Genomic DNA, 69784 nt, shown 5'->3' on the forward strand with positions numbered 1-69784 from the left:
GGAGATACTCTAGGGCCCTTGGAGACACCCCTATCTAGAGCCTTCAGATACACAGAGAGAGAGAGAGAGAGAGAGAGAGAGAGAGAGAGAGAGAGCCCTCTCTCCTTCCCTCACCCCCAACTCCAAATTTCATCTCTGAAAGCTAATTCAAATCTCACCATATTTCAAGGCCCAACAGTCCCCCTACCAAGCCCTTCTAGGGCTTCTAAACCAGAAGATCCATCCATCCTGCCAGCCTCAGGAAGCACTCTGCAGCTGTCTTCAAGGTCTCCCCATCTTTTTTGTTGGGTTATCTGGTAAATTGCCTATTTATCTTATTTCCCTTGTTAAGCAATAAACTTCCCAAGAGCCAGTGCTAATCCTCATTCTTCCCTCTGGTCTGACTCCCGCCTCCTCCTCATCCACAGCAGGGATTTCGCACCTCCTCATCCGTGATCCCATCCATACTCCACATGCAACAGGACGAGCCACAGCAGTGCCCACTTGGAGCTGCTCTCAGATGCCCTTTTTACTACCCAGACTTGCTATCTATCCCCAACACACACACACACACACATTGTGGAGGATGTAATGATTGTAGGACAGATTCTTGTTCCTGATTGTTCTCCTGTACCCATAGTAGGCCCCATAACTGCTTTTCCCCAAGAGTCCTTTAGAAGCTAATTCATGAATAGGCACGGGGTGGAAGGCCTGGAGGGTGTGGTGGACAAGATTGAGTAGCTGAGCTCTGCTCAGACATCCAAGCATTTCCTCACAGCTGAGCACATGACCCAGGAATTCCCCTAGCTCCCAAGATAGCCCTCAGCCATTCTCCCGCCACCCAGGGCTCCCGATAAGGAATGGAGTGCTGAGTCCCGTTCTCTTCCGGCCCCAGGTCTGGTCCTTTGTCTTCCTTGCTATCTGCTGAGCCCAGACAGCAGCCCAGACCTGTCAATCACTAAAGTCCTCTCTCAAGTCCCTGTGGACTGTCAGGCTGTACCTGGCCTGGAAGGAGGGAGATCTCTTTTCTATCTCTTTTGGTCCTGGTTTGCCCTTTAAATGGGGGTTCCCATCGTAGGCAAGGAGGCTAACGTAGGGGTGAAGAAGGTCCAAGAAACTACGTGTCCCTTCTGCAGTCACCAACTGAGCTGGTAATTAAGGGAGACCTGTGATCTGCAGGTTCTTTCACCTTGGTCTATGCATTTCATTGCACATCCATTTCCTCAGATCATAAGCATCTATTGAGCACCTTTTGTATGCTCAGTAGTGCTTGAGATGTTGGGAATGCCTCATAACACTCATAGAAGTTTAGATAAAGCCTGAAAAGGGATCTTGGGCTTGTATAATTCTTATGTGTGTATGTATGAGTGTGCAAATACTGGGGCTCAAACTCAGAGCCTCAAACTCTCACTTAGCCTCAAAGTGGGCACTCTCCCACTTGAGCCACACCTCCACTTTCAGCTTTTTTGCTGTTAGTTGAAAGTAAGAGTCTCTAGGACTTGTCTGCTCTGGCTGGCTTTGAACCCAGGTCCTCAGATCTCAGTCTCCAGAGTAGCTAGAATTACAGGCCTGAGCTGCCCAGCTCTAATTTGTATACTTCTTTATCTAACTTAGGAAGAAATATTGATCCAGCGGAGTCATCGCCTATCCTTTAGGTCTCAGATTTGAAAAGCCTGTCTTCAGGATGCATCCTGATAGCCCTCTCCCAAGGTCTGGGCTGGGGGATCGCTTCTGTTTTACATCCCAAGGGCCTTCCACCCTTCTGCCATCGTGGGCACCTCAACATCTCTAGAGCACTGGCTTTCTTTACTTCTCACTGGACTGAGAATTATTATTACTATTATTATTATTTTGCCAGTCCTGAGCCTTGGACTCAGGGCCTGAGCACTGTCCCTGGCTTCTTCTTGCTCAAGGCTAGCACTCTGCCACTTGAGCCACAGCGCCACTTCTGGCCATTTTCTGTATATGTGGTGCCCTTGAACGGAGGGCTTCATGTATACCAGGCAAGCGCTCTTGCCACTAGGCCATATCCCCAGCCCCATGGACTGAGAATTCTTTGAAAGCAAAACCCATACCTACCTTGTATCGCCCCAGGCCAGCACATGTCAGTTAGGACTAGAATTCAGATCCCCTAGCACTCAGCACTCAGCCTGCTCCTATCACACCAGTGCCTGGCAGAGTCCCCGCCTGTCCGGATGGACTCTGAGGAATAGACGCGGATTTGGGGGGCTGGGGTAAGAAGCAAATCTGAGGAACTGTCTCCTGGGCTCCCTTCAATTTCCACACATTCTCCGAGCAAAAGTGGCGGCTGGTAGAGAGAAGAAAGCCAAACTAGCTGCCCCCTCCTGCGGGTTGGTCAGAGTTGCAGAACAGAAGTTGGTTTCCCACACACATAAGGTGAATGAATGAATCTTCTCTGGCCACAAAGCAGGGGCTGCAATATCCATAATTGCCACTAGAAAGAGTCATGGTCAGTGGAAGGAGGCAAAGGGCAAACACCAAATGCAAAACTGATCACTTGGGAATCTAGGCCTTGCTGCTCTCCATGCTTGAGTCTTAGGTGGAGTGGGAGGAGGAAAGGCCATCTGCTCTGCCTAGGTGGAATCCAGTCAGGACCCTGTGGCGTGCAAAGAGAGAGTTCCTTCAGGGACGAAGTCACGGCCTGGTGTCCCCCATGCTCCTCCCCACAGACCAGGGTCTGAAACCCAGTTCTACTGCTTTCTTTCCACTTATGTGGCCGGCACAACAACACTCCCCGTACAGAATTAAGCTATCAAGACTGCTACAGGAAATGTTCCTTTCTCTTCATTTAGAGGGAGGAGGAAAGCCTATGGATATCTCATGTCAGTAGAAACGGGGAGGCTGGACCTAGACATCCAAGTCTCAAAAGCCAAGCCAAACCTACCATCATTCTTCCTGCTCTAAAACCACAGAGAAGAAAACCTTGGATAGGGCAGTGACTTACAGATTTAACGACATAAGCTAAATAAGAGTGATATGTGTGTATACATGCATATAATATATTCATATATACTTTTCTTGTGCTGATACTGGGGCTTGAATTTAGGGCCTGTGCACTGTCTCTTGGATTTTTCACTTACGGATGGAGCTCTACCACTTAATCTACAGCTCTACTTCTGCCTTCTTGCTGGTTAATTGGAGATAAGAACTTTGTGGACTTTGCTGCCTAGGCTGGCTTCAAATTGGGATCCTCAGATCCCAGCCTCCTGAGTAGCTGGGATTACAGCCACGAACCATTGCAGCCAGCTTTTTTTTTTTTAATGAATGAATAAAACACCATAAGTTCTGTCACATCTTGAGGGAAATTCCTTCAACCTTACAAGTTGTCTTTAGAGAAATGGTAAAGATTTTAATGTCTTCTTGCTGTTGTTATTTAGCATTATTGGGGACTGAAACTCTACCACTTGAGCCACATCTCTAGCCCAGCTTTTTGCTGGCTCCTTGGAGATGGTGTCTCACAGACATTTCTTCCTGAGCTTCCTTGAGTAGCTAGGAGTGCATTCAGGAGCCACCACACTTTTTGAGGCAAGGATTTTCTAGGCCTCAGCCCCAGAGCAGCTCTTCACCAGCTCTCATCCTCATTTGGCATCTGCCTCCATCGCATCCTATCCCCCTTTCTTCGTTATGGATGTAAAGAATGTAGTGAAATAGCTGAACATGCTGGTGCATTGTATGCCCATGATCCCAGCTACTCAGGAGGTGGTGATGGGAGGACTGTAGTTTGTGGCCCGCCTGGGCAAAAAACACACACACACACACACACACACACACACACACACACACACACACACTGGACTCCTATCTGAAAAATAAAGTTCAGAATGGTAGAGCCTCTGCAAGAGTAAGGAAGGCCCTGAGTTCAAGTCTCAGTAACGACACTAGAGAGGGAAGAGGAATCAGACGACTTTTACAGCTTTAGTCTTGAGTGAAAGAAGCATATTTACTCGGTGTGGAGAAATAAGTTTGGTGTAGGGCACTCAGATCGCCAGCGGAGGACTGGGCACAATGAAGACAGGTGGTTAAGCGCCAGCCACTCGGAAGCTAGAGCGGTTGGGAGGGCCCTCCAAGCTGGCGTGGAGCCAACCCCACGGCCCAGCCCTCACCCCTTCCACTCCCCCCGCCCCCCCACCCCTCACATCCCATCCCTCGCTCCCCTCCCCGCACCCCTCCCCCTGGTCCCCTACCTCACCCCCCCCACCTCCTCTCGGGCCCAGGTGGGCGGGGCTCCACGCACACCTTTCCCGGCTACGCCGAGGGGAGGAGGCGGGGCCTAGATGCGGATGAGCCAATGCGGGCGACTCTAGTCGGGCGCCGCCGGGCGAGCAAACCAATAGGCATCTGGGGGCGTGGCCGGGGAAGTCCGCCTCGGAGCGTTTATAACCACGGGGCTGCTGCACTTGGCGGCGCGCGCCGGTGCGGCGGTGACTCTCCAGTCCGGGCGCGGGGCGTGTGTCGCGGGCTCGGCGCGGGCTCCAGCTCTCCCGGTACAGCCCACAGACCCCACGCCGCCCTCCCTCACGTCCTCCTGGCCATGGAGTCGTTGGTGTTCTCCCGGCGCTCGGGCCCGGCTGCCTGGGCGGCCGCGGAGCCCGGCCGGCCGCCGGCGGAGGGGCTGCTCAAGTCGCCCAAGCCCTTGATGAAGAAGCAGGCGGTGAAGCGGCACCACCACAAGCACAACCTGCGGCACCGCTACGAGTTCCTGGAGACCCTGGGCAAGGGCGCCTACGGCAAGGTGAAGAAGGCGCGCGAGGGCTCGGGGCGCCTGGTGAGTGAGTGCTCGGCCGTCGGCGGGCTCGGGGCGGGCCGGGCCCCGGCGGGGTCGCGCCGGGGTCCCTGGATGAGGGGAGGTGAGGGGGGAGATCCATGGTTGAAGGGAGGGAGGCGGGGGTCCGGGGTTGAGGGGACCGTGTTCCTAGGCCTGAGAACCCAGCCACCCCGGGAGGCGTGCCCTCGGAGGAAGATGGGGCTTAGGTTCGAAGTCGGCTTTGGAACAGACTTAGGTAGACGGGACCTGATCTTAGAAGAGGTTTGGTCAAAACGTTGAGCGGATGGATGGAGGGATGGATGGATGGATGGATGGATGGATGGATGGATGGATGGATGGATGGATGGATGGATGGATGGATGATGGATGGATGGAACAAACAGGGAAGGCGCCTGATCTTCGAAGCGGGGTTGAACAGATGGATGAACCCACGGAGGGATGGATGGGGAGAGGGTGAAGGCGCCCTGTCTTAGCAGGGATCTGATAAAGTGTATGTGGCTGAACAGATGGGTGAGGCGTGGAGATTTTCAACTCCTTACCTATCTGGCAGATCTACACAAGGGTGGGTTTGACACTTAGGTCCTTGGCCGGCACTGAGCTTGAGTTACAATTTCACTATGATGGGCCTGATTTGGGGGGAAATGTAAAACCAGTCTGCGGTGCTAGGTCCATGGACCTCCAAGAAAACTTTAGGTTCAGGGGCCTGTTCAGGAACTTACCCTGTTGGCTTAGTTTGTTATGTAGTAGTCATAGCAGTCTGCGACATTGAGAAATTTCCTTTCTGTTTTCTCAGTTTCCCCTTCTGCAAAATATGAAGAAAACACAGCCTGCTTCACAAGCTGCTAGGAAGACTGTATCAGATACAAATGTAAACTTAAATTGATCTTGACATGGAACTTGCTGTGAGAACTTTTTGTCCCCAAAGGGCCAGCCCGAAAAGATGGCGAGTTCTCCAAAAGTTAGCTAGCAATGGTTAACAGTGGTTCTCAAACTTGAGTCTAGTATGTATAGGAATTATTTAGCTGAGGAGCTGGCTTCTGTGGTAACACACTAGGGGGACTTTATTCTGAAGGTCTATAATTCATTTTATTTTTTTATTTTTGGCCAGTCCTGGGGCATGAACTCAGGGCCTGAGCACTGTTCCTGGCTTCCTCTTGCTCAAGGCTAGCACTCTACCACTTGAACCACAGCACCACTTCTGGTTTTTCCTGTATATGTGGTGCTGAGGAATCGAACCCAGGGCTTCATGCATGCTAGGCAAGCACGCTATCACTAGGCCACATTCCCAGCCCTATAATTTATATTTTAACAAGCCTTTTAGAGCAGGTGGTTTGGTGATTATGTATTGGCAAATCCAGTTGAGTTGCTGGTTGTAAGGTAGGGGTATTGTGTGTGTGCTGTTTGTGAGGTAGGTGTGTGTGTGCACACATACGCACGTTATGGCTATGGCTTGCCCTGCTGGCAATAGCAAAGGTTCCCTCTCCAAACTGTTTGCTTTTGCAGCCAGTAGCTGGTTTGAAATTCAATAAGTCATTTCATTGGTAAAGGCGAGTAGATGTTGGAGAAAGGGGTGGATTATGGCCCCATCAATAGGACCGAATATGTTTTTCCTGCTAATGCCTGGCACCGTCCCCAGTTGCCTGCTGCCAGGTTACAGCTATTGGGCAATTATGTACTTCCTGGCTTTCCTTCTTTCTCCTTCTATAAAGTGTGAGGGCCTGGTGAGACTCCAGACTTGAGACTATTGGGCCTAGCCTTTAATCAGGGACTTAACTGGAACATAGTTGCTCATGGCTTGTGCCCCGTGCATGCCTCTTGCTGAGGAGGAGGACTGGACTGTGGAGACCAGAGTGGCTTAAACTGAGAAACTGAGATCAAAGTTCAGAGATTCCATCAGGCTGTTTGTTGGCTGAGGTCACTGTGGTCTGTGTGTGTGTGTGTGTGTGTGTGTGTGTGTGTGTGTGTGTGTGTGTGTGTGTATGAGAGAGAAAGGGGTAGGGGGCTATTTGATTTCAGAGCACGATAAATCCACTTTCAGTTTTCAAACCTCAGTGACTCTAGGCAGGGATTGTAGCTCTTATTACACTAGGCAGAGAATTCAGAGGAAACTCCATGGCCTCCTTCCTGCCTCTTCTTGTGTGTAGGGAGCCAAGATCAGTTAGGTGTGGGACCTGCTCTGAACCTTCCAGACCCATAGATCACCCAGTACTTCTGCTGGGAACTTGCGCGGGCTCTTGGAGAGCGGAATGGCGCTGTGCTAATGATTTCTCAATACTGGAGCATTACTCCCATCTCCACCCATCCACCCCTGCATCTGGACTGTCCGCCCTGAAGAGAAAGAGATCTGATGCCTCAAGATACTTCAGTGAGGGAGAGGGGCCAGGGTCTACCGCAGACCTTCCCTCCAGCGGATGCTGATTGATGACAGAGGCTAGATACCCAGGAAAGCCTTCTGGGTGACTTCCAGTCCCAATTTCTCTCTACCTTTCCAGTACCTTTTCTACTCCCAGTCTGCTTAGATGGGTTTAGCAGGGGCCAGATGGTCTTGTCTGGAAGGAGGGGCAGGTAGGTGGTTTAATGGCTGCTCCAGGAGGGCATCAGAGGAAAAATAAACATTTGCTCTGGCTCTTGGACACATTCCTGGTATCCAAATGACATTTCCTCCTGTGATTCTCCCTGCCCCCTTGAGCACCCCTCCTCCTAAAGAGAAAAACACACGCTGGGATCTCTGGAATGGCAGAGCCCACTAAAACCTTTGGCCTGATCTGTGTGGAAGTCTTACCTCCAAAGGGTGCCATGAGGGGCAGGGACAGTGTCCGGATATATTGAACTGCCAAGTGAGTTTGAAAATGGCTGAGCTAGTCTACTTCCTGCATTGCCAGCTAGGGCAACTGAGGCCCAGCAAGGAGAAGTGGCTTGCCCTCTGCTTGGTTAGTAGCACGCCTAAAGCGGAAGCCCCAGACTGTCCACCCAGGCCCTGGATGACCAAGTGCTGAGTCTTGGTCTGGCTTTGAAATGAGCCTGGGCTTGCATCCGTGTGCTCTGTCATTTCAGCATCAGAGCTGCCAGCCTTTCCCAGTGCCCCAGGCGGTGCTTAGGGTGGGAAAAGTCACAGGGAGCCACTCCACCCCCACCCCCACCCACTTGACTGCACTGGGGATCCCTGGATGAAAGGACTCTATTACAGCCCCAGCTTTCAAACCTGGGCCCAAGAGGCTGCCTTGCTCAGAGCCATGACTGCAGAAGCTGGAGTCATGGTTCCCACGACCTCTGTGTGCCTCAGTTTCCTTGCCTGTTAAGTGAGATTAAATAAGAGAATGTATGTCATGTGCTTAGCATATCTGTCTGAGCCAGTCTGGGTTGAACCAAATCTTACCATCCCTTTGCTGGGGACCCCTCCCCCCCGTCCTGGGTTCCAAGAAGAACTATGGATTGCCCTTAACTTTCCTTGAGACAACCTCAGTGGTGTCTGCTTTGTTCAAAGCCCTTGCTTCTCCTCTGGCTGGCTTGGGAGAAGGGCTCCTGCTGGCCCGCTGCCAAAGGCGTGTTGGGCAGACACTGCCCTCCCGGCTCCGCCTGCACCTGCCTGCTCAGCAGCAGCGGGGAGGGAGGCTGCAGGCGACTCTTGTCCTTGGGCTCCAGCCAAACCACACAGGAGGGCTGGGCAGGGAAGCTCCTGGCCCAGCACCGGGCCAAGTCGGCTGGACAGTGACTGGGAGGGGGTTGCATAGTGAAGACCTTAGGGGAGATAGCTCAGGTTCCCCTCCCAGCCCGTTCCTGTCTGTTTCTCTGGCTCTTTCTTGCCTGGTTTCTTGTTGGGATGGTAAGCAACTCACAGGCCCATCTCTACTCTATTCAGCCCTGTCCAGCTGAGCTCAGCCTCCCCTCTACTATCTAAGTGGGTCATCCTCCAGCTCCTTGCTTGCCTCCCAGACAGCGGCTGCTACGTGAAAGGCCAGAGAAGAGTCGAGGATCTTGGCTCCAACTCAGGGTGATAGCTATGACTGAAGATGCCCAGTTTGTACCCTCTCCTAGCACCTATAAGCAGAATCTCCAGGTCTTCCTCCTCCTCCTCCTCCTCCTCCTCCTCCTCCTCCTCCTCCTCCTCCTTTCTTAAGACCTTTCTACCACCCTCTTCTGAATGCAGATCTTTCCTAGTCGGAGTTGTAGGATGGAGGTGGTGTTTACCAACGGAGCCCCAGCACCACCTCCCCAGGGTGTTGGCATAGGAGCCTCGCATGTTTGTATATCTGTAAGTGGGCTGGGGTGGCTGCATACTATGGCCCAGGGCAAGATGCGGGGCAGTCCATCCTCCAGAGATGGGAGTCATGGCTGGACACCTCCAAGGAACTTTTGTCTTGGGAGAGGGTAGCTTCTCCAGGCTGGCCACACCCTTCTGTCTCAGATCCTGATTCTGTCTTGATGCACTGAGGAGCCTTGGAGTCACTGTTCCTGTCTGGACTTCATTGTGCACTGTTTGGAAAGTGGGATAGGGAACGAGCCCAGCTGCCCTTCCATCTTGTAGGGATTCAGGGACAAGAAAATCAGTGTGATAGTAGTAGCCAAAATACTCTCTGGCAGAAATTAGTGTGTGCCCCCCCAACCCCCACCCCACAGTGGGGGAGCCTTGCAACAACTCTTGGCTAGCAGAGTAGCAGGTGGCCATTTCCTAAGAAGCTCGGCTTTAAAATGCTGCAGAGTGGAAGGGAGCTTAGAGATCACCGCCGTGGGTGAATTCTTTCTGCCTGGAATGCTCTGGCCTCCCTAGCCACCTCTGAGGGCTTGGCAAAGCTCCCTCATCCTCTTCTCCCAAAGTAAGTCCCCCATTCCTCCAGTGCTCCTGGAGGCCTTTGGCAAGCAGGGGCCTCAGCCGCCACTCCATCACACCAGACTGCAGATGTGACTGACGGCCAGTGTGCCCACTGGACTAAGCACCAGGATGCAGCCACTGCCCGGGATTTGTCTGAATCCTTCATCTCTAGCGCAGTGCCAAGCACATGGTAAGCTTGCGCGCATAGTAGGCATTTGGCAGGTTGCTTGGGAGAATCAATGTATGTTGATTCTTCAGAGGCGTCCCATTAAAACTAGCTAGATCCTTTGAGCAGATCATTCTTCAAGCAACTGCCTTGAGTTGCACAACCTGATCAGGGCAAATAAGAATTAAATCATACCTAAGGTCTGGTGGCCCACTCCACTGACCAGGTGCTCACATTCATGTTGTTGCTAACGACTGTTCTTCTCCCCCCACCCCCACCTGAGTGGAGGCTATATAAACTACTGCATAAGCTTGGGTGACTTGGAGGGTAGTATTAGTCATTGCATCAGTACAAACCAGGTCTATAGTTTGGGTCTGTGGCCTTCTAAGTGACCTGGATAGCAGTTGGTTCCTTCCTTGGCTTCAGTCAGCTTTCTCTTTCTCTCTCCTTCCTTCCTTCCTTCCTTTCTTTCTTTCCTTCTTTCTTTGTCCTGGGGCTTGAACTCAGGGCCTGGACGCTGTCCCTGAGCGCTTTTGCTCAAGCTAGAACTCTACCACTTGAGCCACAACTCCATTTCCAGTTTTCTGGTAGTTATTTGGAGATGAGTCTCACTGACTTTGCTGCCCTGGCTGGCTTTGAACCATGATCCCTTGATCTCAGACTCCTGAGTAGCTAGGATTATAGACATGAGCCACCAGTGCCCGGCTGAGTCAGCTTAATTTTATTCTATAGCATAATTGCTAACAACTTTGCAGATGAGGACAAAGGTCTGTAAAAAAAAAAATCAGTTCTTATAACAAAGATGGACTCCACCCAGGCCTGGGAAGAAGAGGAGAAAATTTTATCTGGGCAGAGGTTCCATTAGTCAAAGTCTACCCCAGAACAAAGCAATCAATATTTATTTGTGGTATGTGTTTGCTAGTAAACAGTTGCTTGCTGTCTGTTGAGCTGTCTGGGCCTGTGGTGGTGCTGACTCTACTTAGTCAAAGCTGGCAAGAAGCCTCTGCTTCAGCCCAGAAAGGGTTGGCACTAGTGAGTAGCCCAGCCCTACTGGGGAGGTGATCTACCTTACTTTTTGTGAGTTACTTGCTTGACTGATGGAGGCCTAGTGATAGAACTTGTTTCCTTATTGGGAAGGGAAGGGAAGTAAGTGAACCAGCCAAGCAGTGATCTCCTAGGTACTAATGTTAACAACTGGAGCGCCTTTACCCCCACTTTTGAGTACGGAGGTTCAATTTGTAGGTGGATGAACTCCTCATGGGAGATGAACAATTCTGACATATGGGGCAGTGGATATGTCTATAGCATACTTGGCCTAGCATGCTTGAGGCCCTGGGTTTGATCCTCAACACCACACACACACACACACACACACACACACACACACACACACACACCACAAATTATAGGCTTCTAAGATCGAAAGATATGGCTCTCAGGATTCACTTGTGTACCTTCTAGCAACACGACATTCTTCCTAGCATCCCAAAGACCTCTTTTTGGAACTTACTGTCATGTAGGCCTTCATGACTTTAGAGCTATCCCTAAGCCTGTGGTAATCTCACTGTCCTCTTTGCTTGTGTGGACCCAACTATACATCTAAGATGGCCTAGTCTCTGCATATGTGTGCATCTTAAACTCCCAAGTATTTTTCCTTATCTAGGGAATGATGCATGTTTACGTATGATTGCTTTTGACTGTCCCGCTCATACACTTTTTTTTAGCCCTTTGTATCTGAACAATTCACAGCATGTTACCCATTGATTTTTAGAAACAAAGAAAGAAAAGAACTAGCTCATTTAGTTTCCCCTTCCAGGAGAGAAAAAGGGGTGTGGAGAGAGAAGTGTGGGAATGATACTCTGGGTTGCATCCAGAAGGGAGAGGTGCTTCCTGATTGGAGGAGAATTCAAGGCCTTTAACGCGTACCGCCCCCCCCCCCCCCAGCTTCGGACCTAGGGATTTTTTTTTTCTGCTCAACAAGTGTGGGGGGAAGATGGGTGGGTGGGAGCCGGCCGACTAGCTGCCCCAGCCCTGCAGCTGCAGCGTGGGCCTCTCTAGCATCTCTGGGAGGAGACTCCATGGTGACCCCTGCCTCCCGCCTGCCATTGTCCTCCCTGTTCTGCTCTGGGATGGCTGGAGTGGGGGCCTCCACTCTTTCAGCTGCTGCAGCTTCAGGGGAGGAACAGGGTAGAGGGCACCCCATCCCTGGCCCGTTGCCTGGGTGACCGTGCCCAAGGCATTGTGAGCAGCTCCTCTTACAGGATTAGGGCCATTCCGCATTCTTGCCCTACCAGGGAGACACAGGCCGCTGTCCCTGCGAGCCAAGCCGGAAGCCATTGTCTGCTTTCAGAGCCTGTGAAAGGGTAGATTAGAGGCCCCTCCCCTGGAGCAGGGGCTTCCTCCTCAGTCTCCTTTTGAATCTTGAGGGAGGCTAGCCCTCCTGGGAAATCGAGCGCGGAGCTGTTTACCTCAGCCTGCACCCTCCCGATTTCTCATCGCTTGCCTGTGTTCTGTGAAGAGGAAGTCTTGTGTTTACCATGCCCGTCCTTGGACAGGACTTGCCAGGAACTGACCAGAATGGGAAGCCCCGCCCACTCTGCCTTGTCCCCATCTAGCAAGCCCCCCTCCCCCAGCAGGCCCTCGGTCTCTGTTAGCCCCTGGCATTTGTACAGCTGGAGGCATAGAATCCGATCAGGAAAACCCCTCAGACAGCTCAGTTCAACTTGTTTACTTACGAGAAAAGAAAACTGAAACGCAGGGGTGGGGCCCGTCCTCGGGCAGCCGCTCTCACGCCCCACCCCTACCCTCTACACCCCTACCCAAGTGACTGACCAACCCAGGCAGGCTCCTCCGTCTCTAAAAGCTGGGCTTTGAGCTCCTCCTCCATTTCTTCCTCCCTCCCCCCTCCCTGAACCCACCACTGACCAGCCCGTGTGGGGAGGGGTGTTATCCTTATATGGTATTTTCACCTTGCAGCTGAAGATGTTGATAGCAGCCCCAGAGGACTGTGTAACTGTCTTGTTGTTTGTTTGCTTGTTGCTAGGCAAGGGACATTCCTAACCTGCACGACCCACGGTAGCTTGATGGTTTTGTTTTCTTCATTTCTTGGTGATTTCTTTTTATTGTTGTAATATATATATATATACATATATATGTATATATATATATATATATATATATATAAAACTCTGAACTGCCATCCTTAGATCTCAGCCTCCTGAGTAGCTAGGATTACAGCTGTGAGCCACTGGTGTCCAAACTTAAGTGGTGAATTCAGGACATTCACAATTAAGTACAGTCACAATATTGTAAGTCATCACCACTATTTTTTATTTTTTTTGTCATCCCGTACAGAAGTTTTGTACCATTAAATAGTAACTTCCCGTTCCACTCTCCAGCTTTGTGCCCCGGCAACCTCTGTTTACTTTCTGTCTCTCTACTTATTTGCCTGTAAGAGGTACCTCATAAAAGTGGATCACACACTGTCCTCTTGTGACTTGGCTTATTTCACCGAGCAGAGTGTTTTTAAGGTTCAGTCATATTGTAGCAGGTGTCAGAATTTCGTTCCTTTTCATGGTCAAATGGCAGTTCATTGTATGGGTATACCGTATTTTATCTGCCCATCCACCTAGCGATGGACATTTGGCTTGCTTCTCTGTAGCAATGTAGTTTAGAGTGCTGGAGCCCCACGAGGAGTGAGCTCAGAATCAGATGGCCAGCTTGTGGCAGTGAATGACTGAGACTTTGAGCAGAGCGCTCTGTTTCTTGGGGTCCTAGTTTTCTCACCTGTAAGTGAGGATGGTGACGTCCCTTCTGTACCTACGTCTTAGGGTTGCTGTGAAGACCATTTACTAATGCCTGCCTACTCTATGCCAGGCACAGCTTGCAATCAAGCTTCCGATGGCACACCGAACAGGCCCCTCCTGACCTCGTGGTGCACTATATCCCTTTGTAAATCATAAGGAATCAGCTTTACTGATATTGATAGTTACCTCCCTCATCCATCTGTAGACTCTGAATCAGAAGGCTATTGGTGGCTGAGCTGCAGCAGCCCCACCCCACTCCCAACCCCTACTAAGAACCTTTTCTAGAAGCCTCTCTGCTACCTACCCCGGTGAAGAGTGGGATAACTTTCTCTAGGAATGCGCCTGGCCCATATAGCAGTCCGAGGCAAAGCCTCCGGGCAGAGTCCCGGCAGGCTCCTCAGGATGCCTCCACCTGAAGACCTTTCTCCTCCATCTCCTGCATTCTCTCCTCCCAGGTGGCTATCAAGTCAATCCGGAAAGACAGAATTAAGGATGAGCAAGATTTGTTGCACATACGGCGGGAGATTGAGATCATGTCGTCACTCAACCACCCCCATATCATTGCCATTCACGAAGGTACAGTGGGCAGAGCATCTCGCAGCTGATAGACAGGGGTGTGTGTGTGTGTGTGTGTGTGTGTGTGTGTGTGTGTGTGTGTAAAAGAATCAAAACCAACAACACAGAAGTAAAAAGGACACACTGCTCACACAGAGCTGCAGACAGTGCTGAAATTGAACCCTGAGCTTCATGCATGCTACCCAATTGCTCTACCACTCAGCTTTGTGGTGGTATTGTTGTGGTTGTTTCTGTTAGGTTTTCCCTACTTCACCCCATGTCTGTGGCCAGTGAGATATTTAGCAACCCTGGGGAGGCTGAATCACATGTAGACCTGCACCTGTCTAGGAATGTGGGTGCCCCTAGAGCCAGGCCTCTCAGAGTCTGCTCTGAGCCCTGAATCACTCCTGCCACGAGCTATCTCCTACTTTCCTCGTCTTTCTCAGCCTCCATTCCTCTGACATCAGGACTGACTTTTTCCTGCCAGTTGCCCTCCTCCGCGTGACCCAGACAACAAAGTGGGCAAGAGAGGGTGACAAGGGAAAGGTGGGGAGCCTCCCACACGAACCTGTCTGCTTCCAGCCTTTACGTAATATTAGTTAGATGGGAAACCAGGGTTCACAGTAGCAGTAGGAGGGAGGGAACGGGATCCATGGCTTTGTCCTCTGTCTGGAGACTCCTGGTAGGAAAAGAACAGGCACTCTTGGGTCTATAGGAAGATGAAGGGCAGAGCCAGGACTTGGCCCTGCGGCTTAAGCCTGAAGAGGTTGAAAAGGCTGATTGTAGTCTGCGAGATTCCCTCAGGGAAGAGTGGGCAGATAACAAGTATTGGTTAAGCTTGGTGATTGGGCTCTGTGTGTGTGTGTGTGTACATGTGTGCATGTGTATGTATACATCTTCCTCATGCCTCTATGTCCTCCTGGGTCTAAGAACTGGGTCTGACCCCCAAGATCTCTACCAGATTTATTCCCTGTCCCTACTGTAGGTAATTCTGGGCTGGGAAGGAAGATTCCAGTTCTGGGAACTGACTTCAACCCTATTTACTCCCCCAGAACGCACCCTGACTTGACTGGCTGTTGATCCCCAGTTTCATGGTAGACAAAGGTTGCGCTTCTGCACAGATGTTGAAAACCACAGTAGAATCCAGATCAGGGACCCCCACCTCCCCTCCAGTACCAGGGCTTCCATGTTCCCCTAGGAAAAAAAAAAGTACTTTCCTTCTGAACTTGTGTATGAATATCTAGGAGCCAGGACTTGCGTCAAGAGAGGCTCCTCCTCAGAGGCTAGCTGCAGTAGCACTGGAGCTAGACAAACCAGCCAAACTCATAGGACCCGTTTGACACCAAGACACAATGTCATGGGCATGCGCGTTCCAACACACACGCAGCTGAAGGGCTAGCTGGGTGAACCGGCCGCTGGCTGCCTTTCTAGAGATCTGGAACCAGGACAGGGTCTGAGGCGGTGAGCAGGTCCCTCCTCCACATGGAGATGGGCCAGCTGGGGTAGGCTGGCTGCCAGGAAGCCAGACGGTCAACTAATTACCACCTATTTATTGATGGCTTCTGTGTGTGAGGCTATATGCTGGGGGGGGGGGCGCTGGGGGGGCCTTGGCTGGGAACTTTGGATGGGATGTCCAAGACAGGGACAGCAATGGATGTCTCTGCTCTCCTCTGTACCATAGGCTTCACAATCCACTCGTGTAGGCTTTTAATCCTCTCCTGATCCTCAGGAAAGGCAGTGTTATTAGCATTATTTTTCAAACGTATGCATGAAGATACTGATAATAAACTTTAAAAGTAGGGTCAGGTTTTTTTTTTAAGTGTTTTGTTGTTGGGTGGATTTTTGTTGGAGGTGGTGGTAGTGCCAGGACTAAGGCTTGAACGCAGGGCCTGGGCACCATCCTTTAGCTTTTTCACTCAAGGCTAGTGCTATACCCCTTGAGCCCACAGTTCCTCTTCTAGCTACTTGCTGGTTACTTGGAGATGAATCTCATGGATCTTCCTGCCCTGGTGGCTTTGAATCATGGGACCAGATCTCAGCCTCCTGAATAGCTAGGATTATAGGCATGAGTCACTGGTGTTCAGCATCAAGTGCTTCTTTCTATGTCAGACAGTATGCCAGCTTGCTCATGAGCAAGCCAAATCCAGAGCTCTTAGGCGTTTACCTGTTTCTCAGTCCGGCCCTGTAAGATTGCTGTTGGTTATTCTCTCATTTCTCAAACGAGGAAGCAGGCATAGTGGTTGAATAACTTGTCCAAGTTTACCCGATAAACCTGCAGAGCCTTACTGATGTATCTGAAAGAGTTTTTTTTTTTTTTTTTTTTTGGCCAGTCCTGGGGCTTGGACTCAGGGCCTGAGCACTGTCCCTGGCTTCTTTTTGCTCAAGGCTAGCACTCTGCCACTTGAGCCACAGCGCCACTTCTGGCCATTTTCTGTATATGTGGTGCTGGGGAATCGAACCCAGGGCCTCATGTATATGAGGCAGGCACTCTTGCCACTAGGCCATATCCCCAGCCCTCTGAAAGAGTTTTGACCAAGATTTCAAGTCCATTTTGAAACAATCTTGAGTTCTGATTATCCAGTACGCCTACAGAGTCTTACTGATATATCTGAGAGAGATTTGACCAAGATTTCAAAAGCAGATTGCAAAACAGTCTTGAGCTCTGCATCAAGGGGCCTGGCCTTTCATTCCCATCAGGCATATCCCTGTCTGCCTGGGAGTTTGCAGGGTATTTTTTAGAGTCCTCTAAAGCCTGTACTTGGCCACTGCCCTTGATCTATGTTTGTTGCTCCCGTAGATGCTGAGTGCTTCCAAGCCCGTTCTCACCACCATGCACTCCATTAATAGATTATTTCTGGAGAGAGAGCCTCTCTGGTGGGGACAGGAAGGAGGGTGTGGTGTGGCCTTTGGTGGGAGCAGTGATTCTGGGAGGTCCTCACCAACCTGCCTTGTTTTATCCAGTGTTTGAGAACAGTAGCAAGATCGTGATTGTCATGGAATATGCCAGCCGGGGCGACCTGTATGACTACATCAGCGAGCGTCAGCGTCTGAGCGAGCGCGACGCCCGGCATTTCTTCCGGCAGATCGTCTCCGCGGTGTACTACTGTCACCAGGTCAGTACACCCTCCCTGCTGCTCCCGCCAAGTCACGAGTGGGGAGTCCCTGAGGCTCAGGGAGGCTGGTGTGGACCGCAGGGAAGCCATGACTGGTTCAGCACCACACAGAAAGACAGAATGGCTTCTAGATTCTCAAGCCAGGAAATGCTGGTGTCTCAGGCTTTTAGTAGTTCAGCCAGGCATGGAAGAAGCCAGGATTTTTGCATTATATACCTTATATTGTGTGTGTGCGTGCGTGCATGTGTGTGTATATGTATTTGTGCATTATACATATAGATATTGATATCTATATGTATCCATATATATAACATACATATATAACATGGAGATATATAAATATACACACACACAGATATATATAGGTGTGTATATGTATGTGTGTGTGTGTATATGTCTTCCATTCACTTGAATACCTCCTTTCAGAATGGGATTGTCCACCGTGATCTCAAGCTGGAGAACATCCTCTTAGATGCCAACGGAAACATCAAGGTGAGCCACGTTTTTAGTTTCTAGAGCCTTCCCCGCCACATCCTGACTTTTTTACGCAGTCTCCAGCCAGGTACTTGGAAGTACTTGGTGGGTCCCTGAAGGAGTTAGCGAAGCTCAGAGTTCTGTTGCTGGTACTCGTAGGGACCTGGGCCATCGTCCATTCCAACCCTTCCCTTACGGCCTCAAGGTGAGGGGTGACATGCACAAAGTCACCGCACTCTTAGTATCTGAGCGAGGGCTAGAGCCAAGGGCTTTGCCTCTAAGACCAATGCTGTTTTCACATCAGGAAGCTGATAAGGAGTCTAACTCGAGGGTCAGTGTTCGCTTATAACCTTGGGACTGGCAGGCACAGGGCTGAGTTCTCCTCCCTGTGTACATGCGAGTGTGCACACACACACGCACACACACACACACACGCACACAAATTGAATATGCTGCAGTTCAGGCCTGGGCATCTTTCTCTACCAGCCGAGCACCCTGGTACCACTTCTTGTTTTCTGCTGCTTCTCAGGCTGCAGCAATTCGATGTAGTTCGTGCAGATGGAATACACTCCGATCTCAGGGCGGGAGGGGGACATTGCACCAGGTGGCTGAGGCAGGGCTGGCCCGGCAGACAGCGGGGAGGTTGACTCAGCATTCTGACCCTCCATAGACTCTTCCTGACACAGGACAGAGTCTCCTCAATTGCTCCTGCCCAGTGCCCTGAGGTACCCCGAAGTGCCAGGTTCTTAGTCCATGCCCCTTATCCAGACCTTTCCCGGAGCAGGTGGGGTTTCTTTGATGCTGACCGGAGAGGCCAGGAGGCCAGTAGCAATGAGCATACATAGCCAAGATAGGCACGTACTTTCCTGTCTACCATCCTAGGCCTTATGGGTTTACCTGGCAACTGTTTGATAAGAGACCAATAAAACGATAAACAGAGGAGCCACGGTTTCATAAACAGCCCCTCCCTGCCCTCAGCACACGTGACCCGCTCATGTGGGAGCAACAGGGCACTGACCTCTGCCTCCTGCTGAGGTCAGGAGGGAAAGGGCTTCTGAGGAGCCAGAAGATGGGGTTGGAGCCCCTCAAGTTCTCTGATTCGGAAAGCTCAGGAGAACCTAGGAGAGGTTCCTTGTCCCGGTGTAAAATCACAGCCTTGATCCTTCTTCTCCCCTCTTTCACTGTCGTCCCTTCGCAGTTGAGGCTGAGGGACCCCAGGTGCCTGTTCAAGAAAGGCAGCGGGGGCCTCGCAGGGTTAATCCGTCAGCGGTCTTGCTTGTCCTCCCTCTGTCTGAGCATCCTGTGCGGGGTGTCACCTGTGCTAGGTGGTCCATGTGGGGCTGGGGAGTGATGGGAACTGAGGGCCTCCCAGGAGAAGATGTCACACCATGATGTCAAGGCAGGATCTAGAGGATGTGCAAGGTCGGGGAGCATCCCTGGCGGAGACCACAGCAGAAGCAGAGGGGTCTAGGGAGCCAGGAAGGCTCTGAAGCCCCCACAAATGCCCAGAGGCTCTTCACTGACACAGAGCCTCTCCCAGGGCCTGCGCTGTGATAACAAATGTCCCCCGTGAGCTGAGAGTCAGGGGCCTGGAGTTCCAGAAGGACCAGCAAAGAGCTGCAGAACAGCCTAGACCTCAGTGTGACGTGTGTCCCACATTGCTTTCCATCCTGCAGATTGCTGACTTTGGTCTCTCGAACCTCTACCACCAAGGCAAGTTCCTGCAGACATTCTGCGGGAGCCCTCTCTACGCCTCTCCCGAGATCGTCAACGGGAAGCCCTACATGGGCCCAGAGGTGAGCCGCCCTTCTCTGCCCGCCTACCACAGTCTCACTTCATATCCTCTGGGATACGGGAGCTAGTTTTCTACTCACTTCCTTGGATTCAGAGCACAAAACCCCCTAACTCACATAAAGCAATGACGTGCCCGGTGCCAGTGGCTCACGCCTGTAATCCTAGCTACCCAGGAGGCTGAGATCTGAAGATCGAGGTTTGAAGCCAAGCCCGGGCAGGAAAGTCCGTAAGCCAGAGGTGGTGCTGTGGCTCCAGTGGTGCTGTGGCTATAGTGGCTCAAGAGCACTAGCCTTGAGTAAAAAGAAGCTCGGGGACAGCACCTGGCTCCTGAGTTCAAGGGGGAAAAAAAGCAATGACTTATCAAGCCTCTAGCCAAGCGTGGCAAAAGGGCTTAGACCTGAGGTCTCGTGGCTCCTCTTGTTTTTGTCCTTTTGTCCTCCTAACCCCTCGGCAGTGGTACAGTGGGATCTGTCACCACCACCCCCCCTCCCGCCCCCAGCACTGGCCTCTGTTCTTATGCTCGAGGCTGTGCCCCTCCCAGGGAGGCCACTAATATCTTTCCCCTCTGAGCCTCAGCCTCTGTCTGCGCCGGAGTTCTCCGCACTGTACCCTTTCCCCCTGATGTTGGAGACGAGACTGCAGCCTGAGGCACGTGGGCAACTTTCTGACTCTCGCCCCCCCCTCCCTCAGGTGGACAGCTGGTCCCTGGGTGTCCTGCTTTACATCCTGGTCCACGGCACCATGCCCTTCGATGGACAGGACCATAAGACGCTGGTGAGGCAGATCAGCAACGGAGCCTACCGGGAGCCCCCCAAGCCCTCCGGTGAGTGAAGCGGGCCAGAGGAGGAGCCATGACAGAGGCAAAAGCAGAGCCCGCCCACGACAGCCAGCCTGGGGAGCTAACCTGGCCTGCACAGGGAGCCCTCAGTGCAGACACCCAGGGCTGACCCAGGGCTGAGCAGTGTTTCAGGGCGATCTCGTCACAGAGGGGCCAGGGGGTACCCGGGCCCCCGGCTGCCCAACTGAAGCCCCCTCCCTTTCATCTTCCAGATGCCTGTGGCCTGATCCGCTGGCTATTAATGGTGAACCCCACCCGCCGGGCCACGCTGGAGGACGTAGCCAGCCATTGGTGGGTCAACTGGGGTTATACCACCCGTGTAGGGGAGCAGGAGGCGCTGCGAGAAGGTGGGCACCCTGGCGGCGACTCTGCCCGAGCCTCCATGGCTGACTGGCTCCGCCGTTCTTCCCGCCCCCTCCTGGAGAACGGAGCCAAGGTGTGCAGCTTCTTCAAGCAGCACGCGCCTGGAGGCGCCATGCCAAGCCTGGAGCGCCAGCACTCGCTCAAGAAGTCCCGCAAGGAGAACGCCATGGCCCAGCCTCTGCAGGGGGACCCAGCCGGGGACGCCTCCCCTCGGCCTGCCAAGAGCAGCCTCAAGCTGCCAAAAGGCATTCTCAAGAAGAAGGCCTCCACCTCCTCCGCCTGCCCCTCCGAGGGGGTGCGGGAGGCCCCTCAGGACCTCAGCCCAGCTCCCCACCATCCGGGACAGGCAGCCCCCCTGCTCCCCAAGAAGGGCATCCTCAAGAACTCCCGCCAGCGGGAGTCTGGCTACTACTCCTCCCCGGAGCCCAGCGAGTCCGGTGAGCTCCTGGACACGGGCGATGTGTTTGTGAGTGGGGGCCCCGGGCCTCAGAAGCCCCCCGAAGCCTCGGAGCTGCTTCTGCACCGCAAGGGTATCCTCAAGCACAATGGCAAGTTCTCCCGCACGACCTTGGAGCTGGCGCCCCCCACCACCTTTGGCTCCTTGGACCAGCTGGCCCCCCATCACCCCCCGGCTCGGGCGAGCCGCCCCACCGGGGCTGTGAGTGAGGACAGCATCCTGTCCTCCGAGTCCTTTGACCAGCTGGACTTGCCCGAGCGACTCCCCGAGACGTCCCTGCGGGGCTGTGTGTCCGTGGACAACCTCCTGGGACTGGAGGAGCCCCCTCCTGAGGACCCCGGCAGCGGCCTGAGGCGGTGGCGGCGGGACCCTCTGGGGGAGAGCTGCTTTTCCCTGACAGACTGCCAGGAAGTGACCGCAGCTTACCGGAAGGCACTGGGCATCTGCTCAAAGCTCAGCTGAGGGGGACACACCTGTGCCCCAGTCCGGGCACTGAGATGTAACTGGCTGTGCTCTGAAGGGAGAGAGCTCCTCTCCCCTGCCTCGGAGACCAGCAGCCCAGCTCAGAAGGAGCCAGGGTTTGCTGGAGCCCTGGGGAGCCAGCCCCGCCCAGGCTGGCTTTCCTCGATTGGGGAGGGCAGGACAAGAGAATGCACAAATGAAGCGTGGAAGGCTCCAGGATCTCAGCCCTCCTGAACCAGCAAGGCGTAGATACAGGGAAAGAGTAGAGATGCAGGGGGCACTAGGAAGGCCCAGCCAGAGCCATGCTTAGCCCAACAAAGAGCTACAGAGACCTGGAAAGGTTGCTTACTCCATTAGTACTTGCTGCCTACAGCCAGAGTTACGCTTGCCATCCAAGCCCGGCTCCTTCCCTCCTCATTCTCTGCTAAAGTGGAGATGTGTCTTCACCCAGTTCCCAACCTTGCTTATGGCAGCCTTCAGGTGCCTGGGGCATTCTGGGTGTAAGAGGAAGCACCCTCTCAGAGGCTGCCTCCTCTCCCCATCCTCCAAACCTGGCCTGCGCCTCCTGGAGTCGCTGCTATGGTCCTACAACTTGAAAAGACTTTGGCTGCTGTTTGATTTCATCTCTAGGGGCCCAGACTCCTCCGGACCTCAAATTCTGCAGTATCTGCCTCTAAGCTGTTCCTCAAGTCTGGACTAGGGATGTGTCTATTGCCCTGGGCTTGCAGGATCCTAGAATGTACTTATTTATTTTTTTAATGTTCTCAATTTGTGTGTGTGTATGTATGTGTGTGTGTGTGTGTGCGCGCGCGCGCACGCGCGCTTTAAGTGAATAATTTTTCTCGATAATGTGAAAGTTCTGTTCTAGGGAAGTCTACCACAATATCCCAGCTTCATGTACACATGATTCCCCTCTAATCAGGGGTGGGGGGCCCCTCAAAGGCCCACATGTTGTTCACTTACACTGTCTGGAGATGGGTCTCTGGTCCCTTTGCTCCACAGACCAGAAAAGAACCATTCCATTAAAAACAGAATGGCAATTGAAAAACAGCCTGTGTTCTCTTTTTCTTTCTTTTCCTTCGTGCCTCCTCTTAACACACTCTGGGGTGGGATCCAGAGAAACTGCTTAATCCAAGCAGGACAAAAGGGCTGGAGTTCAGTAGCCGAATGCTTGCTTAGCATGCAAGCACATCACACACAAAAAGGAAAAGAATAAGAACAAAACAAAGACAACTCTCCGGAGCCCGTCAATTCTGGGGTTCACCTGTACCGACTGTCAAGGGCCTGACCCTGAAAAGCACTAGGATAGGAAAGCCCAGGTGGGGGCTCCCAGACTGCTCCTCCCAGAAAAGTCTAGCAAATTGTCTACACCCCGCCCCCATCTGCTGATAGCCCGGTCCTTGGCTGCTTACAGACACCGAGGCTGCCTTTCTTGTCTCTCTCCAAAGAAATCCCCTTTCCCTTTTCCCCAGCCCCGCCAGCGCACCAGGCTCCCGGGGGACGTGAAGAATGCCTGGAATGTCCCCTCTCCCTGGCCCCCTCTCCCCCCTGCAGAGCACTCCCCCGCCCCCCCCCCCCCCCGCCCCCGCTGGGCTCCATTGAGAAACTCCCCGGCCCAGGCGAAGGACAAAGTGCGGGCCGGCAGCTGGCTGGCTCTGGCTCCCGGCGGGCTCCTCCCCAAGCCTGACCTGCTCTGGCATTGAGTCCCCAGAACTTCTCCAGTTCTGGCCAGCTCCAGCTAACCGCCCCATAGCACACCGGGCCCTCCGCCAGTGGAATATGGGGGTCAAGGCGGGACCAGGAGTATGCGCTTGCTTCAGTGACACCTGGGGTATCTGGGGAAAGAGATGTGCCCCCCCCCCCCAGGCCCTAGCTCTGGGCTAGGGTCCCAAAAGCATCAGAAAAATAGAAGTGGCTCTTTACCCTCAAGAACAGTAGTCAGGCCTGGACCTCAGGCCTTGAGTTCAAACCCCAGAAACAGCCTTTACCCGCCCCCACCACCACCACCACCAAACACAAATAAGCTCCTTTGTTTCTTACACTGGGCTCCATCAAACCCTGATGTGCTAGGCTCTGGGGCAGCAAGGGAACTTCAGCACAGCCAGGACAGGAGGCTACAGATGAGGCCCGTGTGGCACACGGAACAAGCCCAGTGAGAAATGAGGCAGCTCGGGAAGGTAACAGCAGCCACCAGGTTGTTTTGCTGTTGTTGTTGTTGTTGTTGTTATTTGTTTTTTGCCAGTCCTGGGGCTTGAACTCAGGGCCTGAGCACTGTCCCTGGCTGCTTTTTGCTCAAGGCTAGCACTCTGCCACCTGAACCACAGCGCCACCTCTGGCTTTTTTATATATGTGGTGCTGAGGAATGGAACCCAGGGTTTCATGTATACGAGGCAAGCACTCTTGCCACTAAGCCATATTCCCAGCCCAGAAGCCACCAGTTGTTTTTTTTTTTTTTTTTTGCCAGTCCTGGGGCTTGAACTCAGGGCCTGAGCACTGTTCTTGGCTTCCTTTTGCTCAGGGCTAGCACTCTACCACTTGAGCCACAGCGCCGCTTCCGGCCTTTTCTGTTTATATGGTGCTGAGAATCGAACCCGGGGCTTCATGCATGCTAGGCAAGCACTTTACCACTAAGCCACATTCCCAGCCCTGCCACCAGTTTTAAATTATTTCTGTGTTAGGTATACAACTTAGGGCCTTGTGCTCTGCCTTTGAGTAGCACCCTCCACTACTCAGGGTCTCAAGCTGTCCTGGAACTCAGTCTTCCCGTCTCTGGAATGCTGGCATTAGCATGATCCCGTGTGTGTGTGTGTGTGTGTGTGTGTGTGTGTGTGTGTGTGTGTGTGTGTGTGTACTGGAGATTGAATTCAGGGCCTCCTAGAGAGGCATTCTGCTACTTGAGCCACACCCTCACCCATGTTTGCTTCCGTTTTTCCCATGGAGCCTTGCACTTTTGCATGGGTACCCCTCCAGCTGCAAGTCTCTCGCCTCTCAAGTAGCTGAGATTATAGAATGGCCACCTGTACCACACACGGAGTTTGTTTTCCCACCAGTACTAAAGTGTGAACTCGGGGCGTCTCACTCGCCAACTGCTTTTCTGGATGAGCTATACCTCGACTTTTTTTTTTTTCCCTGTGATTATTTTTTTGAGATAGAGTCCTGGGTTTTGCCCAGACGAGCTTGGATTGCGAGCCTTAGGATGGTAGGTGCATGCCATCCCACCCAGCTCTTTTCTGGTGAGAGAGAATCCTTTGAACTTTTGTTGCCCAGGCTGGCCTTCAACCATTATCCTCCTGATCTCTGCCTCCCAAGTAGCTAGGATTACAGGCTCAAATCACTGGTATGCAATCTGGCTCCATTTTTGAGACAGGGCCTCATGAACTTTTTGTTTGTGCTGCTCTTCAACCTCAGTTCTCCTCCCAAGTAGCTGGGACTCTAGGCATATACCACCACCACACCTGACGGGGTTCATTTCTCAGGAACCAGGCACTTTCTGTATATAGTACCTCACTGCATGCTTACATTAGTCTTCACACAACCTCATCAGTTTGGTTCTATTTTGATTGAAACTGGCATTTTAAACGGAAAGGTCCAAATTCCAGGAGCTGTCCATGTCTGGTCTGGCCAGTCACCCCTACTCACCAAATAAAAGAGATGTGACAACGGACAGAGAAAGGAGATTTAGTACATGGTAGTGACAGCCACAGAAAGACACACAGCAACCATCACTGGGAAACAGGCATGAGCTATAGATTTAAATAAGCCATTAGAACAAGGAGTGAAAAAGATCTTGGACAGGCTGGTCAGGTGAGATCTAGTTCCACCAACAACCAAGCATGCCTGTCAGGGGGTCTGCTCTCCTGCAGCACCTTCTTGTCTTCTAAGTGGTCTCTAGAGTGACTGCAGGAGAAAAGCACAAAGGACCGAGATACAAAGTGAACCTAAGTACAGGCTGGGCTGTCTTGCTTTCACCCAGCTTTTGGTTCATCTGTGGACCCGTATCCGTGCTTTTCAGCAAAGGCAATTGTGAACCTCTTGTTACATCATCATTCTCATTTTGCAAGAGAAACAGACTGAAAAACATTAACTGGCAAGTAAGAAAAACAGACTTTAAGCTCGGGTCTGGGCACACCAAGTCTTGTGGGACAGGAAGACACCTTGGAAATGGATTAAATATTTATTGAGACTCTAATACACGTCAAGCTCTTTGCACAAAAAGCATAACCGTAACCACTGCTGAGATCACCCTCGCCTGTCTTCCACAAACCCAACGCTTGAGAAGCAGAGGGCAGGAGGATTGCAAGGTTGTTTTTATTATTATTATTACTATTTTCCTGAGTACTGTCCCTAAGCTTTGTTGTGTTCAAGGCTAGCCCTCTACCACTTGAGTCACAGCTTCACTTCCAACTTTTATTTCCCCCTGGTAGTTAATTGAAGATAAGAGTTTCTTGGACTTCCCTTTGGGGCTGGCTTTGAACTGTGATCCTCAAATCTCAGCTTCCGCAGCAGCTAGGATTACAGGAGTGAGCCACTTGCACTGGCCTGGGAATAAATAGACAGAGGGTTCCAGGCTGGCCTGGGGTCCCTGAGAGACTTGTTTCAACACCAACAACAAAAGATTACGAAAATAAATAAAGGAGCTAGGAAAGGAGAAATGGGCCAGGTGTTAGAAATGGGAGGGGAGGCGAGAGGGGGAGAAGATTACAGAAGCAAGGCACTGGGGGCCCACAGGGAGAGGACCCAGCCTTGGCAGCTAGCTGTAACCTTAGCACCATCTCCACACATGCCCGGCGAATAAGCTTTCCAAGAAGAAGCATCAAACACCGGTGTTCAGTCCCGAGAGCTTCGGCCTGCTTCCCATGGAAGCCGGGGCGGCGTGGACAGGTGGGCGGGGCGATGGGGGCCGGTGAGGGGAAGCCTACAAGCCAAGGAGAATCGGAGTGGGAGGAAGGCTTCTCCTATCTTAGCCCCAAAGGGCCCCAGACAAGGGGCTGTGGATTCCATCTGCACAGCCCTGCCCCTCACCTGCCGGGACACTTCATACCAAAAACATTCCAGAAAGCAGGCTCAGCGATGACGCTGGCCCCCCCAGGGGAGCCGCGGGAATATTTAGTGCCACATCAGTGCTTCCGGAATGTGGATCACCCAGACAACAATGCAGAGATAGGAAAGGTCTCCTGAACTCCCCGGCTCAGCTCTTTCCTGAGGCAGGACCATGCTGTTCCTGGCTGGAAATCCCCTCAGTAGGCTGCTCCTTGCAAGGAGGGAGGAGGCAAGGGTGAGAGCCTGGCCCCACCATCAGAACCACCCCTTAAGCCCCCCCCCCCCAGTGCTGTGGGCTCAGAGCTTCAATCCTAGCTACTCAGGAAGCTGAGATCTGAGGATTGTGGCTCAAAGCCAGCCTGAGCAGTCAAATCTGACTCCTAGCTCCAATTAACCAAAAACTAGGCACCAAAACACTGGTTGTGGAGGTGTGCCAGCCTTGAGTGGAAAAAAGTTAAGGGACAAAGCCCAGGCCCTGAGTTCAAGCCCAGTACAGAAAGAAAGGAAAGTAAGAAAGAGAGAAAGAAAGAGCCCTTTCACTTTTCCCCCTGCCTCATCCAATCAGCTGCCTAGGACCCTCCTGGAGGAAAAAGTCAAATAAAAGGAGCAGCAGTTCCCAGCAAGTCACACAGCCCAGCCCCCAGAGTGACTGACAGCCAGAGCCATCTTGACCTCCAAGATGACCCAGGACGAAGAGCCTCCTGCTGAGCCTGGGCATTTCTTAGAGCGGGAGATGAGGTGGAGGTGGGAACATAATAGATGAGCTAGGTGGTTTTCTGGAAAGAATAGATCCGTAGGCCTTGTTGAGGAGCAGGAGCAGGTCCAAGAACACACGGGGCGGAGGCCTCTGAGACTCAGGAATCAGCTTGATAAACAATCCTCTATACAATATGTGTATTCAATTCCATGTAGCTATTTATTTACTTCAGGTCTACAGTAGACACTGTCTGGGCTGTGCAAACACATCTGGGAACTAAACACAGAGACCTCTATCCTTGTGGAAGCAAGTTGTGGAATAACCAGTGAAGCTAGGGTACAGTGAAACAGGAAGAGTAGCTGAAGACACAGTCAGGAGAAATAAGAGGGAGAGAAAAGTAGTTTATGTGTGGTCTTGCAAACCATGTCAGGGCCTGAGAGAATAGAGGAGGTTTTGAGCAAAGGTATGACATAACCTAGCTTAGAACTAAAAAGAAAACATCTCTGGCTGTTTGTTGAAGGAAGGCGAGCAGGGATTTAGTAAGAGGCCAATTCTGGAAAGAGAACATGGGGGTTTTGACTCTCACACATCTCGAACTCGAGTAGAGTGAAGTTGTAGCAGTCAAGAAATGAGAAGTTGTCTCTTTGGGGGGCCATATTTTGAAGGGAGACTCAGCAGGCTTTCCCAACCGATTGCGTGTCAACGTGGGAAACAGAGACTAGAATAGAGCCAGGGTTTGGAGAAGAAGATCTGGAAGGATTTGGGGGAGAGGGAAGGCTTGCAGGTGGAGACTGAGTGGGGTAAACCGGGGCTCCCTGGAACTGGGGGCACACTTGGACTGAGGGCTTTGGGTTAAGCTAGAGGTCTGGGAATTACTGCTATTCAGAATGTCTGTTTTCTTTAGAGGGAAATCAGCCCCTGACATCCGCCAGAAGGGAACTAAACAGAATGAAGTTTCTTTCCAAAGCGTATCTATCAGTCGAGCATAAAACCTTGTGTGACACGGCTCTGTGGGAGCCGGGTTGAGCTGGGGACACAAGTTTGTTACCTGGGTCACATCTGCTTTCTCTTCCTGCTAGGCTTTCTCTTTGGAATGGGAGAGGCAAGTTGGGAGAAAAGAATCCTTCATGGAGTTTAACTTTCCTGAGACTCAGTTTCTCTTTCTGCACAATGACAGGGCTGTACTAAGACTTGGTAAGACTCTCCAGTCCCCAAACCCTAGGTTTGCACATTTTCCAAAGGCATTCACCTAGTACAGAAGTGGGTTAAATGGGACCAGACCAGGCTCTGGCCTGGGTCATGTTGGAAAAGTGCTCCTAGCGATGGCCGGGCAGCTGCCGCTCCTGAGGGACAGGCAACTTCTCTCTAGCTCCTTCTGTCTCCTGGTGGCTCTGACATCCTCCCCTCCTCCATTCTTTCCAGTGCTATTCTCTTCCCAGCCACCAGCCGCCTCCCTGGGCTAAGCCCACCTTCTCAGTCCCCCCCCCCCCCTTACCCTCTCCAGGGGCACTTAGGGCAAGCTGGGGGAAATGAGTGGACCATAAATGGGCAAAAGTCACGGAGTTTGGGTTTCGATCTTAGGAAAGAGACCATCTCTGCCCTATGCCCTCTCCCCCGCCCCCACCCCACCCCCAAAGGAATTCCCCTGGGAAGAGAAAGGAGTCTGGGGCCGGCTTTGACCAGATAGACTTCTAGAAATAGCTTTTTAGGCCGGCTTTGATGAGACAGACTTCTAGAAATAGCTTTTTAGAAGGTACGCTGGTCTGACTCAGCTTCCCTGGTAAACAAGACCCTGGCCGCCAGGATTTTCCCAGCTCCAGAGGCAAATTCTCCGGGCGCTGGTATAGAAGGTTCAACAGTGTCAGGAACAGATCAGAGAAAACCAGGGTGGGTAACAGAGACAGGCACCGTCTTAATGATGAGATTGATTAAAAGCACACAGACAACTGTTTTCCTTGCTTTAACCTCCTCAGAAAACAGCAATATTTAGTAAAAAGAAAATAAGGAGGGGGAGGGAGGAAGAGGAAGAACAGCTCTCTGACCTTTCTGCTTAGTGCATTTGGGGAACTGAAGATGAATTAAAAAGACACAGCCTAAAAGAACAATAATAACCATGGGAAAATGACTCTTATTTGATCACCAAAGTGCTACAAATGTTTATGTCAAGGACGGACACTCATCTTCGAGGGACATCTGGCAGAAGGACCCTTTGTTTAGAAAGATGCTTGTGCATCTATGCCACTGTGTCTCAGATTGAGTCACCAGACCAACCTTGAAATCGCAGTAAAACTGATAAAAACAATGTAACAACATGAATGACCAAATACCCCAGGTGTCAGAACAAAGGGAGGGGGCGGAACACTCCATCCTAGGGTGAATTAGAATCAAACCCTAACTCTACTTTTCCATCATAAATACCAATGATGTTGAGCTCTCAAGTGCCTGCACGCATGACAGGGCTCATTCTAGTCTTTCATTGCTTTGATTTACTCAGACATTTTCTTGGACTCTACCAAGAGGTATCCTAAAAACTTTTTGAGGACAACTTTTTTTTTTGGGGTGGGGGGGCTGGTCCTGGGACTTGAACTCAGGGCCTAGGCACTGTCCCTGAACTTCTTTCATTCAAGGCTGACACTCTACCACCTGAGCCACAGCTCCACTTCTTTTCTTTCCTTCCTTCCTTCCTCCCCCCTTCCTCCCTCCCCCTCCCTCCCTCCCTTCCTTCCTCCCTTCCTTCTTTCCTTTCTTTCTTTGTATTTTACTGGCGATAAGAGTCTCATAGGCTTTCCTGCCTGGGCTGGCTTCGAACCACGATCCTCAGATCTCAGCCTCCTGAGTAGCTAGGTTTACAGGCATGAGCCACCAGCGCCTGGTGGAGGGTCATTTTTAATTTAGTGGCCAAGAATGAGGTGAAGGCCTCCTTCCTTTTGTAGACCTTCTCCGGGAACCTCGATGGTTCAGTAAGAGTCCTTCCTTCTCTTCTTCCTCGCCTTCTGAATCCCAGGATCAGAATGGGAACTCAAGCTACACGGACCTGGGTTCTGGACTTTGGGGTGCTTAGCTATTGTAGCAAAGCTGACCCCGTGGCTACCCAGGTGGAGAAAAGCATTCAGTGACCCTGAGTGTTTGCATGGATTCTGCCTGGCTTTCTAGTGTGGCTTGCAGAGCCAGACATGCCCTCTGGGACCCCTGCTCTGTCACCTCTCAGCCCCCCCTGTGCTGTGGCCGGCAGGTGAGTCTGCATAGGAGGAACCGCACAGGCCAGCCGGCCGGCCATTGCTGAGCCCTTCCGGTCCCCTTTGCCTAGTCCCCAGTTCTCTGAGAATGGGGACGCCATTGGCGAAGCGAGGCGGGGAGAGCCCGGTGGACGGACGCCCACGGAGCCTCGCAGGGTGGCTGGCTCATCCCGGAGACATTCTCCCCACCCAAAGTCTGGCTGGGCCACATTTCTCTGAATGGCAGCCTTGCTTGCCAGCAAGCCTGGGCGGCTCAGACAGACTCACAAGCCTCCGGGAGATGAACGGTATCACCACCAGGATGCCCAGTCATTGATTTACAGTGAACCCCATGGCCAGCTGCAAGCCAATCGGGTACTTGGGGTGGCTGACGAGCACGTTCACTGCCAGTAGCAATTCCACCCAAGGGAAGGCCACGTCCGGTGGGAAAAGCCCCCTGGGCGGCGTGGAAGCTAGGTGGGGAGAGCTAGCCAGGCGGTCCTCAGGGTGGCACCAGCCGCTCTGTGAGGTTATGCCAGGTGGGCACACTCTGCCCCAGCGCCGCTCTGTGGCACACAGTCAGCAGCATAAGGACAATCTCTAATTCGCGCATCTTTTTTTTAAAATTTTTAATTTAATTTATGTATTAATTGAACACAAATTTTTTTGACAAGGTGTTGCACAAAAAGGGTACAGTTACATAGTAGGGCAGTGTGTACATTCCTTGTGATATCTTACGCCCGTTTTTCTATCCCTTCTCTAGGTCAGGTAGACATATATACAATATACAATGTACCAAGAACATATACAGTAGCCACGTGACCTACGCCCAAGAAAGTTCGCCTAGGGCTTTAAATGCAATGTCGATATTAGACCATATGTCGACAGTAGTCTTATATGAATGTACATACCTAGCTTTTGAGCTATTGTATTCTCCTGAGAGGTCAATCTTTGACCTTTATATGTTGAGTAATTGTTTGGTTTTAGTTACATACTGTTGGGTTGCTGCCCCAATCCTGTGGGGAATACTATTTGACAAGCAGTTTTCGGTTTCACAGACTTGGTCTCTACTTTCTCTCTGTCTCCCTTTCTTAACAGTCATATATCAGGGAGATCACGCCCCTTTGTTTTCTGTGTTCTAGGCTTGTCTCGCTCAACATTATTCGTTCGAGTTCTGACCATTTCCCTGCGAATACCAATATTTCACCATTCCTAATCGCTATGTAGTATTCCACTGTGTATAGGTGCCATATTTTTTGGATCCATTCATCTGTGGAGGGTTCATCTGGGTTGTTTCCATATTTTGGCTATTGTGAATTGTGCCGCGATAAACATGGAAGTACAAATGTCTTTTTGATATCTTGGGACCTGCTGTTTAGGATAGATGCCTAGGAGTGGTATGTCTGGGTCATAGGGTAGGTCTATATTGAGCTTTTTGAGAAACCTCCATACTGTTCTCCAAAGTGGTTGTACTAATTTGCACTCCCACCAACAATGGAGAAGGGTTCCTCTTTCCCCGCACCCCCTCTAGCATTTGTTGTTGCCTGAGTTCAGAGTATAGGCCATTCTAACTGGGGTGAGGTGGTATCTCAGGGTTGTTTTTATTTGCATTTCCTTTACTACCAGGGATGTTGAACATTTCCTCATATGTTTCTTTGCCATTTTTATTTCTTCTCTTGTGAAGTCTCTCTTTAGCTCCTTTGCCCATTTCCTAATTGGTTTATTGGGCTTGGAAGGGCTTAGTTTTTTTAGTTCTCTGTAGATGACAGATATTAGGCCTTTGTCTGTTGCTGTAGCACATCATTTCTTTCCTGGAGCAGGTCACAAGGGCTTGGGGTCCCTTTCAGTCCACTCACACTCACCACGTTGCCCCAAGGGTTAAAGGGGACCATGCCTGGGCTCCAGATCACCAAAGCAAACCTCAGGAGGGCGAGCCACAAAACGCTCATAAACGGTCTCCACCTGCTCTCCTGGCCCCCGGCCCCTGTAAAGGCAACCTGACAGCGAAACCAGTGAAAACTCGGCCCCTCATAAAGCCATCAGCGTTCACTGAGAACTTTCTATTGTTCTTGGTGCCATAGAAAATAGAGGAGCAATTAAGGGATGGTCCCCTCCCTCGAGGAATTTATATATCATGAAGTTGAAGCTATAAACTACCACCTACAGGACCATCATTAACAGCATAGGCCTGGGGTGGGGTGGGGCTGGACAGTCAGCATGGAGGAGGGGTCTGAGACCGGCTGGGGGTTAGAGGACGCTGTGTAGACATAAGCCAGACCACTGGCCCTTCCTTCTTCCCTCCCTCCCTCCCTTCCTTTTTTCATTCTTTTCCTCTCTTCACTCTTTTTCTTTTCTTTTTTGGTGCTGGTTCTGGGCCTTGAACTCACGGCCTGGGCACTATCCTTTAGTTTTTTAGGTCAAGGCTGACTACCACTTGAGCAGTACCTCTTCTTCTGACACGTTTGGTGGTTAATTACAGATAAGAGTCTCATGGACTTTCCTGCCTGGGCTGGCTTCAAATTGAGATCCTCAGATCTCAGTCACCTGAGTAGCTAAGATTACAGGTGGGAGCTATCAGCACCCTCCTCCTCCTCCTCCTCCTCCTCCTCCTCCTCTCCAGCACCCTCCTCCTCCTCCTCCTCCTCCTCGTTCTCCTTCTGTGCCAGTACTAGGATTTGAACGCAGGGCTTGGCCCTTGCTAACCCTCTTGCGTTCTCAGTCTGGCATTCTACAACCACACCCCCAGCTCAGCTTTTTGCTGGTTATTTTGGAGATGGAGTCTGGTAGACTTTTCTGCCCAGGCTGGTCTCAGACTGTGATTCTGCAAATCACAGCCTCCTGCGTAGCTGGGATTCCAGGAGTAAGCCACTGAGCCCCGGCTGTTTTCAGTAACTACTCTTGGGTCCCTGGATCAGTCAAGGAATGAGCTATGCGCTGCCCTCGCTGTCCCCTGGATCCCCAGGGGCCAGCCCTAATGAGCTAGGAGAGCCCAGCGTCCTTTGGTTTTTTTGTTTGTTTGTTTGTTTTTGGCCAGTCCTGGGCCTTGGACTCAGGGCCTGAGCACTGTCCCTGGCTTCTTTTTGCTCAAGGCTAGCACTCTGCCACTTGAGCCACAGCGCCCCTTCTGGCCGTTTTCCATATATGTGGTGCTGGGGAATCGAACCCAGGGCTTCATGTGTAGAAGGCAAGCACTCTTGCCACTAGACCATATTCCCAGCCCCAGCGTCCTTTCTTGTAACCAGTGTTGGCATTGCTTTCTCGCTGCCCAGGATGTGCCAGCTGCAGCCATGCACGCTGGGACAAGGGCCGAGCTGGTTCACTCCCCTCCCTCTCCAGTCATGGTGGCGGGGTGGCACAGCAAGCCTTGGCCTTGCTCCCCGGAATCCGGGCCTGTACTTGTGATTTGGGCCATTCTGTCCTCTCACTGCCTGAAGGCGTTGGCTGTCACTGCGTGCCTCTGAAATCTCCCAGGTAAGGCAGAACTGCTGTGCGGAGTCAGCGTGGACCACCCCACGAGAGGGGCCCCAGGCCCCTTGCTCAGTCTCTCCGGATCCACTCCTCCATTCCCACTATGGTTCTAAGCAAGACGCAGCCTCCGCCGGCCCTGGGCCCTGCTACCTACCTCAGCTTGGAGCTGGGGACTGGGGGCTTGTGCCTGCATTCCCAGCTACTCAGGAGGAGAAGATCTAGAGGCTCGCAGTTGAACAGCAGCCCAGGCAGCAAATTTCTTGAGACTCTTACCTTAAAACTGAAGTATAAAAAATAAATAGGGGGCTGGGGATATGGCCTAGTGGCAAGAGCGCTTGCCTCGTATACATGAGGCCCTGGGTTCAATTCCCCAGCACCACATATATAGAAAATGGCCAGAAGTGGCGCTGTGGCTCAAGTGGCAGCGTGCTAGCCTTGAGCAAAAAGAAGCCAGGGACAGTGCTCAGGCCCAGAGTCCAAGCCCCAGGACTGGCCAAAAAATAAATAAATAAATATAAATAAATAAATAGGGCTAGAGGCTCAGTGGTAGAATGCCTGCCTAACAAGGGCAAGGCCCTGAGTTCAAACCCAAGTACTGCCAAAACAACCCCTTCCCTCAACCTCCCCACCCCCACCAAAGAACCAGCTTAGAATCCTGTTCAATTCTGTGCACGGATGGCATCACACATCCCCACCCTAAATTAATTTAAGGGTCAAAGGATGCTCACTACTGAAGAAGTCTGGTATTGTGCTCAAGTAGTGGTTCTCAAAGTATGGCTCAGGGATCTTTCGGGGTTCCCCAACTCCTTTCCGAAGGAGACACAAGGTCCCAGAATATAAAGCCAGTGTTGGCCTTTTTCACTTCACTCTCATTCTCTCCTGAATTTAGCGTGGGGTTTTCCAGAATGCATGCCCTGTGTTGACTGTAGGAGGTGTAAGTCTCCAACTGTGTGTCACAGCGGGAGGGTACCTAACACTATTGAATTGTACTCTTAAAATGGTTGTAACTGGTAGCTCAATCATAGAGTGTGCCCTCCATGTCCCAGACCCCCAAAAAAGAACCCCAAAGGTCAACAGTTACAATAATAAATTTTGTTTTTTAACCACAATTTAAAAAATTTTGTTAAATTGCAAAAAAAAAAAAAAAAAAAAGAAAGCGGGGTGTGTGTGTGTGTGTGTGTGTGTGTGTGTGTGTGTGTGTGTGTGTGTTTGGAACAGGCACTGGTGGCTCACATCTGTAATCCTAGCTACTCAGGGAGGCTGACAGCTGAGGATCCCAGTTTGAAACCAGCCCAGGCAAGAAAGTCTATGAGACTCTTATCTCCAACTAACCACCCAACAGCTGGAAGTGGAGCTGTGGCTCAAGTGGCAGAGCCTTAGCCTTGAGCTGAAGAGCTCAGGGACAGCGCCCAGGCCCAGAGTTCAAGCCCCATGACCAACAAAAAAAGAAAAAAGAAATTTAAAAGAATTAGAAAAAGACTCATCTCCAATTAACTGCCAGAAAACAGGAAGTGGCGTTATGGCTCAAAGTAGAACACTAGCCTTGAGCAAAAGGACCCAGGCTCTGAGTTCAAGCCCCACAACCAACAACAACAACAAAAGTTGTTTATATAAACATGTAATGAGTTATTACAATTATCTTAAATAAAATAAGTTAATACGTTTTCTTGAATTTTTGTTTTAACTTCTCGTTCACATAAGCCAAAGCTCCTGAGTATCCTCAGTTTTTGAGAGTACGAGGAGTCAGGCCATATGGCCCATGCCTGTAATTCTACCTACTTAGAGGCTGAGATAATTCTAACTATTTGGAGGCTGAAGACTGCAGTTTGAGGTAAGTTGGGGCAAAAGTTTGTGAGACTCCCTCATCTCAACCAATAAAAGCCAAACACAAGGGATGAGGGTGTGGCTCAAGTGGTAGAACTCCTGTCTAGCAAGAATGAGGCTCTGAGTTCAAACTTCAACACCACCACCAAAAAAAAAAAAAAAAAAAAAAAGCCAGACACAGTGGTACACTCCTGTTATCCAAGTTATGACAAGAATCAGAAATAGGAGGATTGTGGTCCTGGCTGGTTCAGTCACAAAGCGAGATCCTGTCTCAAAAATAACCAAAGCAGGGCTAGGAATATGGCCTAGTGGCAAGAGTGCTTGCCTCATATACATGAAGCCCTAGGTTTGACTCCTCAGCACCACATATACAGAAAATGGCCAGAAGTGGCGCTGTCTCAAGTTGGTAGAGTGCTAGCCTTGAGCAAAAGGAAGCCAGGGACAGTGCTCAGGCCCTGAGTGCAAGGCCCAGGACTGGCAAAAAGAAATTAAGGGGCTGGGGATATAGCCTAGTGGCAAGAGTGCCTGCCTCGGATACACGAGGCCCTAGGTTCGATTCCCCAGCACCACATATACAGAAAACGGCCAGAAGCGGCGCTGTGGCTCAAGTGGCGGAGTGCTAGCCTTGAGCGGGAAGAAGCCAGGGACAGTGCTCAGGCCCTGAGTCCAAGGCCCAGGACTGGCCAAAAAAAAAAAAAAGAAATTAAAATTTAAAAAAAAATAACCAAAGCAGCTAAGCATTGGTAGCTCATAGCTGTATTCCTAGCTACTCAGGAGGGTGAGATCTAAGGATCACAGTTTGAAGACAGCCTGGGCAGGAAAGTCCATGAGACTCTTATCTCCAATTAACTACCCCCAAACTGGAAGTAGAAGTATGGTCCAAAGTGGTAGGGCACTGGACTTGAGCAAAAAAGCTCAGGGACAGCGTCCAGGCCCTGAGTTTAGCCCTACAAGTGGCAATAAATAAATAGATGAATAAATAAATAAATAAAGCAAATTGGGCACCTACGGCTGGTGCTTGTAATCCTAGCTGGGGATGGAAAATTGCAGTTTCAAGTCAGCCTAGGTAGAGAAGTTCACAAAATCCCTTCTCAATCCATACCTGGGTAACGGTACGTGCCTGTCACTCCAGGATATGAGGGGAGCTGAGGAGGGGAGGAGGACAGGACCAAGCCAGTTGAGGCAGAAAAGTCTGAACGATTCCCTCTCCAATGGAGGATGCTGTGGTCCCAGCAAGGACCAGAAGCCTAAAAGGAGGCAAATCACAGTGTATGCATGCATTCGTGCAGAAAGTCAGACTCTATCCTAAAACTATCCAGTGACGAATAGGGCTGGAGAGCTGGCTCAGCAGTACAGCACCAGCCTAGCAAGTCTAAGGCCGTGAGTTCAAACTCTCAGGACCACCAAAAGACAGAAGAAATAAATAAAAAGTGCAAAGGAGTCCTGAGATCCGAACAGTTAAAAAACAAGGTTTCTCTTTCTTTTCTTCAACACTGGGAATCAAACCCAAGGTCTCCTGCACACTGAGCAGATGCTCTACCACTGTGCTACAACCCCAGCCTGAATACTGCTGCCCTTATGAAAAGAAATACGTAGGCACCGTTTGCCAACTGAAAGAGGATGAATGAATAATGAGTCATTTCTTCAGAGTTTCGGGGTTTAGAACCCAGGATCTCTGGGTATTCTAAGCATGCGCTCTAATACCGAGTTACACCTCCAGCCCTGAATAATCTTTTCTTATAATATTGCCTGGGATGCGCTTAACTTAAAAAAAAAAAGTTACTCATCATTGACCTAAAATTCAGACTTCAATATGTGTCCTGTATTTTCCTTTGCTATCTGGCAACCTTAGTAGGAAGAAGATTTCAATTAAACAATAAGAAGAACTTGAGTCAGACAGGAGGAGGCTTCCTGCTCAGGGAATGATGGGAGTTCCTGAACCTGGACTGCTTGCAGGCAGTTTGCACGTGGAGAGGAGCTGGAGGGCAGGCTCGGAATGCTCAGGGCTATGTTTATAGCCGGGGGAATTGTCTTGCACTACACAGGCTCTACAAAGCAACTGGTGGGAAGATGAGCCAAACAACACAGGAAGTGGTAGAAAGTGTTATTACAATGAGGAAGTGCCATTGGGTAGGGGCAGGGGAGGGCTGAGCTCCTGGGAGGATGTCAAACCATGTGACAGTGAGATCAGCCCGCTCCCCTCTCCCCTCATGCCCTGCTAAAGACTATTCCAGGAGGCTGAGATCAGAGGATTCAGTGAGATTCTTATTTCAAATGAAGCACCAAAAGACTGGAAGTGGAGCTGTGGCTCAAGTGGTAGAGCATCAGCCTGGAGTGAAAAAGCTAAGGAACAGCACCCAGGCCCTGAATTCAAGCCTCAGTACCGACACCACCAACAATAATAGCTACCCTGGTTGCGGGAGAGGGAGGCTGTACGCTGAGGATTGAATCTCTAGGTCTGGAAAGGCTAGGCAGTGAAGTTGGTGGTGGGCAGAGGCTTTCTGGCTTCAGGCTGGGAGGGAGGGAAAACTGGGAGGCCTATTTATGGCTAGAAATAAACAGAGGGCCTAGTGCTGGTAGTTCATGTATGTAATCCTCACTATTCAGGAGACTGAGATCTGAGAATCCGTGTTGGAAGTCAGCCCAGGTAGACAAATCTGACAGACTTTTATCTCCAACTAACTAGTAAAATGCCAGAAGTGGTAGAACACTAGCTTTGAGCAACAAAGCTAAGGAAACACAAGGCTCTGGGTTCAAGCCCCAGTAGCATAAAAACAAACAAACATTTTATTTTATTTTTTATATATTATTTATTTATTATTATTATTTTTTTTTTTTTTTTTTGCCAGTCCTGGGCCTCGGACTCGGCCTGAGCACTGCCCCTGGCTTCTTTTTTTGCTCAAGGCTAGCACCTGCCACTTGAGCCATAGCGCCACTTCTGGCTGTTTTCTATATATGTGGTGCTGGGGAATCGAACCCAGGGCTTCTTGTATATGAGGCAAGCACTCTCGCCACTAGGCCATATTCCCATCCCACAAACAAACATTTTAAAGAAGAGGAAAAGAAAGAACAAGAGTGGTTGAATTAGATGTATTTTTCTGCAAAGATGACAGCTTTTTCTGACCCTCTAGGGAGTCTAGGACCAAGCTCCTGGTAAAAAAAAAAAAAAGCTAGTACCTGAGGCCAGGTACTATGGCTTAGCATCCTAGCTACTCAGAAGGCTGAGATCTCGGATCAAAGCCAGCCTAAGCAGGGAAAGTCTGTGAGACTCTTATCTCCAATGAATCACCCAAGTCCTGGAAGTGGAGCTGGACTCTAGAGCTGGAGTCTAGAGCACTAGCCTTGAGCAAAACAAACTTAGGGACAGTGCCCAGGCCCTGAGTTCAAGCCCCAAGACTGGTACCAAAAACAACAACTCCAAAACCAAAAACATAGTGCCTAAGACCTGGCTTCCCCATGGGGGAAGTCATCGGTCCAGAGCCCCCCCTCTCCAACCGCATGACCTCAGCTACCTGTGGAGCACAGCAAGTTTCTATCACCTGGCATTCGGTGTAGGTGGTGGGTGACTCTGGAGCTCAGGAGCCTCAGCCTTTGAAGGGAAGGGAGGGGAGGGGAAGGAGGTGTCGCTGCCAGCCTCCCGCTGGCATGGCCTCTCTCGCTGGCATGGCCTCTGCTGGGGCACCTGCCGCCGCTGCAGACTCGGAGTGGATAGAGAACCTTTGGGCACATGGAAAGGAGTGCCAAGCACCAGGCCATGCAGCCAAAAATCTCCTTCCTTCCTCCCTCCCCCTCCCTCCTTTCCTTTTCCCTCCTCCTGCCTCCCCTTTCCTTTATTCTTCTCCTCCTTTATTTCTCTTCCTCCTTTCCTCTCTCTCTTTTGGCCAGTCCTGGGGCTTGGACTCAGGGCCTGAGCACTGTCCCTGGCTTCTTCTTGCTCAAGGCTAGCACTCTGCCAACTTGAGCCACAGCGCCACTTCTGGCCTTTTCTATATACATGGTGCTGAGGAATCGAACCCAGGGCTTCATGTATACGAGGCGAGCACTCTACCGCTAGGCCACATTCCCAGCCCCCTTTCTTCTTTTTCTTTTCTGCCCGATCTCCTCTCGCTCTTCCTTCCTATCTTTTTCTTCCCTCCCTTTTCTCCTTTTCCCCCTCCCTCACTCCCTCCCTCTCTACCTCCTGCTCCCTCTCCTGTCTCCCTCCCCTGCTCTCCCCTCCCCTCCTTCCCTTCCCCCTGCTGGGTCCTATGATGAAATGCACTGAAGGCCTGTGGCTCGGAGCGGAGAGCAGGTGGACACTGGCGCGAAGGCTGCAGGGAGACAGCAACCCAGCCGAAGGAAATACTTCCTAAAGCCAGCTCTGACCACACAGGGTGGAACGGGACCTCCATTGCCTCATCGTTTGGGTCTTTGCAGGAGGGAACAGTGGCTGATCGCTATCCCAGAGGGAGATGAAGAAACAGCCGTGACAGTCCCCTGCGGCTGGGGGCGGGGAGAGGGGGCTAGTCCTGGACTCCTGAAGGGTCGGCTGAGGGGTGGGACGCCTCCCTCCCTGCTGTGCATGGGTTGGAGGGGAGGGACTGGTCCTGCGGAGGGTGGGCTGGGCTCTGCTGGGGTGGGGCGATGGCTCATCCGTGAGTCACTTGGCTTTTGTCTGTCGCTGCTCCCTCTGGGGAAGAGCGGCCGGGGAGACAAAGCTTGTGGCCAGCCGGGCCTGTGAGGGCAGCTTCCCTACCTCGTCCTCCCTGCTCCGGGGTTCCTCGCCCACCCGCCCTCCTAAAGGCAGGGCCGGTGAGCCAGCATCCACCGCATGGCGAGAGGCAGGTGTCCACCCAACACTTAGCTCCTGGGGCCTGGCCAGTGGGAGGCCTGGCCCTGCCCGTGATCACACCCTCCCACCACGCCTTTCCTGAGCCTGCTTTCTCACTTGCTGTCACCCAGCAGGCCCGTCCACACCGCGCCCACTCCCGGGGGCCCCAGGGGCGCCTGGGGATGGCTGGGGTAACTCCAGGTCAGAGCCTGTGGGGAGCTCAGGCCATCCGTCCCCCAGGCCACCGCTTCCCCTGGGAAACATACGTATATACCCGCAGAGGCTGGACGCACAGCTGGGGATGCCTGGTCCGCAGTGGGCAGCGGGAAAGAGAACTTCATGTCCGGCAGTAGCGCTGGCACAGGCCCTGGCAGACCTCCAGTTTGGCGGTGGGCAGCGAGGGGGCCACCTACGGCTCTTTTTCTGGACTGCCTTCTTCACTCTTTGCTTCTGTCTGGGAAGAATGAAGGTGTGTGCGGTTCACAGGCTGAGGTTAGGAAAAAAAAATCACCCCGTGTGGGCCAAAATGTGGGCTTTGAACTCTGGTCCTCAGCGGTGCCTTGACCTCTTCGAGTCTCAGTTTCCCCTCTGTCACAGGTGCCCCCAGTGCAAGTCAACTCCGCAGGATTGAAGAGTCCACCTCCGAACACACCACTTTGGTGTCAGATTATGTTAAAGGGCTACTTGAAAACCAGCAGATACAAAGGAACTGGCAGCAGGCCCGTTATCCCATCTACTCCTATCCATCTGAGGATGGCAGTTTGAAGCTAGCCCAGGCAAGGAAGTCCATGAGACTCTTATCTTCAACCAGCAAAAAGCCAGAGGTGAAACTGTGGTTCAAGTGGTAGAGCACCAGCTTTGAACAGAAAAAGCTGAAGGATAGTGTTCAGACACCCAGGACCAACACACACACACACACACACACACGCACGCACGCACGCAATATTCTTGTTACTAGTGGGCTGGAGGGAATGGGGGAGAGGTACTCAGGCTGAGAAACTTGTGATCTTAACGTCCCCACCTCCCGGTGCGTTTTAGGTGGGGTTTCATCATTGCCATTCCCTTTGACCTATTATGTAAGTTGCCCCAGAGTTTTGCCACTTCTTCCAGTTCTCTCTTTCTCTCTTGGTGTGAGTCCTAGGGCTTGAACTCGGGGCCTGGGGGCTGTACCTGAGCTGCTTTAGCTCAAGGCTAGCATTATACCACTTGAGCCACAGCTCCACTTCCGGCTTTATTATTAGTAGTAGTAGTAGTAGTAGTTCGGTGGAGATAAATCTCACAGACTTCCCTGGCCTAGCTGGCTCCAAACCTCAATCCTCAGATCTCAGCCTCCTGAATAGCTAGGATGGCAGGCCTGAGCTACTGGCACCTGACCAGGTTCTCATTTTTTTTTGAGAGGGATTTCCATTTACACGTTAGGGCCCTGACCCTTGTTCTGGGGAGCTCAGGTGAGTGGGGGGAGGAGTGAAAGGTCTCTGAGGCACTAAACGAGGCCCCCAGGAGAGGCAGCTGGAGGAACAGCTTGATGGCAGCTCTGAGGCCGAGGCCCTAAGGACTCTCAGCTGCCCTTGGGGAGTGGACTGGGTGGAAGAGAAGGAGGAGACCAACAGGCGTGGGCCCATATCAAGGGGGTCGTTTTGGGAGCCCACAGTGTCTATGGGATGGGAATGGAAGGCTCAGAGTCAGGGCAAATATATGCCTACCTGCTCCTTTTGTTGTGTTTGTTTTTGTTTGTTGTTTCTTGTGCGGTTGCTGGAAGTTAAGCTCAAGGCTTGTGTATTGTCCCTTAGCTTTGTTGCTCAAGGCTGATGATGGTCTGCTACATGATCCTTAGCTCTACTTCTGGCTGCTTCTTCTTCTTCTTCTTCTTCTTCTTCTTCTTCTTCTTCTTCTTCTTCTTCTTCTTCTTCTTTTGTGATTCATTGGAGATAAGAGTTTCACAGTTTTATCTGACTGGGCTGGTTAGGAAATGCTCCTCAGCTCTCAGCCTCCTGAGTCTCTAGGATTATAGGCCTGAGCCACCAGCACCTGGCATCTGGTTACTTCTTTCCAAATGCAATCTTGCTTTTAGCTCTAGCTGGCCTGGACCACGATTCTCCTGTTTATACTTCCTACATAGCTGCGATGACAGACACACACCAGCACATACAGCTTTTTATTGGTTAAAGTGTGCGAGCCTCACAACTGTCTTTTTGGTCAAGCCTAGCCTCAAACTGAGAGAGCCTTTTGATCCCAGCCTCTAGAGAAGCTAGGATTACAGGTGTGAGCCACTGTGCCCATCTTACTTGCTGCTTTTTTCTTTTTTCTAAGGAAGATAGATAAAAAACAGAAGGGCTTAGGCCAAATGCTAGTTGTAGGGTACCACTTGCATTTTAAGGTTCCTTGTTCAACTTCCTTTTTTTTTTTTTTTTTTTGCCAGTCTGGGGCTTGGACTCAGGGCCTGAGCACTGTCCCTGGATTCTTTTTGCTCAAGGCTAGCACTCTGCCACGTGAGCCACAGCGCCACTTCTGGCCATTTTCTGTATATGTGGTGCTGGGGAATTGAACCTAGGACCTCCTGTATGCGAGGCGAGCACTCTTGCCACTAGGCCATATCCCTAGCCCCTTGTTCAACTTCCTAAAACAAAGTATTAGTGAACCTCAAAAATACTTTGCTATCAGCTGGCCCATGGAAAGGGTCGAGAGCAGGTGTGTCTGAATAGATTGTTCTGCCAGGACGAAATGACCTTGCTTGTGTTCTATATTTGGTGGGTGCTGGCGACTTGGGGCTACTGAGTTCGTGTCATGTGGGTGTCTGACTTCTTTCATTTGGACTAAGTGAAGCGTAAAGAGCCCATCCTGAGAGAGCGGGCTGAGAGCAGGTGACAAATGCCAGGACTTGAGAACGCCCTCTGCCCTCTCCTTTCAGAGCATCCTCTGTTCCACACTGAGGCAAACCCCGTCTCTCTCCCTCCCTCCTCCTTATCCCATGATGGGTGTGTGTGTGTGGGGGGGGTCATGGTGGCAGGGGCATGCCGCAGATGAGTTGGCCTCGCTCGGTATATCATTGCCCTTTCTGAGCAACAGTTTGCTCATCTGTACAAAGAAAGCACGGGTCAGAAATCCCCCAAGGCTCCCAGGGCTCTTCATTTAGTGAAGGCGGCAGGGTGGGGTCATTGGGCATAGGCAGGTGTTTGAGGTGCTGCGGGACCACAGGGACTTAAGTGAGACAAGGAGAAGAACTTTCGTTAGGAAGCTGGACGGCTTATGAGTGGCGGGTTGGGTATGGGGAAAGTGTGTCTCGGGGGAAGAGAACGCCCTGACCTCTTTTTCTCCATCACAATTTCATTTTAGCAGTGATCAACTTCTGAAGGCAGAACAATATATTATTATTATTATTATTATTATTATCCTTAGTTGTACAAAGGAGCTGCCAGTTACCAAAGCAGCTTGTGAATGCAGTGCTTCTTGTTCCATGTCAGCCCTCCCCATGTTCTCGCCCCCTTGGGCTCACCCCCACCACCCCCAGAACTTTTATCCCCGTCTCCAGGACAGACGTGGGATGTCCAAAGAGAGTGTTGTCTAACTCCCCTCTATCTTCTCCGTCTCCTCCACAAGGCACACAGATGACCATGTTGGATGGAAAGATGGACGAATGCTTCCTTTGCACGCCCAGCCTTTCCTGCTGGAATTGGAGATGAGGAAAAGGAGGACGCAGGGGAGGAGGGGAAGGAGAAAGCCAACAAAACTTGTAGAAATCTGTCTTCCCTGTCTGCCCCTTCAGAAACACTTTTCTCGCCAATTCCCAAAGCCTAACCTTCTCTTCCTCGCAATAGAGCAGGGGAAGTGTTCAGTAGCATTCACTGATTCAGTGATCGGAAAATCCGGGTGGCTCCGGGCCTGCCATTGGCCAGCTGTGGATCCCCCAGCGGCCGGCTGGGCTCCAACACGGCCCTGGCCCGTCCCCAGGGCTTCTGGGAGGACCCGATGAATCAGCACGCACGCACAGCTTTGCTCTCGACGCGTTCCTGCCCAGCGAAAGGGATCCGTGTCGCCGTGACTCTGGGCCAGGGCAGAGCCTTCCCTCACCCTCCAATCACGGGGTGGCCAGCAGGTCAAGCCGCCTCCTGTTCCTCCTGCGGCTGCCAGGCAGGAACCAGAGTCCAGGCACCACGTTCATTAGCAGCCCCACCCGCCAAGGAGAGGCCAGCGGAGGCCAGTCCCACCCAACCTGGTACAGCAGAGAGGGCCCCTCTCATGGTCAGAACTGGACCCCAGACCTCCTGCTGCTCCCCACCCCAGGCCTCCCTCAAGCCCTCCCTCTACTGTAGAGGGCGCCCGCCTTGCATGGGCTTGGGGCGCACACACCTCCTCCCATCTCCTCCCTGTCCCCCAGCCCGAGTTCCCATCTGTGCGGATACAGGATCGTGGAGGCCCAGACAGGTGATGTGACTTGCTCAGTGTCACACAGCACCTCTGAGTGTCAGAGCCCCCCCTCCGCCCCCCAATCCCAAAAGTCCAGGCGACCTCAGCGCTTCCAGAGGGATGGCTTCCCCGCCTTTCCTGTCCCCTGCTCAGCTCTTTAGCTTTCAGTACTACCCACCTTTCTGCAGCACCCAAACCCCAGAAGCCCTGGGTGGAGTTTCTCACTCCCCTTCTGGTTCCTTCTCATTGCAGGGGCTGAGCATGAGGCCCCTTCCTCGGCCGTCCAACCTTGCCTGTGGGCAGGACCCGGCTGAGACACCTGTCCTGCTTCTAGTCCTACTGCCAGCCCACTTGCTGGAGGATGCTCTGTCTTTCTGCCTCTCACAAAACCTCCGAGAAAGGCTCCAGAGAGGCGTGTGGGCACAGGGCTCTCCCCAGGAACCTCCTTTCTGTGGCCATGTGGCCTCGGTTTTTGTCATGGGTTCTCAAAACCACCTCCCCTCCCCCTTTTTTGTCGGTTGTGGGGCTTGAACTCAGGGCCTGGGAACTGGCCCTGAGCTCTTTTGGCTCAAGGCTGGTGTTCTACCACTTGAGCCACGCTCCACTTACGGCTTTTGGATTGTAGATAAGAGTCTCACAGACTTTCCTGCCTGGATTGGCTTTGAACCATGATCCTCAGATCCCCGCCTCCTAAGTGGCTAGGATTACAGGGCTGAGCCACCAGCGCCTGGCTGGAAAACCACATTTCTCAAGTTGACTCGAACCTAAGGCTGGGTGGTTTAGAGGCCACACGCCTAGACTCTAGCTACGAAGTGACAAGAGAGGCAACAAGAGCAACAGAGAGCGAGGAGAAGGAGCCTGACCCTCCACCCCCAGCCCTTTTCCTTTTCTGAGTGGCCCGGCTGCCATCTCTGTTTCTCAGCCTTGGGCAGGACTGGCCCCACCCAGCTGGGCGAATGGGCCATCAGTCAGAGGCAGGCAATAGACCTCTGTTGACTGACTCGGGCATATGTTCCTGTAATCATCACCAGTTTCTTGGAAAACCTTCTCTTCTCTCCTCCATACCGAGTCTAGTGCCTGCAGCTGAAGGGACCCAGGGCAGAGACAGTTCCAGGTCCCAGGGCCGGGCTTCTTGCCTAGGTAGGAGAGAGGGAAAGAGGGAGAGGGAAAGGGAGAGAGAGAGGGAGAGGGGGGAGGGGGAGAGAGGGAGGGAGGAACAGAGAGGGGGAGGGGCAGAGGCTGGCCTTCCTGCAGACTGGCTGACCAAGCCCAGAGAAAGACACACACACAGAGTTCTTTCTACATATTTACTTAATTTATTTTGGGTTGGTACTGGGGATTGAAGTCAGGGCCTCACATTCTTGTTTGGCTTTGTTGTTCAAGACTGAAGTTTAACCGCTTGAGCCACACCTCCACTTCTGGCTTTTGCTGGTGTCAGGCCTGTCATCTGGCTACTCAGGAGGCTGAGATCTGAGGATCATGGGCTGAAGCTGGACTGATCAGGAAAGAGTCTTATGTCCAATTACCCACTAAGAAGCCTGAAGCAGAGCTGTGGCTCAAGTGGTAAAGTGCCAGCCTTGAGTGTCAGAGCTAAAGGACAACACTTTACACACACACACACACACACACACACACACACACACATCAAAACAACCCAAAGAGGGTCTCAAGACTTTTCGTTTAGAGTTATCTGCATCCAAAATCACTGCAAGAACAGCCCTAGCAGAGCAAGCAGAGCAATCAAAGAAGCCTCAGCCGGAAGGGTGGCGGAGGCCCGAGACCCTGGGCCCCAGGGCAGCATGGAGAATGTGCTCCAGGCACTGGCGGGGACAGAGACAGCTTGCTAGGTACCGCACACGATTGCGGAGGCCTGTCCAGCTCTGCTGGGCCAAGGACCCTTCATCTGGCCAGTCAGCAGGGAGGGCAGGGGTCTGAGGGAGAGCTGGGCTGCAGGGGGTGATCATCTAGGAGGCCCCGAGTACAGGAAGCAGCACCAGTGTCCCCAGCCTGGCTGTCCTCCTGGCTTTGGGTGACTCAGGCTTTGCCAACCCACCTGGGTCCTCCCCCAGGCAACCCTGGGAGTGAGGCAAGCTTCCTTCCTCCATCTTCATCCAGCATGACTGCAAGCCTGCATCCCAAGGGCTCACGCTGGGCCGGCCCCGTGGGCCGCACGCTCCTGACCCTGCCCACGAGACTCAGGAGCAGGGCTGGGCAGGCCTTTCTGAGGCTCCTCCTTGTTGTGCTAGGTGTAGCACACCCGTTGTCACTTCGGGGTGTTTTTTGGGGGGGCAGCCTGAGGTCCTTGGCCTCACAGGCCTGCCAATCTGGACTCATCACCCAGCTTCTTCTCCCCCTTGCTCACTCGCTCGGCTGGCTTGTCCGTGGCTGGTGCCCTGCCACTTGAGCCATGCTTCCAGCCGGGCTTTTTGTGCTGGTTAATTAGAGATGGAGTCTCAGGCATTCATGTAGTCTTCGGTCAAGCTGGGGTGATCTTTTGGGCCTGGGCTGGTTTTGACCAAGAGATGAGGCAAGGCCTCTGAGAATAGCAGGCTCTTTGCTCCTAGTGAAGGGGAACCCCAAGGGCCTCCGTGGGCCTCCAGGGACCCCAGGATGAGACTTGCTCCCCTCAGCTTGGTGTGTTACCATGCGGTTGACCTCAGTTTTCTCCAAGCAGTTCTTTTGCACCTCAATAGATGGGGGCAGCAATGAGCTGTAACAACGGCCACTGTGTCCCAGGGGTGTGCTAAGGCCTTGGCATGCAGTGTCACGTGTCCTGTCCTCCAGCCTGGGAGCCAGAGTCACCCCACTCCTGGGGGCACACGAGGGGACTGGTGTGCGAGCAGAGAGAACCTGTTTGGGCAAGCGGCTGGGTTTGAACTCAGGTCGGCCGGCCCCTTCCTATTGGGCTCCCAGCTTTACTCAAGGGCCTGCCACTGAAGGGAGAGAAGAGCCGGGGCAGGAGGATCTCTGGCGATCCTGGCTGGAGTCCTCCCCGTATCTCTGCCCCGCCCCCCATCCCATGGCCCCAGTGCTGCGTCCTGGGCTGGCAGAGCGGTCACTTCCCGCCATGCCGTACAGTCTGCAAGCTCTGGTGTTTGCCAATGCTCCGCACCTGCCAGGGGCCACTGTGCCACACGGCCACAGGGCGTGCCGGTGCGGCCGGCACAGGAACAGCAATCTGCCCTCTCCGGGTACCCAGTCTTCTCAGCAGCGCCCATCCTGGGGGCCCAGGCTGCAGGGAGTGTGGCAGCCTGGAGGGGCGCCCCCACCCCCAGATGTGAGGCCGGAGCCGGTGGGACAGATGCCCTGGGGGAGGTGCGTGGGGCTTGCAGCCTGCAAACCCATCTTTAATAGCATGATCACCTCACCTCCAAGCCTCACCCCAATGAGTTCAAACCCAAATGAGAGAAGGGGGGACAAGAACAGGGGCAAACAACCCTCCCCTCTTTTTTTTTAAACAAAGGGAGCCAAGGCTGAGACACAAACAATGAAGTGATGAGGCGTTATTGGATCCAGAGACACAGAGCTCAGCCCCGGGATGGCAGGAGGGCTTCCTGGGCAAACACAGGTCCTCGTCCTCTGTCGCTGTGGGCGAGGCTGGCACCACCCTCCTCCTGTGCACTCTGCGACCTCAGGGTCAGCCCAGAACGCGCCCCCCCCCTCCTCCCAGGGTGCACCGGGGTTGGCAGTGACATTTAAGAACCAATTCGGGGAAGGCAGCTGACCTTGGGGAGGAATGTGGGCAATGTCTGTAGCCTACCGCAGCCACCCCCACCTGAGGCTCAGGAATGTGGGCTCCAGGCCACCTGAGGCCCCCAAGAGAGCTATGTGCATGTGGTTGGAGAAAAGAGGGTGCAAGGTTCAGAAATTATACCATTGGAAGGCCTTGTAAGGTCACCCACACTCCTGCCTGGGCTTGGAGGGAGGAGGGTCCAACGGTCCGCACCGCCCTGCCTGCCTGCCATGCCAGTCAGCCCCGAGCCCCTCAGCAGCAAAGCCAAAGCCACAGCTGCAGCGGCTGCGTGTATGCGTGCCAGTGCATGTGCGCATGCGCGCTGGTCCTGGGCCTGGATGCAGGGCCTGGGCACAATTCTTGAGCTTTCTTTTCCCCGCTTAAGACTAGTGTTCTATCACCACTTCTGCCTTTTTTGGTGGTTAACTGGAGAAAAGAGATTCCTGGGTTTTCCTGTCTGGGCTGTGATCCTCAGATCTCAGTCTCCTGAGTAGCTAGGATCACAGGTCTGTATCACCACTCCCCAGTTACAGCTGCAATCTTTAACTTGTTGCTCCCACAGAACATCATGGCCTTTTGAAGGGGGCAGGCATCTTACTTCATGTATGTGGAAGCTGAGGCCCAGACCCCAGGTGAGTTGGCCACAAGGTCAGGAGCCAGGGCTGGGAGCTCCTAGTTGGGCCTGTTTCTCACAACCTCTGGTGCCGCCAAGGGGTTAACAATGGCCCCTTCCCAGAAAGGAGACACTGGGACCTCACCCCAACTCAATGGGGTTCCTACTGGGAACTCAGGCTTTCAGGCTTGTCCTTGCCCTGCGAGAGGCGGACGCTGCAGGCACAGGGCAGACACTGAGGCTGGGATTCTGTGAACATCAGCCTGCTGTTCCTGGAGAGCCGTCGCTCTGACATAACTGGAAAGCACTGGCAAGGCCAAGCTAAGCCCAGCAAGTACCCTGTTTGGGACCAAACTTTGAGGTTCCAAGTAGGGGACTCTGCTGCCCTCCTGTGGCCAAACCCAGGCATGACTGCTGTCATCCCAGCTTCCTGGTGGCTGATCCGCTGAGACACCGGCATCTCCCTCCTGTTGGTGGAGTGCACCAAACAAACCGAGAAGGGCGGATGAGTCCCACCCCGGCCAGCATAGGGGGTCCAGAAAGCACAGACCCAAAGGTTTCCACGGAGATACCTCAATCAACCAACACCAGACAGGATGGTGTGAAAATTTAGAGGCTATTTATTTCTTGGGGATGGTCCACAACAGCTGGCGGGCACCGCTCTCCCTTCCCTAGGGGATTCCGCTCCCCTATTCTGAGAAGTCCCCTCTGTGCGCGGCGGAGGTGCCCGTGGGTAGGTTGGGATGTGAAGAGAAACTTTTACACGACACTCCAGAGCCTTAAAAAAATAAAGCAATAAACAACCTCTTCCCCCCACAAATACACACATACAAAATAAATAGACATATATAAAAGAGGCCACGTTCGTTCCTCCCGCCCAGTCACGGGGATGCCTGGGAGGTGCTGGGTGGCCCCGCGCGCCCCGCTCCCCCAGCCAGGAGAGGCTACAGGGCGTGGAAGTGCAATGAGCCAAGAGTGGGCCCCGGCTTCAGAGCGAGGAGGGGCGGGTCCTCTCCCTGGAGCCCGGCGGGGCAGATGTGGGGATAGGGTAGGATGGGGGGTGAGGGGGGAAATAAATAAATAAATAGATAGATAGAACCCTACGAGCTCCCAGAGGCCTAAGGGCTTGGGCGGAGGCTCATGCCTCTGGGGTCTGTTTCCCTGAAAACAGCAGATCCAGTGACAAGGTGGGCGGAATGTGGAGCAGGGAAAACCCGAGTTCAAAGTCACACCCCACCGGGGGCCTCCGGAGCCTGCCTCCTTCAACGCAGAAAAGGCCCAGCCCCAGCTGCCAGCCTCAAACCCGCTCTGTCGGGAAGAGGGGTGAAGGGTAGGCTAAGCTCCCCAGTGGCTGCACACTGGCCTGGGAATGCGGGAATGCTGGGCCTGGCTCCATCCTGCGCTCTCTGGGGCCAGCCTTAACTCTGCCATCCCTGCTGGAAGGGGCTGCGGCTGCCCTCCGGGGCGGGCCCCTCCCGGGCAGGCTCCTCCCGGGGGAAGCTCCTCGGGAGGAGCTGGCTTTTTCCTGTCTTAGTGACCTTCCCGGCCTGGGCCATCCCACGGCCAGTTGGGAGATGCCCTGTGGGACTGTAAATAATCGAAACCATCCGACCCTGTGTCCTCCTCTGCTTCATTTGGCCAAGGTGTCCCCTCTACCTCCAGCCAGGGCCAACAGGGAGAAGGCGTTGGACAGAAGCAAGTACAGAGAAAGGGCAGGAGCTGCCAAATGGACAGTTTGGGCAAGAGGCCAAACCCAACACATAATGAAGTCCAAGGGACACAGGCGTCCCGGGGTCCCTCCTGGAGAGGTGCGGCCCTGGGGAGGGGGCCGGGGTGGCGGGGCGGGGCGGGGCCGCTGCTCAGCTGGGCAGCAGCACGTGCTCCAGGAGGTAGGTGAGGACGTCCCAGTGCTTCCAGAGCAGGAAGAGGGCGAGGACCAGGAGGGCGGTGCTGGCGATGCGCAGGCGCGTCTTCATGAGGGGCGTGATGAAGTTGGCGATGGTGGACACGAACACCAGCAGCACGGCCATGAGCGCCAGGATCACGTTGATGAACTTGCCCAGCAGCGCCCGCGCGTTGGCATTCTCCACGCCCTCCAGCTGCACCACCTGCTGCTGCTGCTGCTGCAGCTCCAGCTTGGTGACTCTGGTCAGGCAGGACTCCACAGCCTCCTGCGGGGGCACAGGGGGCGGCAGAGAGCGGCTCAGGAGGGGCCCTCCCGACCCACCGAGGGAGCTCACCACATCATCCTAGCTGCTCAGTGGCTGAGCTCTGAAGACCGAGGTTTGAAGCCAGCCGACGTAGAAAAGTCTGTGACTCTTATCTCCACTACAACACCCAAAAAGGTGGAAGTAGGAGCTGTGGTTCAAGTGGAAGAGCATTAGCCTTGAGCACAAAAGCTCAGGGACGGTGCCCAGGCCTTGAGTTCAAGCCCCAGGACTTGCACAAAACAAAAGAAAACCAAAGAAGGGACCTGGCGAAAGCCAATGAGGTTACTGGAAGTGCTACCCTCAGAAGGGATTAAAGATGGCCTCCGGGAGCCAGTTACTCCCTGTGACAGTGGGTTGTTATAGAAGAGCAAGTCAGAACGCCGACTCTCCCTGGGTTTTGGCCTCAGCATGTGATCTCCTCTACACAGCTCCTGCCATTGCGATGCCATCTGCCAGGACAGTACCATCAGTGCTGGGCAGAAGCGGGCTCCACAACTAGACCTCTGGAGCTGTGAGTTAAGTGAACCTTTGCTATTTACAAATTAACCTCAGCCCTGGCATTTTGTTATAGCAATAGAAAATGGATTAATACACTACTCCACTGGGGGAGGGAGAAAATACACAGGATGCCCTCTCCAAAGGTCAAGGGGGCATAGACCCGTCAGCTGCAGATGGGAGCAAAGCCCTTTCCGATCACTATTTGGAAGGTAGCTATGCTCACCACAGTACCACCACTAGCTCCAATCACTATTTGGGAGGATGCAAAGAAACGGAAGTCTTCTGCCAGGCACTGGTGGCGCATGCCTGTAATCCTAGCTACTCAGGAGCGGAGATCTGAGGACTATGGTTCAAAGCCATCCCAGGCAGGAAAATCCATGAGAGTCATCTCCAATGAACTACCGGAAAACTGGAAGTGGTGCTGTAGACACCATGACCATCACCACCACCACCAACAAAAAATAGAAACAAAAGTCTCGGTTGATATGGGAAGGACAGGCGCTGGCCCCATCCCAGCTCCCTGTCAGGGAAGGCCAAGGGCTGGAAGTACCCGTTGTTTATCTGTATGGCAGCCACGGGTGGGGGGAGGCTGTGGAGGGGGGAAAGCTCTGGCCCACGGGCGGCAATTGCCTGTAGGCAGCGCACACGCTTGGCTGCAGGCCTCTCCATCCCCACGCCTACCTGCTCTGCTGTGCCCAGCGCCCCCAGATGCCTCCCCAGGCCCATCCCTGGCCATACCTGGATGTCTCGCGCCCTCTCGTACGACTGGTAGGCCACCTTCTCCTCCATGCTGGCCAGCTCCTGCTTCAGGTTGGTCATCTCGTTCTGGTGAAGCTCAGTCAGGTCGTTGAGCTGCTCCTCCAGCCGCTCGTACCTGGGGGTGGGAGAAGAGGTGACCCCAGCCCTGCTCCAACGCCACCGTCCTCTCCTCAGGACGCCCCTCCCCCCTCCCTCGGCTGTGACACGTACAGCCCGCGCAGGGGCTAACCCCACCACAACGGAGGTTGCTGCTGACAGGAAGCCTGCCTTATTCACAGATTATTACATGTGGTTTCGACCAAACACTGTTAAAAAAAAAAAAAATCAAGGCCAGGCAATGGTGGTTCACACCTGTAATCCTAGTTACTCGGGAGGCTGAGATTTAAGGATGGCAGTTCGAAGCCAGCCAGGCAGACAAATCCATGAGACTCTTACCTCCAATTAACCATCAAAAAGCTGGAAGTTGGGCTGGGGATATGGCCTAGTGGCAAGAGTGCCTGCCTCGGATACACGAGGCCCTAGGTTCGATTCCCCAGCACCACATATACAGAAAACCGCCAGAAGCGGTGCTGTGGCTCAAGCGGCAGAGTGCTAGCCTTGAGCGAGAAGAAGCCAGGGACAGTGCTCAGGCCCTGAGTCCAAGGCCCAGGACTGGCAAAAAAAAAAAAAAAGCTGGAAGTTAGGGGACTCCGGAGAGGGAATGTGGGAGAAAAACGAGGGAGGGGCTAGCAACGTTCAACAAGAAATGTACTCATTACCTGGCTTATGTAAACTGGAAACCCTCTGTACATTACCTTTACAATAAAACTACATTAAATTAAAAAAAAAAAGCAAAACTGTAAGTGGAGGTGTGCATCAAATGATAGAGCACCAGCCTTGAGTGGAAAAAGCCAAATGAGAGGCCCTGAGTTCAAGCCCCTATACCGGCACCAAAATAAATAAATAGCTAAAACCTCAAAAACAAAAAATGTCAAATTTCCCACAGGCTGCTAGGCACTGGCGGCTCACACCTGTAATCCTAGCTACTTGGGAGGCTGAGATCTGAGAATCGAGGCTCAAAGCCAGCTGGGATAAGAAAGTCCACGAGACACCTCCAACTTACTACTAGAAAACCAGAAGTGGCCTGTGGCTCAAAGTGGCAGAGTGCTAGCCTTGAGCAGAAAAGCTCAGGGACAGCTCCCAGGTCCCAAGTTCAAGCCCCATGACTGTCAAAAATAATAATAATTTCCACAGGCTCATTCCTCAGCTCAGTGGATAAGAGCTCAGTCAGTGCCACGTCATCTTCAGTTGTGTTTAAGTCATGTGATCTGCAGAGTGTCTCCCTGCCATTAATTTTGTGAAAACCTGTCCCTCCCCCCACCCCATGCAGACAGTGCCTCCAGAGCAAAGTAGAAAGCACGACAATCCTCCAAAACCAAAAAGGTTATGTAATGTGCTTAGGTGAACATTTGAGAACTGGTGAGAGGCGTGGGCACCTCTTCAGTGGAAGTCGGACAGCGTTACAGGAAAAATGAGTCAAGCATCTAGTGCAGTGCCAAACTCTGCGTCCTGAGCACGCATGGCGCTCCCTCAATGGCGTGCCCTGAAACCACAAACTGTGGGTACCCAGGGCCTCCTGTCCCTTGCACTTGTGCATGCAGGTGCTGAGCGAGGCATTCTACCTGCATGGTCTGTTAGGATCCTCATGCCCCATAAGACAGTGTGTGCCAGCATCCTTTTCCTCTGCCAGCTTTTCTGCTCAACGATGGCGCTCTACTTTGAGCCACAGTGATACTTGCTGGTTTTCTGGTGGTTAACTGGAGATGAGTCTCATGGACTTTGCTGCCTGCGCTGGCTTTGAACCACAATCTCTGGATCTCAGTCTCTTGTGTAGCTAGGATTACAGGCATGAGCCACTGGTGCCTGGCTTCTCCCTTAATTCCACAAACCTTCCTAAGAGGAAAAAGTACCAAGCAAGGAAAAGCTCCCCCAAACTCTGGGGGGAGCACGTGTCATATTAGAGGCTGTTGGGAGGGGACCTGATTCTGTCTCAATCCCAGGCCTGCCTTCCGTGCATCCCTTGGGTATTGGAACTGTCCATGCTACTGGGGAGTCTGGATCCCTTCCGTCTCCCTGACAGTCCCAGGAAGGTAAGGATTAGTGCTACCCTCACCATGCTGCATGGATGGGAAATTTGGGGGGGCAAGATCTAATCGCTTAGCTCAGTTACAGTAAAAATGTTTGAAGGTGGTAGCTGCCTCAAAGTCGGTGATTTAACCAGACTGCAGAGGGGAAGTGTGCCTCAGTTTCCCCTCTGTATACATCCATCATGCAACATGCAGGCCGAGATGCCTAAAACCCACAAAGTGTTCCTCTCCAGAGGTCCCAAGCCGCTCTGCTCTGGAGAAAGCTGAGCCTTTGGCAGCTCCCTGGGGCGGGCCCCGGGGGTGGGGGTTGGGGAGCCCTCTCCCCCAGGGGCCGGGGGCACCCCTACCTGTAGCGCTCCTCCTGCAGGCACTGGGTCATGTAGGAGTAGTCCCTCTGCAGCTGGGTCTTCAGGTCCTCCATGGAGTCCTCCAGGTGGGACTGGCCCTCCTTGATCTCGCGCAGCTCCTCCAGCAGGGCGTCCAGGTTGGCGGGGGCTCCGCTGTAGAGCGCCGCGGACCTGGGGCTGCCCAGCGCGGCCCCGGGCCCCGCGGCGCCCGAGTTGCTGCCGGCCCCGGCGGAGCTGGCGCTGGCGCTGGAGCAGTCGTCGTCGCTGCCGTACTTGGGGCTGGACACGAGCGTGGCGCTGCCGCTGAGCGCGCGCGCCGCCTCCTCGGGGGCCCCGTCCTCCAGCGGGTCCTTCAGGTGCGCGATGTTGTCGGCGCTGCCGAACTTGTTGCGGATGAGGCTGGCGAACTCGCGGGGCTTGGACACCACGGCGCTGTGCGTGGCCTGCGAGAGGCCCGAGAGGCTGCCCTTGACGCCCTCCACCACGCCGCCGCCGAAGCCGCTGATGCCCGCGCGCACGTTGGCGCCCACGTCCTTGAGGCCCTGCTGCATGTCCCGCAGGACGTCCTTGGGCTGCCGCGACGGCCCGTTCTGCTCGATCTCCCGCAGGCGCCGGCGGTAGTGCTCCAGCTTCTTGTGCAGCTGCGCGATGGTCTGCGCCGACTTCTGGTTCTTCTTCTCGAACACCTGCTTGATGCGCGACACCTGCTGCTTGTCCGCGTTGTTGGCCAGCTTCAGGTACTCCGCCACGTTGTCGTCCCGCGCCTCCTGCTCGATCTTGATCTGCTCCGTGATCTTCAGGATCTTCTGGTGCAGGTGGTCGATGGCGGCCTTGGTGCGCTGGGGGTCCGGGGCCCCATCCGGGACGTCCAGGCTGATGGGGCCATCGCTGTCGCCGTGGCCGGGGCCGGAAGGGAGGCTCAGGGCCACAAGGTCTCCTTTGTCGCCCTGGGGAAGGGGGCAAGCGGAAGCGGCACGGGTAAGTCACGGGACCAGAGGAAGGGAGCACTAGGAGTCTCCACGCAGCAGGCCTGCACACCTCTGGACTAGGGTCTGTCCTTGGAACATGTTTGCAGGATGAAGAGGAAATTGTAAGGGGAAAATTCTCCTCTAGAAGAACACCAACAACAGGCCTTTCTCAGCAATTGTGTATAGGCTGCTTGGGCCTACAAGCATGCCCACATCTCTCTCCTGAGCCCCACAGCATCCTAAGATGTACTCTAGGCAGATCTGCTCTGCCACTGGCCTAGGAGGTTTACCAAGTTACTCTGGGACACAGAGCTATGAGCAAGACAGAACCTCCATCGCAGAGTCCGTGTTGCTTGGACACAAGGAGGAACCAGGCAGGGTCCCCGCGGGCTGACACCTCAGTGGGAAGTCCCAGGGTGGACCTCTCAGGGATGAGATGAAGGGCTTCTTTGGACTCAACCTACCCAAAAGGCTCTTGTTTCGAGCAGGCCTCTCAGAGCTAATCAAAGCCTCCACTTCACACACCCCCAGCCCATCTTCACTAACACGGCTGTGTAGGTCAGCTCCTCAGTTACCTTCCAGTTCTCTGAGGTTGTCAGCAACCTTGTCCGCTTCATGATGGTGCAAACACCCGGCCCTTCTGTCTCCCAGAAATAGAAAAATGGCCACGTATGGCCCTGCTCACCAAGCCACCAGGAACTGAAGTCCCAAAGTAGCCCACAGGCCCAGGGAAGCAGGGAACAGCCCAAGGGGGTGGGGCAGGGGAGCAGCAGGAATGGGGAGAAGGTGCAAACAGACCCTAAGAGCCTCTCTGCCCCCCACCAGACAGGCAGGCAGGCTTCCCCAGCACATCAGGGTGACACAAAATGCAAAGGAAAGAGAGGGGAATGGAGAGAGTCTGGGGAGGAGGGGGAGGAAGGCAGGAGAAGTCACAGAAGATAGGAAGGACTGCTGGGATGCGCGCGGCCAGGCCCAGGGCTGCTGCCCTGTGCTGTTGGAGGCTCACTGTCCACAGCTGAGTCTCTGTGCCTTATCACCACGCAACAACGGAAGCAGCAGGAAATGGCTCAACCCCGTGTATTTTTACACACAGCACACACCAAGGAAGGCTGGGTCAAATCATGGGGGGGGGGGGCAGGGGCGGGAGGACTGTATGTGGGGGTTAAAACCACAAAGTGTTCCAGTCACACACTGGAACTGGACACAGCCCATGCCAACTGCAGGCAGAAGTCACTTGCTCGATTTCTGCCAAGGTACAGTTATTGAAGAAAAAAAAGAAAGACAAAACAACAGCCTTGCTCAACTCAGGAGCCCAGAGAGGGTGGCTCCTCCCGGCTTCCTCTGGGGCTTTTTGCAGGTCACAGGTCCCCTGAGGATGCTGGGAGGGAGGGCAGTTCCTCTGCTGATCCCTCCTGAACTCGGGGCCTTCCAATTGGGTTTCCCCTGCACTCTGCAGGAGGTATCTTGCCTCTGAGGCTCTCACTTCAGATTCTGACCTTCTATACCCAAGGAGCCAGTTCTGGTTCCCCTTAAATCTGTCAGGAGGCCTGTCTCACCAGCCCAACTTAAAGCCTGCCCTTCTCACAGAAATGGGAGGACAAAGGGTGAACAAAGGCAGCAGTGGGAGTCACTAGACACTGCACTGAAAATGATCTATGCAAGTTGTGGGTGGTGATGGAAGGGAAAAACTGGGAGATAGGGAAGGGGTGACAGTGTCCAAAAAGAAATGCGCTCTTTACCTGACACGTAACTGTAACCCCTCTGTACATCACCTTTATAATAACAATTAAAAAATAAAACAGAATAAACCCCTGCCCTCCTGTCTTATTCCCAGCAGTGATGGCAAACAGCCTATCTCGCCTTGATTTTCCCGACCTCAGTGTTCTGGCCTGTAAAATGGGTGTAATCATGTCTCCTCTCCAGTCTCCTGGGAAGGTTCCACAGAGGGTGGTCAGGGAGCACCTCAGACAGCAGCAAGCAGAAGGAACTCACTAAGTGTTAAGTCTGGATCTAGGTAGTATCATCCTCGCCCCACCCCCAAGGCAGGTGTAAATGTGCTCTAAACGGAAAAGAATGTACCATCCAGCATCCTCAATATTGACAGAACTACGCAAAATTAAGTGCTATGTGCAACACGTGGCCTTCAACCAAAGAGCTCAGCCTTCTTAGGAAGCCACTGCTCTGACCACAGATGCCTAACCCCCCTTTACTCTCTTCCTGAACAGAGGAATATCCAGGAACTGGATTTTGTGAGGGACGGGTTTGATACTCCAGCTCTTCTCTAACGGGGAGAGGAGAGCGCTTTGTCCTACCTGCTGGGACGTGAAAGGACAACTGAGGAATACACACAGTGATGCTGTGGACAGAGGAGGAGCGTGAGGACAAGGGAGAGAAAGCGAGCCCAGCCGTCCACGGCTCCTCTCCAGCAGTGGAGCTCTTTCCGCCCTCCACCTGGCATCTGCCTGGCTTAGGAAATGGAAAAAAACAGAGTTGAAACCGGCTGTGAAGTGCCCACAAAGGAGATCAGACACTCATGGGGCCTGACGGTTGGCATGGGTGGTCCTGGCTGTGGCAGATACCAGCTCTGCTCTGCCCAGAGGACCCTGGGATGACGCGAAGGTCCCCAGTCACAGAACGTCCCCACTGTGTCCCCGGGAGGACTCAGCTCTATGGGCACCCAGGGCCAGGGCATCTTTGCCCGTTGGCCCCTCAAAACATTATTCCAAGCAGCGCACGATTGGTTTCTACCATTCAGCTGGATGGCGACATCACTGCCCCCGCCCCCCTCTGTGGACACGTGCGGGCATGGCTCTCAGGCTTCCCACAGTTCATTCATTCAGTCCTGGGAACGGCCACACAAAGCAGACAGTGCCACTCAGTCTCATTCTGAAGGAGAGGAAGCCAAGGCCTACGGATGCTGATTAATCACCTGGCCAGGGCTACAGAACTACAGGAGAGATTGAGGATGCCAGCCCCAGGACTTCACCCTCACCTTGGAAGGCTGGGCATATGTGTTTTCTTGACAGTCTCCTCTGGAGGACCTGCCCACCCCTGACCTTCTTAAGCAGCCAATATGCATATTTGAATGAGACCATGGGCGGGGGAGGCTGGGGCCACTCCCCGCTAGAGCACATCAGCCACTTCCATCTGAATGAACACCCTGGATGCCTCCCCAGCCATAGGCATGGGCTGAGGGGGGCTGCCTTACTCAGGATGGGAACTCGCCCCTGCCTGCAGCCAGGATGACGGCCTGGGGAAAGCACCTTTCCTGTGTTCTGGAGCCCAGGCTACTCATCAAGGAAGCAGGAAGGGATTTCAAGATGTAGCTAGAGCGGGCCCTCAGTGCCGGCCTGCTTTCACCAATGGACAGGGGCGGCCTCACTGGGGCACAGACCTCACACTCAGACTTGCTCTCACCACACAAAAGCCAACCAAGGCCTAAGGATGGGAGGCAAAGAGTCTAGATGCTAACATTTCCCCCACCTCTCCCCTCCAGGGTCTTGAGTGCAGACTCCATCTCTGAAGGGAACTTGATACTCCCCAGGTCCCTTAGCGGTTGAGCTTCCTGGCTTTAAATGAAAAGGCAGAACTGAAGCTGGTTGTGAAATCCCCATAAACAGGAGGGAGAGACACTCTCAGGGCTACCAAAGAGGTGCTGACCACAGGCTCCTCCTCCGAGGTTCACAATGTCTGCCTGCCACCTGCTGGCACACCCCCCCTCCACCAGCCCCGGGTGGTAGGAACTTCTATGGACACAGGTCCCTCAACCGTTCCTCAAGACAGGAGGGAAGCTTCAAGTGACCTCTGTCACTGTAGCTAATCGGGAGGTTGAGATCTGGAAAATTGTAGATCAAGGTCAGCCCAAGAAGGAAAGTTTGTTATAGTCTATCTCCAAATAATCAGCGTTAAGAAGGGGTAGAGGCACTGCTGAAGTAGTGGAGTACCAACCCAGCACGCGGAAAGACACTGCCAAAACAAAGCAAAAACTAGAGGGAGACAGGGTTACAGAGAGCCACAGAAGAAGCTGGAAGACAGAGAGAAAGAAAAAAAATATGCTTTTACAAAGAAAGGAAAATCAGAGAAGGGAAAAGATGAGGGCTTGTCAGATGACAGAATAGCATGGAATGTGAAAAGAGAAAGAGACTTATAGAGGAGAACAGAGATGGGACCAAGACCTGTGCAGGGCAATGGGAAGGGCCTAGATCTGTAGCCAGACACTGATTTAGAATCCGGCTCTGTCAGACACCAGCTGTGTGCCCTTGTGTTATGTCATTCCTCTTCCCAAGACTTGCTTTTCTCATCTGGAAAAGCAGGGTCACTCTGCCTGCCTCAAAGCATTATCAGAGGAGGAAACGAGGGCATACCCCAGGGTACTAGAAAATAAATATAAACGAAGGCACTGTGCATTCTTTAGAATGACTACAATCATTTTATTTTCAAGTCAATCAAGTATTGGTGAAGCTGTGCAGAAACTGGAATCCTTGTGCATTGCTGGTAGGAATTTAAGATGGTGCAGCCACTAGGGAAAATAGTGTAGAAGACCCTCATAAGGCTAAATTAGATAATGATCACACAATCCAGCAATTCTGCTCCTAATATACACTCAACAATTTTTTTTTAGAAAGGTATTCAAATAAATACTGGTATCCAAAGTTCCTGGCAGGGCTGGGGATATAGCCTAGTGGCAAGAGTGCCTGCCTCGGATACACGAGGCCCTAGGTTCGATTCCCCAGCACCACATATACAGAAAACGGCCAGAAGCGGCGCTGTGGCTCAAGTGGCAGAGTGCTAGCCTTGAGCGGGAAGAAGCCAGGGACAGTGCTCAGGCCCTGAGTCCAAGGCCCAGGACTGGCCAAAAAAACAAACAAACAAAACCAAAGTTCCTGGCAGCACTAGTGAGGGTGGACACAACTCAGATGTCCATCTTATACAACAGAATGCAATGCTCCCTCTAATGGAATACTGGTTGGAAGAAAGAAGCACATTTCTTTTTTTATCAGCACTGGGGGTTGAACCCAGAGCCCAAGCATGCTGCTGGACAAGGAAGTATTCTTCCACCCATCTGGGGCACACCCTAGCCCTTTTGTTAAAAATTTTTTTTTTTTAGATAAATGTATCACCAACTTGCCTGGGCTGGTCTTGAACTCAACAAATCTTTTGGTCTCTATTTCCCAAGCAGCTGGGATTATAGGCATATATCACCATCTGACTTAGAAACAGAGCTCTGGGGGGCTCCAAAGCTTCCTTTAGGAAGGCAAGGCAGCCTTGCTGTCTTGGCCACAATGGAGTCTGGTGTCAATGCTGACCTGTCCCTAGACCTGGCCAAGCAGGTGGGCCCTTGCAGGATGCTGCTCCTGAGGGCAGGGTCTGGGCTTCTCAGGGTCAGAGCACAGTGAGCAAAGGTGGCCAGGAACTGTCAGACTCAGCAAAGACTCTTCTTCCTGCTCGCTGCTGTTCCAGCCTCTGGTTTTTGCAACTTTCTCAAACTGGAGATCGTTTGGATTCCCTTGTCCCCTAGGTCCCAGAGGACATGGGAGTCATCCAGACTAGAGTGAAGAGGAAGCCCATGGCTGGCTACAATCCTTCAGGTTAGAGATGGTCAGAGCTGAGGGCAAGGCTGGGAGGAAGGGACAGGACACTCCAGCCAGAGCAAGCTGGGAGAATTAGTCCAACCCAGACTCCAGACATCAGGGGCGGCCCCTGTCCCCCAGTGCAGCTGGTGCTACCTAGTTTAACAGGAAGCGCCCTCTCTTCCTGGTGGGGACATGTGGGCCATGCATAGCTGCTCAGTCCAGCTCTGGTCATCACAGCTGACCCAAGGTGGCAAGGGGAAGAGCACAGCAAGCGGCCCACTGGGCTCCTGGGAGCCCAGGAGGGTTTTCTTCAGGGGAGGGAGGTGAAAGTTTGGACAGTTAATGACACATGTGGGACATACATGCCCCTGGGTCTGCTCCTGCTCTTGTGAGAGCCAAGGGGCAGGCGCCAATGGTCCTATAAGACATTTCTCCTGCTACAGAGGACATCAGGGTGTAGACTTCAGATAAATGAAGAAACTCTCTAATTCTCCTTCCGCCAGCACCTCGCCATCTCAAGGCATGCCTATTATCAACCCACCTCGTCCCGCAGCCGGAAAGCTTGCCCTCCCCCTAAGGGCCGCCCTCTATTGTGGGTGGAGGGATATGCTCAGCTTCCACTCTTTTCTGTTCAGACTAACCCTCTGCAGTGGTCAGAAATACACCTCCCCACAGGCCCCTCAGTCCAGCCGTTGCTGAGAACAAGACCTTTCCATCGACGTAAGTGTCCAGTGCTTTCCTCTCCTGGCACCTACACCCCTGGCTAGGCCCCAGATCTGGTTTCTTACCCTAAGGTCTCCCCATCTGCTACCCTCTGAATTCTCCAAAGCTGAACACTTGGCTTTGGGACTCTCCCGTGGTGCACCAGGAAAATCCCGTCTCTCTGCTACTGCTTTTCCAGAGACAGAAGGGACAACCACGAACCTTCCTTCCACTTCATTTCACACCAGTGCTCCTGCATCTACAGAATTCTCTATGTGAGGAGCATGCTCACAGAGAGCCCAAAGCAAGCAGAGCACTTAGCAAACTCTAAGAACATGCCTTGTCCCACCCCTCAACCCCACTCTGCCAGGTGCTCTTCTCCTCTTCCACCCACCCCGGGGCCTCACCTGTGTGGGCACTGTTTCCCAAAGCCTCGCTGGCGACGAGGTGCTGGGAGCTCGAAGGCTCCAGCTGTCTGAGGACGCTGCCAGGCTCCCAGGGTCACAGTTCCTGGGCAGCACTGGGCTCACTGCAGGGAGTCTGGGCCTGCGGGCTGGTGTGCCTGAGCTCCCAGGCTCTGCAGCCGCCATCTCCAGACTGAGGCCCAGCCAGGGATTAGGGGTGGATTGCTCTGGAACCTCCCCCCTCCCGCTCCTTCCCATCTGGCAGTGGACATGGAGACTGACTGACTGAGCCGGAGGACTGGGCTCTGCTGATGTGCCTCTCCCTAGCCCAGCCCTTATCACTGCGCACCCAGTGTGGATGGGAAAAGCTCAGGTGTGGCAGACTGGGCTGGGGGTCAAGGGTGGGGGGAGCCGTGGGAATAAATGGCAGGTGTACCTGCATGGTCCCCCCAGTCATACGGGTGTTCTACCCACCTGTCCCATCTCCAGGTCCAGAAATGCTTCTCCTGATCGATCAGACGTGCTTTCTCCCAAACAGCTCAGCCTCACCAGCTCCCTACTTCTGCTCAGAATGGAAGTGGACCTCCCTGCCGGGCCTCTAGGATGTAGAGACACACTCCAAAGCCAGACAAGTCTGGATCCATGGAGGATCCAAACACAGCTCCATCCAGAATCCTCCCCTTCTTCCCCAGCTGCCCTGTTGACTAGCTTCAGGCCCTGGAACTCCCACGGCAGCCTGGCAACACCAACAATGGACTGGAGGAGTCCCACAGCAACGGCCTTGCGACAGGAATTCCTCCAGGATTCTTCTGAGGATTCTGTCCCAGAAACCCATTGTGGCCACTTGGCCAATATTAGCCTCTGCTTCCCACTCCCTGCTCTCTGCCCACCAGCCCTGCCCCGAAATACTCAAGATAAAACAGAGGGCAAACTCACGGCTGTTTCTTTCTCTCTGGACTTCATCAGTACAGTTTCAGTAGGAAATCCTGTGGCCAGCAGAGGGGGCCAGAGAGCCACAGATGAGGATGGCAAGAGGCAAGGGAAGAGATGGATGGGCCGCAGTGTTGGGTCTGGTGTCTTCCCAGTGGCAGCTTCTGGAGGCAGAGTCACCACTCAAAGACACCGTGGATTCTGTACCCACTTGAGCCTGGCGAGGCACTCAGGGCTTAAATACTGGGGATCAATGTGAATCATGCTGATGGGGCAGTCCCAAGTTCAAGAAGTTTCGAAGAGATAAGAAGGGCCCGGTGCTATCTCTGGGGCCCAGTGCCAAAGCTGGCAGCCTAAATCACCATGACCAGGAATTCCCCACACCCTGGGCTCGTGGTAACTTAGGGTTTACGCAGCTAGAAGCCTCGCCAAACACATCACACAGGTCTCAATCTCTGGGGCTAGCTAGGCCAGTCCCCCACTTCTGTAAATGACCTTTCTCCTGTGGTACTTGATTGTTGTACTTTGGCATCAAGTACTGTCCCTTTTGATAATGGCATAAGGAAGGCCAGGCTCAGATATTCTGTTTATCTGTGTCATTCCCAGTATCCTGGCATTGTAGGATGGTAGAATATCTGAGTATCTGTCTTAGTTAGCTACAATGGAAGACAGTACTTAATTGTTGTTCTGTCCCAGGTAGCAAGAAAGATAGCTTGATCTCACGCCAAGATAATCTTCCCTGCACCCTCCTTTCCAATTCCAACAAAGCTATCTCTTTTTTTTTTTTTTTTTTTGGCCAGTCCTGGGCCTTGGACTCAGGGCCTGAGCACTGTCCCTGGCTTCTTCCCGCTCAAGGCTAGCACTCTGCCACTTGAGCCACAGCGCCACTTCTGGCCGTTTTCTGTATATGTGGTGCTGGGGAATCGAACCTAGGGCCTCGTGTATCCGAGGCAGGCACTCTTGCCACTAGGCTATATCCCCAGCCCAAAAGCTATCTCTTTTTATAAGTAAAATTTAAAGCAAGGAGAAGGCAATGGACATAGGAGATCAGAAGTGGGGTGACAGCTGAGGTCTGGGGTGGGGGGGCTCTCTCTGCATGGTTAGGTTTTATTCCTCAAGCTGTTTGGGATCCTGAAGGCTCACAAGCAGCAAGAAGTTCCTATGAGGCCACATGGCCCTTGCAAGATGACCTGGACAGAGATTCCACAGCATCTGTGGGATCCCATCAGTGGGAGGTCTCAGCTCCATGCTAGGGGTAACTAAGCCACAAGTGAGCAGACATCAGGGAAAGGGAGGAAACCAGCAGTCTTCTCAGAAGAAAACAGAGGCAACAGAGGATTCCTGTTAGGCAAGCTACTAGAGGTTTGGTCCTCCAAAACTAACCCTGTCTTTATTAATGAGAAGGGTTCCCAAATCTGGCAATGCAGGGAGCTGGAGGAATCAGGCAGGAGATTCAGTTCCACACTTGTTACAGGGGTTTCCATAGGTCAAGTCTCCCCGTTCCAAGATTCAGCCTCCACAATTAGAATAGGAGGAATGAGAAGAGGGTGGAGGTTGAAGGGAAATGTGCCTGGCAGGAAGTCAGGCCGACGCTGGGTGCCCTGGGCATGGAATAAGCCACCACAGTGCTTGAAAGTGAGAAGAGTCCCTGGATAAATCCTTCCCCTGCCACCCACCAGCTATGCAGCTCCAACGGGCACCGGTCAGGCTCCTTCACAGCTGCATGGAAGGCGGGGATGCCCACACGGCAACGGGAGGAGGCCCAGTGAACCAGAGTGGGGCACCGAGCGATGGAGGAGAGGGCAAATGGAGCTGGCACAGCTGAGTCTCAGCCTTGCTAGTTGCAAATGGTATAAACGATCATTATCTCCAGAGTTGTAGGGAAAAGGCTCGACACACTGTCTACTGCTCTGAAATAGATGATTATTCCTGAGGCCCCCCCTCACCTAACGTGACTGTAAACACCTGCACAAACTGCAGGATTCCAGACAGGACCCAGGAGCCTTGGCCTGAGACAGAAAAAGCCACAGAAGAAGCTGCCATGTGGAACCAAGCTGAGACCAAGACAGGCAGACATAGGAAGAGAGTTGCCACGGTGTTAACAGCTCTGAAAGGGTGAGAGCTAAGAAGCAGCTCGTGTGTGTGTGTGTGTGTGTGTGTGTGTGTGTGTGTGTGTGCACGCGCGTGCGTGCGTCTGTGCCTGTGTCCTGGGGTTTGAACTCAGGACCTGGGCACTGTCCCTGAGCTTTTATGTTCAAGGCAAGGGCTCTACCACTTGAGCCACAGCTCCACTTTCAGCTTTATTTATTTATTTATTTTGGTAATTAATTGGAGATAAAAGTCTCATGGGTCTTCCTGTGCAGGCTGACTTTGAACCAGGATCTTCAGATCTCAGCCTCTTGAATAACTAGGATTATAAACATGAGCCACTGGCTACAAGTTATTCTTAAAAAAAAAAAAAGAGGAAAAGAAAGAGAGAAAGAAAGGGAAAGGGGAGGGAAGAGAAGAGAGCTGGGGATATAGCTCAGTGGTAGAGTGCTTGCCTGGCATGTACAAGGCCCTAAGTCTGATACCCAGCACCATAAAAAAATAAATAGATAGAATTAAAAATAAAAAAGCACAATCCACATGTTCTGAAGCTGAGAAACCTGAGAAGTCAGAGGCCTTTTTTCAGCAAAGAATAATGCTGAGAAGCAGCTAAATTTAGTACTTCAGAAAACAAGGTGAGGTCTTTAAAAAAAAAAAAAATCTGAGGCTGAACATGTACCAGGAAGATTTTCAGTGAGGATTCCTCTTTGGAAGGTTGGCAGCTCCTCTAATACTCATAAAGCCCTCCTGAAAAAGGGGGCTGGGAGGGAGGTCATTATTCAAGTTCCCTTTCCCAACACTTACTACCAGACCCAGCCAGAAGGTATGATTTTTTAGCAACTCAGATGGCCAAAGGGGCTGGCTTTCCCCCTCCTCTTCTCCCCCAGGGAGATGGAAGAGGAAATGGATATACTTTTTGTTTAATTTTGTGCCTATACTGGGGCTTGAACTCAGGGCCTGGGAGCTGTACTTGAGCACTTTTGCTCAGGCTAGTGCTCTACCACTTGAGCCGCAGCTCTGCTTCCAGCTTTCTGTGGTTGACTGGAGATAAGCGTTACGCAGACTTGGACAGCTTGGAACTGCCATCCTCAGATCTCAATCTCCTGTGTAGCCACAGGCACTGGGATAAGTTGATATTTTTCATTTACTTGTTTTTAAGTTTATGTTTCATAACGTGAACTAAGGTGGGCATATTTTCTTGGGAGCAGGTGGAAAGCCACAGCCTGCAAGCAGTACTGACCTGGAGCTAGAGGAGCAGAGGGCCAGTGAAAGAGAAGCTGCACAAAATCAGCAAGCACATACACCTTTCTGCTACTTCAGGGAGGGAGGGGGTGTCTCCTGCACCTGCAGGTCCTTGGCTGGTCTGGCTGAGGGAGTCCTTCCTAGCCACACGCATGAACACAGGTGCTGGGCAGTGAACAGAACCATGTACCTGGCAAACTTCATGGGAGGCAGGTAGAAAGGATGATGACTTCATGCCTTTATGGTCACTGTTTCCCAGAGGAGGGTCTACTGAGAACACCCTTGACCCAGAGAAAAAGGAGCATCTCCCATTTAGGGACAATTTTGGGGACATTACAGTGCCCTTCACCTCACCCTATCTGCCAAGAATAATTAAGATGGATTCCTTTCTAAAGCAGACAGTAGAAACACAGAGCTCCTGTGGGCTCCTGCTGACTCGAGGGCTCCGAGCTTACCACGAGCTGATGTGATTAAACGAGAAATGTGCAGGAAGGCACTTTGTAAACCATGGCTTGCTGTTCAGCTGATTGTTGGTGCCAGGATAGCTTTCAAATGGACACAACTGCATATCCTAGGGGGCATGCCCACAGGGCCAGCGAGTCTCTGAGAAGCAGGTGGACAGGCCCCGGGCCCAGGTAATATTTGGGTCTGAAGCTGCTTTCTCAGGCGATGAAGAAACCTTATATAATGAAGTTAACATTACAGGGCAGGTTCGCTTTCCAGCTGCCCCGTGGGCCTCCTGAGCACAGTATCACCATGGATCTGATTGAGCTTTTGTTGAGCGGGTTGAATTATTTACTAGCTATGGATACTAGAAGCGGTTTCTGGGGTCTTCGGGGTGGGGCAGCTGGGGAGCTGCAAGGAAGAGGAAAGGAATGCTTTGAGAACTCCTAGAACCAGTCCAGGGAGAGAGTCAAAGAGGATAAAAGGACCAGGACGGCCTGTAAGATGGCCTTTGAAGGACTGGGGGAAAGGGCGCTGGGGGGGGGGGGGAGCAGGGGCGTCTCCAAAAGAAAGAAGCCTGACAAAGTGCTTGCCATCCCTGGAGAGAAAAAAGGAGTTAAAAGAAGGCTGCACCGGTCCCCTACTGTAGCTCAGGGGAGCTGATGAGTCCCTGGGAACCTCAAGGGAAAACAGTGGGGAGTGAGCTTCGTCTCTGGTTCTATTTCAGAGCCCTCTGCCCCACAGGGTATAAATAAAGTTCAAACTGTGCCTACAAAAACCAAGAGGCAGAGCAGGGATCAGGTTCATGGTACTGTATTTCCATTGCCTCATCTGGCGCGGAGAGGAGCTGGGTCACGTTTCTCATCTCAGGGATGAGGGATGCAGGGAAGAATGTGCTCCGTAGCTGGGAGGCCTGTGCCAACTCTCATGACCCGTGCCCACATCCCCAGTGGTGGCTCCACACCGTCTGGAGCCCGAGGACAGAGCACCTCTTCCTGTCTGCCAGCTGTCACCAGCTCTGGCATGAGGAATGACACCTGAGCATACCTCCTCTTGGGCAGTGCAGAGCATGTCTGAGGGAACCGAGGCCAGGGGAGAAGTGGGGGGCCTCGGCTTCCACCTGTGTCTGGGCTGGAGTCCTCTCGGCCCCCTGGGTCTACAAAAAGCTCATCTCCCACAGGCTCTCGCCCGAGCTTAGCAACAAGGGGTTAGGGAACTTGGCTAACTTATCACCACTATCCAGGGAATTCTGTGGTCCAGACTCCAAGTTACTCTAGTAATATCAGTGGGGAAGCGGGGGGGGGGGGGGGGGGCAAACAGGCTGATTGTGGAGGGCAAAGGCCCGCTGGGGCAAGTGATCCCTGACTAAGTTCTAAAAGCCAAGAGGCTGCTGGTGCTTATAACCTCCAGAGTGAGAGCTTTAGGTAAGGCGCAGAGCCCTCATATTCTGGCACCTGTCATGACTGGAGAGAACCCTAGGAAGGCCAGGAGCTTTTGAATATGCACCACTAACGTCAGACCAAGCCAAGCACCAGTAGCTCACACCTGTAATCCTAGCTATTCAGGAGGCTGAGGTCTGATGATCAAGGTTCAAAGCCAGCCTGGGTAGGAGAGTCCAGGAGACTTTTATCTCCAATTAACCACCAAAAAGCTAGAAGTAGAGGTGTGGCTCAGGTGATAGAGTGCTAGTCGAGCAAAAGAGCCAAGGGACAGTGCCCAAATCCCGAGTTCAAGTCCCAGTACCAGCATACACATATAACATGTACACACTGGTCAAACCAAAGGAAGGTCTTGGCTATCTAGCACACAGGCTATACTATTGTAGTGGGGGCCGATGGCCTCCAAGAAGCCAGCACTGAGGTGGGGAGCAATAGTTTATGGCCAATCAGAGCCTCCTGGCCTTGGCCTGGCATGGCCTGGCAAGGCTGCCTCTGGCTCTCCCTGCTTCAGGGAACTTTCCATGCAGCGAGAAAAGAGAGGAGGAAAAGAAGTGAGAGGGGAGTGGGACAGAGATGGCAGCTGCTCTCCCCAGAGACCTGGGTGAGTGACTGGGTGGCCTGGAAGGTAGCTGCAGTTGTGTGAAGGG

The 69784-nt window shown here is 52.8% G+C and overlaps 2 protein-coding genes across 6 annotated transcripts in view; one reads left to right on the plus strand and one right to left on the minus strand.

Moving 5' to 3' along the window:
- The first annotated feature begins 4412 nt into the window (after window positions 1-4412).
- Window positions 4413-22653, plus strand: Nuak2 (NUAK family kinase 2). Its single transcript, XM_048357095.1, has 7 exons — window positions 4413-4765; window positions 14003-14123; window positions 17064-17215; window positions 17642-17707; window positions 19366-19485; window positions 20174-20306; window positions 20534-22653. Exons 1-7 carry the CDS (start codon window positions 4532-4534, stop codon window positions 21601-21603), a joined length of 1896 nt encoding a protein of 631 aa, XP_048213052.1. The 5' UTR covers window positions 4413-4531; the 3' UTR covers window positions 21604-22653.
- A 28241-nt stretch (window positions 22654-50894) lies between these two features.
- Window positions 50895-69784, minus strand: part of Tmcc2 (transmembrane and coiled-coil domain family 2) — a 38372-nt gene continuing 19482 nt past the window's right edge. For 2 of the 5 annotated variants that reach the window (XM_048357098.1, XM_048357100.1), the window contains exons 3-5: window positions 55348-56294; window positions 52854-52989; window positions 50895-51578 (exon numbers count right to left, since the gene is read on the minus strand). In XM_048357098.1, the coding sequence (XP_048213055.1) occupies window positions 51267-51578; window positions 52854-52989; window positions 55348-56294 (1395 nt within the window). In that variant the 3' untranslated portion in view covers window positions 50895-51266. The other 3 variants (XM_048357102.1, XM_048357103.1, XM_048357101.1) reach the window with 3 other exon arrangements.

Source organism: Perognathus longimembris, chromosome 11, assembly GCF_023159225.1.
Source record: "Perognathus longimembris pacificus isolate PPM17 chromosome 11, ASM2315922v1, whole genome shotgun sequence".
NCBI lineage: Eukaryota > Metazoa > Chordata > Mammalia > Rodentia > Heteromyidae > Perognathus > Perognathus longimembris.

What these genes read in the sequence shown, in the direction of transcription:
- Nuak2 (XM_048357095.1), top strand. Translation starts at nt 4,532, where the DNA reads ATGGAGTCGTTGGTGTTCTCCCGGCGCTCGGGCCCGGCTGCCTGGGCG. An exon ending in CGGTGTACTACTGTCACCAG is followed by an intron (nt 17,216 to 17,641) that starts GTCAGTACACCC and finishes ACCTCCTTTCAG; the next exon opens with AATGGGATTGTCCACCGTGA. An exon ending in AGCCCTACATGGGCCCAGAG is followed by an intron (nt 19,486 to 20,173) that starts GTGAGCCGCCCT and finishes CCCCTCCCTCAG; the next exon opens with GTGGACAGCTGGTCCCTGGG.